This window comes from Ruditapes philippinarum, unplaced genomic scaffold, assembly GCF_026571515.1.
Source record: "Ruditapes philippinarum isolate M1 unplaced genomic scaffold, ASM2657151v2 ctg979_1_1_1_1, whole genome shotgun sequence".
NCBI lineage: Eukaryota > Metazoa > Mollusca > Bivalvia > Venerida > Veneridae > Ruditapes > Ruditapes philippinarum.
In genome coordinates, this window is record NW_026866846.1 from 206,721 (window position 1) to 278,809 (window position 72,089).

Sequence of the window (72,089 nt, forward strand, 5' to 3'; positions counted from 1 at the left end):
GCCCTAGATCACTCACCTGACCCATCGAACTTGTCCCAGCAATTGCTTAGACAAGCATTCGACAATTGAGACAAAAAGATTGTGTTAACATTTGGTTTTTTCAATATTTGGGCAGTGTGACGTAGTTTTTGACCCAGGTGACCCATATTCTAACTTGACACAGAAATCATCAAAACAAACTTGCAGACCAATTTCCAGGATATTTGGATCTAAACAGTAGCCACTAGCGACTTAACAAGATTTTTCTATTTTTAGCTCCTGTGACCCAGTTTTTTATTCAGAGATGACCCATGTTCGGACTCATCCTAGCAATTACCTAGACAAGCATCCTGACCACTAGAGTGTTAACAAGCAAATGTGGATGGACGACAGATGAAATTCAACGATCCTAAAAGCTCACCCTGAGCTAGCTCAGGTTAGCTAAAAAGGGGCACAATTCTGTCAAAATTCTTAATTGAGTTACCTCCTTCTGTCCACAGGTTGGCGACATGATGGTTAAAATGTGTGCAAAGTTTTAAAGCCATATGTCAATAGACTGAAAATATTTTAGGTGGTACGCAAACTTTAACATAAGTGGTTACGCCGATGCACGGGTGACTAGGATAGCTCTTATTCTGAACAAAAAGTCGAGCTAAAAATGCCTTTTCAAGGATTCAAATCTATACTCACAGAGCCAATACTCTACCACTATGACAAAAAGGATGAATCATGAGTAATTGATGTAAACAGATAATGAAAGGTCAATAACGAAATCAAGCTGTATATTAAATGGACTTGCCTATCTTTCAATCTTATTTTAGGAAAAATTTCAAAATATTATACTGACTGCATTGTGAACAGTGATAAAACAATTTTTGTTAACATCACTATAAAATCTATAAACTTCATTTCTTCCCCTCTGCTTTTATCATGGCTTGGGACATGCTAGTTATTAAAACTAGGCAGCATTGGAAGAATTAAACCTATTACCATGCTTATAGCATGTTAAATGGACTTGTATCCATCTTTCAATTTAATAACTTTATTTTAGGGAAAATTTCAAAATTTGTTCTGTCTGAATAGTGAACAGTGCAGACCATGATCAGACAATTTTTGTTGATTACACTATAAAATCTATTAACTTCATTTCTTCCCCTCTGCTTTTATCATGGCTTGGGACATGCTAGTTATTAAAACTAGGCAGCATTGGAAGAAGTGTAGTGATAGTATAACCATAGTTGAACCATTATAAACGCGCGACTGAATGGACGTTTTGTTATTATTTTATATTATTTTTATAACGCGCTACACTTCTTCCACCATTCAGTTTACGAATCTTGTGACGTTGTTGGTATGTAATTTCTTATTATTTTTATTATGACTTTTATAAAAAAAAATTATTATTACTTATATATTATTATTTTTTTTGTATTATTACTTTTATGTTATTATTATTATTATAATTTGTTTATTATTATAATTATTATTTTTATTATTATTATTATTACTTTTAGTTTATTATAATTTTTATTATAATTATAGCTTTTATGTTTTTGATATGTTTTTTTATTGTTTCTTTTATAACATATAACATCTATTATTATTTCATGAACACAACAACATTATAAGTTTTACCACTTTTTATTACATTGATTGAAATTCAATTTAAAAAAAAAATATTTTACATTTCATACCCAGAACATACTTAATCACTTTTACATTACGTACATATAGCTCTTTAAGAGCTGACCAGAAACATTTCTATATTAATTTTTATACCTTTTTTTGATACACATTTTTCAAGCACATTTTTATAACACATTTTTCAAGCACATTTTTATAACACATTTGTTTATCATTATAATTATTATGTTTATTACTATTATTAATTTTAGATTATTATTATTTTTATTATAATTAGTTTGATATGTGTTTTTTTTTATTGTTTCTTTTATTACATATAGCATTTACCGTATTATTATTTTTCATGAACACAACAACATGACAATTTCATACCATTTTTATTACTGTCACATTGATTGAAATTCAATTTAAAAAAATAAAAATAAAAAAAAATTTACATTTCATACCCAGAACATACTTTTACATAACATACATTATAGCTCTTTAAGAGCTGACCAGAAACATTTTTATATTAATTTTTATACCTTTTTTTGATACACATTTTTCAAGCACAATTTTATAACACATTTGTTTATTATTAAAAATATCATTTTTATTCTTATTATTATTTTTAGTTTATTATTATTTTATCATAATAATAGCTTTTATGTTTTTAATATGTTTTCTTGTTATTGTTTCTTTTATTACATATAGCATCTATTATTATTTTTCATAAACTCAACATGACAATTTATACCATTTTTTATGACTGTCACAATGATTGAATTTCAATTTAAAAAAAAAATAAAATATTTTTACATTTCATACCCAGAACTTGCTTTTACATAAAACTGCACTTTTTTTTTTTTTTTTTTAAATTATAATTTTTCAATTTTTTTTTACCACACAATTCATATCATCTTTTGATTTCATGGGGAATATTATGGAGCATATTACACACAGCTGACCAGAAACAACTTTTATACATATTCTTTATTCACACAAGTACTTTAATACTAATATTTTTATACTCAGTTTTCTGTAAACCGATTTTTTTTACTATTTATAAAAAAAAAACCTTTGACATGTTTTAACAGGATTTTTTCTGTTTATGCTTTTTGAAGAACAGATACATTTTAATACTCTTTTTATGAAACCCTTTTCATACAAATTATTTTAATACACACATTTTTTTACAAATCTATAAAGAACACCTTTGACAAGTTTAATTGGATTTCTCCCGTTTGGGATTTTAGAAACAGCCATACAGAAACCAGATAAATTTTAATACCCTTTTATAATACCATTTTTATACAAATTATTCATACAAATTATTTTTATACACATTTTTTTACAAAACTATAAAAAAACGAAAAATCCACGAAAATTCCGCGTTGCCTATAGTCAGGCACGAAACAAAAATATTTGTGTCGGGTGGGTACAAATCAAAAATATTTGTATCGGCGGGCAAAATACATGCAACTTACAAGTAAATGACAAAATTTATGATATAAAGTAAGGATATTAAAGCAAAAATCTAGGAAATTCTGCATGGCCAAGTTACGGACACTAAATGAAAATTTGTGTCTATTTTCTTACCAAAAGTTATTTTCCAATTACAGTCATATCCAGGCCACTTCCATGCTATAATGAAACTCCATATCCCTCAGCACTGGAAAAAATAAAAAACGGAAATAATTTTTATACACATTTTTTTAAACACAATTTCAAACACATTTTAATACACACTTTTTTGAAACACATTATTTTACATATTTCTCCAGCTATTATCACTTTTTGGACTCCTACTGCATATAGAAATATTGGCTGACTAGAAACAATTTTTATACCCATTTTTGATACACATTTTCATACACAGTTTGATACACATTTTTTAAAACTCATTATTTTACATATTTAAAAAACCTTCTTTGACATGTTAAACAGGATTTCTATTGTTTGCGCTTTTTCAACTCTTACCAGAAACAGCTGACCACAAACAACTTTTAAACATATTCTTAATTCACATTTTCATACAAATATTTTTTTACACAGTTTTCTTTAAACACATCATTTTTTTTATATTTATAAAAAACCCATTGATATGTTTAACAGGATTTCTCCTGTTTATGCTTTTTGAAGCAGCCAACCTAAAGCCAGATACATTTTAATACCCTTTTATGATACGGGCATTTCATACAAAGTATTCATACAAAATTTTTATACACATTTTTAAACTCATTTTTACATATCTATAAATAAACATTAATTAACAACTTTAATAGGATTTCACCTATTTTAACTTTTTCAACTCCTACTTTCTAAGGACAGCCGACTATAAACAATTTTTATACCCATTTTTACACATATTTTTAACACAGAGTTTTATACACATTTTATGTTTGTTTGAAACATGTTATTTTTTATATTTTAGAAACATTTTTCGACATGTTAAACAGAGTTTCTATTATTTGCGATTTTTTTCCGCACCTTTTTTTGCATTTAATACCCATTACATAACATAGATATCGCTTCCAACCAGTTACATTTTTATATCCATTTTTTATACCAATTTTCATACAAGCTTTTTTTTATACACATTTTTTTTAAATATATGCATCCTCTTAAATATTTATAAAAAACATATTTGACACATTGAACAGGACATTTCCAACCAGGAACGGCTGATCAGAAACAATTTTTATACCCATTTTTTACACATTTTCATATTAACTTTTTTAAACATGTTTTAAAACACATTATTTTACGTATATATAAATTTATTTTAAAAAAATCCTTAGACAAGTTAAACAGGATTTTTTCCTGTTTGCTCTTGCTTTTAAGTCTTTTTTCGCTTTTGATACCGATTTAAGAGTTAAACATGGATATCGCTTCCCGAGTCAACCAGTTTCAAACATTTCCATACTCATTCTTTTTTACCCATTTTCATACAAATTTTATACACATTTTTGAAATCACATTTCTACCCACTTATTACACATTTATAAAACTCTTAATACATTTAAAACAGGACATCTCCTGTTTTACCCCGTTTTCTTCTTACTTTTAATATTTTTTTACAAATAAAATTAACACCAATATTTTTACATTTTTCTGATTATCATGTTGAAAGTGACATTCATGTGCTAGACAAATAAATGAAATATCAACGGTGCGCACATTTAATTACCCTTCTTAATTTAACCATTTCAGCATATTTTTTAACACACGATTACATAACTTTTACTGTCATGTCGCCCATGAGATTCTTTTTTTTTTTTTTTCATTTTTACCATTTGTTTTTCACATTTGAAACCCAGAACATACTTTCACATATGTGGCTCAGAAACCTAGTTATACCCATTTTTCACAACCTTGTTTTGATTTACATTTTTAAAGCACATATTTTAAACACATCTCTTTACATAATATTTCTTTTCTAAATATTTTTAACACATTTTATACCTTGTATAAATTATAATTTTTCTTTTCCTTTTCATTTTATTGTTACTACATTTGCATGTTATCTTTTCATTTCATGAGAGAATATTATTAGACATACGCCTATATTAACATTATTTTACCCTTTGACCAATTCTACGCGTGTTAAAAATCAGAAAGCGCATATAAACATTACATAAAGACGCATGACTAACTCGGACCCGGAAGTAACATCGACATATACAGGGCTCTAGGAAAAACTTAGTATGTTATAATAAAGAGCGCATTACAATTTGTATCGGGTAGTGAAACTGTGTTTGCTTACCAAAAATTATTTTCCAATTACAGTCATATCCAGGCCACTGCCATTCTATGAAATTCCATATCCCTCAGCTCTGGAAAAAAAACCAAACCAGAAACAATTTTTATACCCATTCTTTGTACACATTTTCTTACAGTTACACAATTTCATACACATTTTTTTGAAACAACTTTTATACATGATTATTCTTTATTAACATTCTTTGACATGTTAAACAGGATTTCTTTCTATTGTTTGCACTTTTTTCAAATCTTACCAGAAACAACTTTTATATATATTCATTATTCACATTTTACACACATTTTTTTTTCAAAACAATTGTTTTTTTAATTTTTTTTTTAATAACACTTAACATGTTAAACAGGATTTCTCCCGTTTACGCTTTTTGAAGCAGTCAACCTGAGGCTGAGAGACCAGATACATTTTAATTCCCTTTTATGATACCTTTTATGATACCCATTTCATACAAATTATTCATACAAATTATTTATACACATTTTTAAACACATTTTTTTCCATATCTATTAAAAAACCTTTGACAACTTTTAATAGGATTTCCACTTTTTCGACTTCTAGAAACAGCCGACTAGAAACAATTTTTATACACATTTTCATACACAGTTTTATACACATTTTTTGAAACTCATTATTTTACATTATTTAAAAAACCTTCTTTGACACATTAAACTAAATATCTATTGTTTGAGACTTTTTCCACACCTTTTTATTTCATTTAATACCCATTATGTCCAACATGGTGAAACATAGCTGACCAGAAACATTTTTATATCCATATTTTATACCAATTTTCATACAATTTTTTTTATACACATTTGTAATTAATATACATCCATGCATTTATATATTTATAAAAAACCTGTTTGACATGCACAAAATACATGTATTAATAATCAGAACGCGAGAGAACTTTTACACGAGTTAGTCAATAAACTAAAAAACAAAGAAAAAGGCCGTGCAGTATGTTATGTCGCGCGACGGGTATACTACATTACACAACACGATAACGAGCGGATATAAAACGGTCAGGTGTCTCAATCATCCACGAAACAATCCTGTTTTACAAATCAAAGAAAAATTAAAAAAAAACAGGAAAATAAACAAAGGGAAAGGTTTTAAATTTAAAAAACAAATTTAAAAAATAAAAATTGTTAAAAAAATCCAAAAAAACCTTTTCCAAGGCCCTTCTTCCAATTTTTTCGCCGTGCGGGCGTTCCCCCCTTAAAATTTGGGCCTGTTCCCGTGCTCAAATAATCCAAAAGTGATCGTAATGTTTTGAGGCCCGGGAAAAAATTTCCCGGAAAGTTTTTGCCCCACTTCGGAAAAAGTTTAAATTCAACTTGACCTTTTTTAAATTTTTGAAAAAAAACAAAAAGATTTAAACCCAAACGTTTTTTTTTGTTAAAATAAATATCTTGGGATGAAACTCAAATCGCAACTTTACGGCCCTTTCCGCCAATCTTCGGATGAGGACTCGGAAATGTATGAATACACAGAACGGATACGGTATTTCGGTCTAACCTACGCTAAGAAACTAAACATGTAAACAAATAGTAATTTACTTTACCTGTGTAATTAATCCCAAAACAATTGCCGTTCTCCAGCATGTAAATCTAAAAACAATCTTTCCGTAACGTTGTAAAATTACATGTATGAAATCCACGATTTTCACGTACATGGACCACCAACTCTCCTTACCAAAAGAGACTAATTATGTTTCCTACTTGAAAACTTTACATAGCCATATCTTTGATAGCTTGCGGATCACATTTGTCTTATGTACTTATGTATTACTGTACATTTAATGGTCATCTTTAAGGAATATTTAGCCTTTTATTTAAATCTCACCATTGTACAATTCATAACATCAATATATTAAAACATATACATTGCACATAGAATTGTAAGAAAGTATTAAGAATTATTTACGGACTATTAAAACATTTTTGCATTAACTCTTTTAAATGAAGGTTCGATATTCCTTGATATTAATCGTGTTACCACTTTATTGCATTACCAGGTTGAAATGATAGTAATTAATGCATTGGTTATAAAAAAGAAAAGACAAATCCTATCACCATCTAGTGGCAATTTGATCCCGGCCGTGAAAAATAGACCTGTCTATGAGCAGACCTGGGATATACGATAACTTATCGTATGTCCCAGAGCAGACAAAGAAAACATTAAAATTAATCAGAAATCATAAATGAAAAAAAAGTGAACGATTTTCATAATACCACTGTCATAAAAATATGGAGACAATTTTTTTTAAACAAGATACATGCACTTTGCAATTATTCCAATATCCCTATAAATAAAAAATAATGGAGAGCATATCAAAGTTAATACACATATAAGATTTGTTTAACCGCGTCATTTCTAAAAACATTAATAATCTGAGGGGTTCTTCTAGAATTAATTAAGTTAACTATATTTCAAAAGGGGTCGTCGCTTCATCTTCATATCTATGAAACTATATATAAATGTAACTATAGCATATTTATAACAACATTTTAAATCTATCTTAAACGCTCTAGAAAATTTTCAGTACATACAAATTGTACCAAAAATACAAATTGTAAAAACATTGCAAAAATATGTCCTTTTAAACCATTTATGATTCAAATGACGTTCGTTTGACATGCGCTGTGCATTTGAAACCGCAGCCACTACCTTAAGAGCTTAAGAGTATATGAATCTTACACCGGCTGCCGGTACAGACCGGAATATCTAGCTCGAGGGTGACTGTTTACGGCGGTAACGAGGCTGTGCCGAGTTACCGCTAAACAGTTACCCGAGAGCTAGATATTCCCGTCTGCACCGACAGCCAATGTTTGAGTCTTTTTCTTGCATATTACATATCACAAAAATTACGAAAACTGATATTTTCATTACGCACTTTTTTCTTATAGTAGCGTATGAACTTACAACTTCATTCATATTAATAATCTAAAACTGTACACAGATCTTTAAAAAAAAACCTCGAGGCATCACGGCTTTAAAAAGGGATTCAGGCTCCAGTTAACAATTTTAACTCTCATATTCATTAAATTTAAGATACGAAAGTTTTTGGATATTATGGAAAAAGTCCATCAAGTCATAATTTCAGGGATAGGTCGAGCGTTTAACTCTTTATTGAGCCATACATCTGCAGAATTGGCCTGGGCTTTTCGGTCTCTGCTATTTCTATACATGTAGATTCTATTGTATCTTTTTTGTACGTTGTTTTTTTTTTTTTTTTTGCTTTTGGAGTAATACGCGTTTGTGCCCTAATATGGACGTCCTTATATTATTAGTTATAAAGATCGTTGATTATTAGTTATAAAGATCGTTGATTATTAGTTATAAAGATCGTTAACCCGAGCCGCCAGGCGAGGGTTATATTGCAAATAGCCGTTTATACGGCCATATAACCTGTCAACAATCTTTACAACGAATTTATAATACAGCACGCATCATTTTTTAGTGAAAAAAAGTAAGATTTCTTCATAAATCGACAGCAGCCGTGTATATAAAATTATATTTAAACGTCACGATTATCCAATGAAAAGCGACGTTACAAACGTGCAGTATTATAAATATTAATTGCTTGATTCACAAGTTAAATATATCTATATGTACTTTTAAAAAGAAGTAAACCCTCATTTATTTTATTTATTTATTTATTTATTTATTTATTTATTTATTTATTTATTTATTTATTTATTTACAGGGCTTCCATTAAGGAAAGTTTGGGAGTCATTTAATCCTTGATTTTGGCTTGTGACTTCAAGAATCTAATACTTTTCCTTCTTTGCCTATATAACGTGACTTCCAATATCAGAGATTTTACAGTGTCTGACTTCCAAATTTTGAAACTTAGTGGAAGCCCTGTATTTATCTATCTATTGAAAAAAAAAACAATAAATGTTGTCATCAAGGTACTTCTGAATTTACTCAAAACAGACGTTTCCATACACGCTAGTACTTAAATTCTGAAAATATCTAATAAAAAATATCTAACTTTTTCTCTCATAATGGAAATAATTTCCCATGTTTCATAGGAGAGGTATATGTAATGTATTATATTGTTGTTGTTTTTTATTATTGTGGAATTAAAGAGAAAAAGGGAGGTGACTTGAATAACCTTCAAATACTGTATCCATAAAACCACGGATTTATATGTAATATAAATCCGTGAAAAAACTAATGAAAGTCTGTCTTACTGCGACTTTTCCGTTTATCACATCTAAAGCTCAGTGCGAAAAAATGTGGTAACGAAACAATATGTGCACGAAACGGATATGATTTTTTTTGGGATGTTGACAAGTCGAATGTTGACATAAATTGCTTCTTGTAAGTATTCTTGACGATCTCTTGTAGGATGCCATCATATAAATATGTGTCTTTATTTTGTGTGCGTATTTTTGTTCTGTCATTTTGCAATAGTTATATTTAGTCATGGATCAATGGATAAGTAGGTGTTACCGTCTAGTAAAGTTTCGGATAAAGAAGAACTGCCTGCAAGTTTAACTTTTAGGCCGTAGGTAGTTTAAAGAAATAATTATTTTTGATAAAATTGAAATGTTTATTATTTTGTTTGCTAATTAGTCATAGTTTAAGTTACTGACAGAAGAGATTACTATTACAACTAATACAAACTGATGACAAATGTAGGTGTGTCATAATTTTTGTTAGTTTCTCATTTAATGGCCACGGCCCAGGCACGATTAATAACATTTGTTTTCTTTTTTGGTCAGTTTGTATCCTGCACTAACATGTTCTTTTCTTTAATTTATTTTATATTAATGTAAAACCACTCATATGTCAAATCTTAGACTCGTACGGAACAAGCAATAATGAGTGGTCCTATATCACAGCAAGATAAGTGCATATATGTATTGTATTGGACAATGTTCAGATATTGAAATTTGTATACTGATTTAACATAACATGAAATGGAGCAGCAATCAGTATTCACTATCCAAACATAAGGTTTACTGTTAAATCTATGTATGAAAAAATGAACTAAATTACATACTGCCGTTAACTTATATCTAAATCGAATACATTATACTAATGTAGACAGTGTAGCTGTCCCTGTAATCTCAATAGTGTTTGACTGTAACTCTCATTTTAATTGATTCTTTATACAGTCATTTGCACTGTACCTCTGCTCTGGCATGTACAGAAGTTATCAGTTCCTCTGCAATTAAGTGAAGGTAACTTGTAGTCAGTATTACTGGTAAACAGTTTGACAGCTTACCCTGTGAGGCTTGATGCAGTGGCTAATCTGTGCTCTGGTTAATTTAATGTGACTCCCTGTCGTGATCTGGAGGGTAAACAACCAACACAACCACCACCTAATGTAGACAGCGTAAAACTTACTATGTTTGAATTACAATGTACATGTACCTTCAGCTGTCTTGAAACAACACTTTCATTGATAGCTTTAACTAATAATGGCACCTGTAAATAATGCTGAGGTCAAAGGGCATTTCAGCTGTAGCTGATTGGAACCCACAACCTCACCTGCAAATAAAGATTTTTTTTTTTTACTTTTACTGCTTCCCTCCTCCACTCAGTGAAGCTTGATAACCACTATTTTTGTTGAAAATTCGGGTCAAGAGTAATTTCTTGGACTCATTTTGATAGCGTCCACTTCAAGGGTCAGTTCTTGCAAGAATTTATTTATGACTAATTCACTAAGTGTATTGGCTAAATGCAGTTATCAATTGTATAATACCGATAGAAATTATGTACTGGATGCTTGTTTTATTTGTGATATCCCAACAAAGGATCAAATCAGTGACCCCTTGGTTATGAGACAAATAACTTTTAACTCTTTGGGTTAAAGATATCAATTTCTTAGGTAAAGTTGATAATTTTATGCATTTATTGATAAAAAGTTTCTTTTTATCTCTTTTAATGCTCCATATGAAGCACAAATTTAAAAATGTTCTCTTTTTGTTTGTTTTAGTGCTCCATATGAAGCGAAAATATAGAGGACACCTATGTTGTACAGAGCCAATAAGATACTAAATTCCTTTTAGTAAAAAGTCAAGAAAGTGTTCCAATGGCTCAACCAAGCAGCACACAGCTACAGTACTATAGACATGACTATGCTAAAGTTTGCATGACAGGACTTCTCGGATGCCGCTGGCACAGGTACAAGCAGTCTACCAATGGTTCCAGGAAGGTGAGTTCCCAGTACTGTCCTTGAACTGAATCAATCAAATCAAACCTGCAACATTTGCAATTTTGCCATTTTGAACTTTCTTTAAATTAGGGATTCTATGTTTCTCTATTTTGTGATTATGTTGCTTTGCAATTTTTTTTAAGAAACTGAAATTGTTATAAATTAGAACTATTCTAATAACAACTTAACTTGAATCTTGGACAAAATATAACAGGACAAGCTAGATAAGTGGTCTTATCTTCGCGTCAAATTTACCGCAGCCCGATTGACCAATTAGTGTTGTGTGTCAATCACATATAAATAGTGTTATAAAAATCATTACAATGATAAATTTTTCATAAAATGTTAAGAATTAAGACACTTTGAATACAAAAGGGCTGTTAAAATTTAAACACCAGTTGTCCTATATATTTCCCTTATTTCACAGTTTAACTAAGGAGAAAAATATACCCTTTGAAAACGATTGACAAGACAAAATGGCGATAAGTGTGCCTGATTTGTTGAAAACATAACATTATGCTAATTTTCAATTGTTTAACCCATTATATTATGTCCCAATTCAGTGTTTTTTTTTCTTTATATAACTACTACCTTAAAACGGCACTGTTCACAATAGTAAATAGACATTAAAATTCCCAATTTCCAATGTTTAAATTCCCAAAATGGCTGTTAAAAATTTTCACAAGGCCAAGTTATTTCTCTGAAATCATTTAAATCCAACATATTCATTCAAATCATCACTCAATAGTTCTACCTGGACAGTGGCAGCTGTTACCTATCTTTATTCATGATGACTTATCTTATTTGTAGCTGAAAAAATGCATTAAAAAAATTCCCAATTTAAGTAAAAATAACGCATTTTTTCCCAATCAGTCTGGTATCGGCACCATTCCCAAAGAAGAAAAAAAACGCTGCAACTTGAATACATTATGTAACATAGGTGTTGTTAAGGACAATTTTATTGTGTTTTAGACAGAAGTGGCAAGATAATAAATAATGATATTTGCAATGATCTTTTAACACTTTCAGAGAGATGTGGCATATTTTGTATTCTGTTTACTGGTGTCCATGTATGTGATATTCTGGTTCTATTATTTGTTGATAGCTGATAATGATAAACAGAGTATGAATGTGTAAGTGTGATCTTTTTTATCAACACGAGTCAGTGTAATCTTTATTTATCAGTATGAATCTGTAAGCAGGATCTTTTTTATCAGTATTAATCAATGTGATCTTTTTTATCGGTATTGAGTTATTACCCTTTATTAATTTTCATACTTTATTTTTGTCCAGGCCATTTCTCATAAATTATAAAAGCTATAGACTTGAAACTTCATAGGATGATAGATCTTATTGATAAGAAGTGCAGTGCACAGAAACTGCTGCTCTGCATTTCTTGTTTTTTGAGTCATTGCCCTTTGTTAATTTTTATATTTCATTTTTGTCCTGGCCATTTCTCCTAAACTATATTGTTCACAAGGCGACACATCCGACTCGCGGAGTTCTAGTTTATCAATATGTGTCATTAAGTGTGATGTTATTTTATAAGTATAAGTTTGAAAATTTATGAAGAAAAAAGAATACTTACAGCAGTGTTTCTCTCCGAAACAAGTTGACAGTGTTACAGCAAGTGAATCATGTATATAAAAAACAACAACATAAGGTATCTAAATCCTGTATATGTTTATACTATATTTCAGATTTATGTATGAAAGAACACAAAGTAGATTTGATTGGTTCCTCCTAGCTCTTGTGATATTTTCTGTGTTGTTTTCATATGTTGTTTTACTGTTGGTAAGTACATGTAGTTTTACTGTTGGTTAAGTAGTCTTACAAAATTATATCAAAGCAGAATGAAGCTGACTTTATTTGTCCTTTTTTAGCTCACCTGTCACAAAGTGACAGGGTGAGCTTTTGTGATCGCTTTTCGTCCGGCGTCCGTCCGTCCGTCGTCCGTCCGTCGTCCGTCCGTCCGTCCGTCCGTCTGTAAACTTTTGCTTTAAATGACATCTCCTCATAAACCACTGAGCCAATTTCATCCAAACTTCACAGGAATGTTCCTTTGGTGGTCACCTTTAAAAATTGTTCAAAGAATTTAATTCCATGCAGAACTCTGGTTGCCATGGCAACCGAAAGAAAAATCTTTAAATATCTTCTTTTAAACAACCCTAAGAGCTAGAGCTTAGATATTTGGCATGAAACATCTTCTAGTGAGGTGTCTACCAAGTTTTGTTCAAATAAAAGCCCTGGGGTCAAAATTGGCCCCGCCCAGGGGGTCATTGATTTTCCCTATATGCATATAGTAAAAAACTTAAAAAAGTCTTCTTTTAAAGAACCCAAAGAGCTAGAGCTAAGATATTTGGCATGAAACATCTTCTAGTGAGTGTCTACCAAGTTTGTTCAAATAAAAGCCCTTGGGTCAAAATTGACCCCGCCCCGGGGGGTCATTGATTTTCCCTATATGCATATAGTAAAAAGTTTAAAAATCTTCTTTTAAAGAACCCAAAGAGCTAGAGCTAAGGTATTTAGCATGAAACATCTTCTAATGAGTGTCTACCAAGTTTGTTCAAATAAAAGCCCTGGGGTCAAAATTGGCCCCGCCCCAGGGGGTCATTGATTTTCCCTATATGCATATAGTAAAAACTTAAAAAATCTTCATTTAAAGAACTCAAAGAGCTAGAGCTAAGATATTTAGCATGAAACATGTTCTAATGGGTGTCTACCAAGTATGTTCACATAAAAGCCCTGGGGTCAAAACTGGCCACGCCCAGGGGGGGGGGTCATTGATTTTCCTTATATGTGTATAGCAAAAACTTAAAAATCTTCTTTGAAAAAACCCAAATAGCTAGAGTTTAGATAATAAGCATGAAACATCTTTTAGTAAATATCTACAGAGTTTGTTCAAATAAAAGCCCGGGGGTCAAAACTGGCCCTGCCCCAGGGGTGTCATTGTTTTTAACTATATGTGTATAGTAAAAACTTTAAAAATCTTCTTTTAAAAAACCCAATGAGCTAGAACTTAGATGGGGGGGGGGGGGGGGGTGCCTATATACAGGTGAGCGACCTCAGGGCCATCATGGCCCTCTTGTTTTAACTACAGTGTCCGAAAACATTTGATTATACAAAATAGTGGCGTTTGTGGCTGAGTGAATAGTCTTTCACTTCAAACCGATTGCCCCTTACAGCTGTGGGTTCAAATCACAGAGGGGCACCCGAGGTCCTCCATCAGTAAAGCTGGTAAAACACCATATGACTTTGATTGTTGGTGCAAAGTAAAAATCTTTCAATAAACACAAAGGAATTTGAACAACCATGTATCTTTTTAGTTGTTGTTTTTTTATGCCCCCGGGCATATAGTAATTGAACCGTCCGTCCGTCCGTCTGTCTGTACGAGGTTAACCTAGAACAGCAAGTTGGAAATATCTTAAGTTCTATCTATACTAATGGCTTTATAATTTCCACACTTACTTATCAATACAAAGTACATGATATTGCCAAGTTATATAACTGTGTTATCCATATTTCCCAGTTATTTCCCTTTTTTCACTTTGAAAATAGGACCTTGTCTGGTTGACCTATTTCGGCAAGTTGGATTTATCTTAAATTTCTCCTAATTGCTTAATTTCTTTAATGATATCTTTCATATTTAGTAGGTGGATACCTTTGATGGTTAAGGTCGTTGACTTCAAACCACTTGCCCCTCACCGCTGTGGGTTCGAATCCCGATAGGGACTTTGGATTCTTTCATGTGAGGAAGCTATCCAGCTAGCTTACGGAACGTCGGTGGTTCTACTCAGGTGCCCGTTCGTGCCTGAAATAATGCACGGAAGGGCACCTAAGGTCTTCCTCCACCAGTAAAGCTGGAATGTCGAGATATGACCTATACTGTGTCGATGTGACGTAAAACCCAAAAACAAACAAACAAAACCTTTGATGGTCCTCTAATTTTTTGTGGAGTAAGCGGTCTCTACGGTCAAGGTCACTGGTTTAAAAAATAAATATAAACCTTTTTGCTCATACAGCCTTTATTTTTTAGTTGATGTCTTAGTTTAATACAAACATGCCAAGGGAGGTCCTTCTTCTTTAGGATTTGTAAGGGGTCATTTGGGTCAAGGTCAATGTTACCAATGTCAAGGTTACCAATGATAAAAATGGATTTTTACATTTTTACAGGTGTATTGACCTTATTTTATAAACAGATGTTATTTATAATTGATAAAAACATAAACTTTGATGGAGTTAGTGGTCAGTTGGGTCAAGGTCACCAGTGCTAAAAATAGATTTTTACACATTTGCTCATACAGCCTTTATTAAGTGACAGATATATTTTATATTTGGTAGGAAGATAACTTGCATGGCATTCATCCTTTTGATTGGGGTAGGGATCAGTGGGTCAAGGTCACTTGTGCTAAAAATAGATTTTTACACTTTTGCCCATACAGCCTTTATATATTGACAGATGCATTTCATATTTGGTAGGAAAATAACTTGCATGGTATTCTTCCTTTGGATGGAGTAAATGGTCAGTTGGGTCAAGGTCACCAGTGCTAAAAATAGATTTTTACACTTTTGCCCATACAGCCTTTATTTATTGACAGATGTATTTCCTATTTGGTAGGAAGATAACTTACATGGTATTCTTCTTTTGAATAGAGTTAGGGGTCAGTTTGGTCAAGGTTTACCAGTGCTCAAAATTGATTTTTACACTTTTGCCCATACAGCCTTTAATTAATGACAGATGTAATATTTTTCAACTTCACAAGTCAGAGCAATGACTTGGCAACTTATATTTTTCACAATTACAAAATGCCATGACTTTGTCAAGCTATATAACTTGTGTTTACAATTTTTTGGCAATTTTTCTGTCCATAACTGAGTGAATGGGTAGACATTTTTTGAAATATTGCTACTGACAAGAATCTGAGGGGGGGGGGGGCATTTGTGTTTACAAACTTACAAACACGTTCTTGTTTTTTTTTTTTGTTGTTTTTTTTTGTACCAGAATAAGTTAAAGCTAACGTCATACATACCATCACCTTAGTGCAATAACTAATTAACTCCAATTCAATTAGAAGAACTTATTCCATTACTGCACTATGGTCACTACATGTATATTAAGTTTCTGTCCAGCTATTTGCTGGTGACATTCTGTATAAATGTTCTTGGATTTGATCAGTCCAAGATAAAAGATACATTACTTTAGATGACTTTACTAATACTATATGTTCATGTTAGAACTTAGAAACACATATTTGATTGTTTGATATTTTAATTACTTGTTGTTTTTTTTCCAGTTGCTCAGTCTGTGCCATATAATACAAGGGCATCAACTTTACACACACCCTGTACACCTGGCTATAATGCTAGTGTTATTATTAGCATGTATAGCAATAACTATTGTCCTGCAGGAAATGTGGGTAGAGGAATGGTCTGTGATAGCTTTATCCTTTCAGGTATTTATCTCCTGCATTTATATTCCAAGTATTCATTATAAAAGTCCAATAAAACAAATTTATCGTTCCTAAAGTGTATATTTAAAGGACAATAGAAATATTAGAATTTTTAGGCTTGGTGGTCCTTTAAACCAATATTCAAGTTAAAAGCTTTAAAAACTCAAATAGATTTATACCAGTAAATATTTTGTCTGGGTCAAGTTACTTATACTATGATATATTAAGTATATCTGGTTGTTTTGACTCGATATAGATTATATCTAGGGATTTTTTCCAGGATTTTGGAAACATGACCCATACCTATGGAATTGGGAATTTCAGCGATATTTTGTGAAAAATTGGGAAAAAATGCATAACTGAAATTTTGCAGTGATTAAATGAATGCAAACAATCACTGTTTTAGGATGGTATCTTCAAACATTTAAGCACTATTACAGAGAAGGAGCCCTTATTTTCAAAGATTTTAGAACTCTTTATTCAATATTTTTATTTTGTAACTTTCAAATTGGAATATTTTCCTGTGGATTGGGAAAATAATATACTATTTTCAATTGGGAATATGACCCAACGACGGATATAAAATAAGCAAAAAAAGAATCCCTGATACCAGACTAGGACAGTGAGATTTTGCAATCTTTATACCTGAATATAAATTATTGAAAATTTTCCTCATCAAAATCAGATAAACATTATATATAATAGAAATGATATTTATTTATTACATTCACAATATTTGTGAAAATTGAATTAAAGTTATCATTGTGTGTAATAACAATGGAATATCATTGTACATTCTACTGGGAACTTGATTATGTAAGTTTGTATTCAGAATTCTATTAAAGTTCCATCATGCAAATATATGATGGGGGTTAATTCAAGCTCTTGATATGTCTTGTGGCTTTGTTTATATAACTGGGTAAAGTGTGTCTGCTGGGACATATTTCAGTGAAGAATGGCTGTAAACTTAGGCATTTTGCTTCACAACAAAAGTATACTCAGTTACCATTCACATTTTAAGGTTGTTGACAAAAATGCTAAAATCTGTTGAAAAACAGTTAATAATTGTTACCAAGCAACTGTATTTATCAATGCTCCCGGTGTGGTAAGTAAACAATTTTTTTTTCAAAATAAGTGTAAGGAACAACACTGTCCGTTGGTATTTCCAAGTCAGCTTCGGAAGAGACTATTTATTTATAAGACTGTTTTTGGTGAAGTGTAAATGACCTCCAGTGTAAATACCATATCTTTATTTGTCTACGACAACTCAGTTTTTATTTTTTCTTTTCCCCCGCTGTGGACTTACACTTGTTGAATGTTACTGAATAAAATAGTAAACAATTGTAAACACATACATCATACATGTAATTCAACTGCCTGGCTATAATGATATTTAACAAGACTCAGTTCATGTATTTAATATATATATAAATCTTTTAAACAATATTTTCTATAATCTTAGGCCTAGGACTTAATTTTTTTAGCCATGTTTTGTGCATTGACTGAATAGCGCGATCAGTGCAGACCATAATCAGACAGCATGGAGGTGTTGGCTAATCTTGGTCCGTACTGGTTGTATGGGTTGCATGAATCTGTTGCAGATTAAGGGTTAATTAAGGACCCTTTATTATTGGCTATAATTTTGTCTAATACTTGAAATTATATTCTTAATAAATTACCCTAAAGGGACTCAGCTGAGGTTAAGAAGCCAAAAAAACATAAAGTTTGAAATTTTTAACCAGGTCAAGTGAAGCATTTAAAATGGAAAAATCTGCAAAGGATTATGAAGGAATATACTCAGAATTTAGAATTGATAACTAGTGTAATACTTGGCTCAGTTTCGATGAAAACCTTTGCATTGCTTTTCATTTTTTGCTCATTTTTCACAACTATATAATAACCTGGAAAAACTTGAGTTGATGGAATGATCTAAAAGTTTGCAAACAAGTTATTTGTTCAGATGTACATCAAATGGTACACAAAATTTGGGAAAATACCTCCAGTCCCGTCATGTCAAAAAACCTCAGTGAAGTCCCTTTAAATTTTTACTGAACGTTTTAGATTTAAAGCTGAACAACTCTTCTATAAAAATTAATCAGCACTAGGTGTTAAAAGAAATCTCAAACATTTGCCTGCATGTGTTTTATTTACATTGCCACTTTATTTTTAGAAATCTCACACATGAATGAAGGACAGTTACTCGTATTGTCAGTCATTCAAATTTAACGTAGTAAGATGTACATGTATGTTTTACAATACAAGAAGCAGGCTATTATTTTGTAACAAAATGGTAAAATAAAAGGAATTAAGTATGAAAAACACCCATATGTTGTAAAGATTTTTATTTTACCTATATACATAATGTACATGTACGCAGTAAATGACTTATCGGGCTGTTAATTTGAAACTGTCAGCATGTATTGTTGTTTGTTATACTGGTGGGATAGGCAGCTTATTATCACTGTTTACATGTACATCCATCCTCAGTTTTGAAAATATCCATTCTTATAAGTTTTCTAAATAAAATGAAAATGAAGCTTCCATTCACTTTTTGAACATTTTTTGATGATGATATTCCCTCTATTAAATGTAAACTGATTTATTCACTGTTTTAGATGTTAAGAATTCAATTTAAACTAATTTTTCACTATGTCAGGTGTTTGGAATTCAATTTAAACTAATTTTTCACTATTTCAGATGTTTGGTATTCAATTTAAACTGATTTCATCACTATTTTAGGTCTTAGGAATTCAATTTAAATTGATTTGTTCACTATTTCAAATATTTTTAATCCGATTTAAACTGAATCGTTTACTAATACAGGTGTTTGGACTTTCATTTAAACTGATTTGTCAGCTATTTCAGATGTTTGGAATTCATGATTAGTTCCCTATTTCTGGTGTGTGAAATTCAGTTGAAACTGATTTGTTCACTATTTCAAGTGTTTGGACTTCAGTTCAAAGTGATTTGTTCACTATTTCAGATGTTTTATTTTCAGTTTAAACTGATTTGTTGACTATTTCAGATGTTTGATATTCATTTTTAACTGATTTGTTCACTATTTCAGATGTTTTTTATTCATTTTTAACTGATTTGTTCACTATTTCAGATGTTTTATATTCATTTTTAGCTCACCTGAGCATATGCTCAGGGTGAGCTATTAGGATCACTCTTCGTCCGTCGTACGTTGTCCGTTCACACTTTTCAAACGACATCTCCTCTGAAACCATAAGGCAGATCATAATGAAACTTCACAGGGATGTTCGATGTGTGAAGCCTTAACAAAGTTGTTCAAAGAATTCCATTCCATGCAGAACTCTGGTTGCCATGGCAACCAAAATAAAAAACTTTAAACATCTTCTTCTAGAAAACCCAAAGAGCTAGAGCTTAGGTATTTGGTATGAAACATCTTCTAGTGAGTGTCTACCAAGATTGTTCAAATAAAAGCCCTGGGGTCAAAATTGGCCCCGCCCCAGCGGGTCATTGATTTTCCTTATATGCATTTAGTAAAAACTTAAAAAAATCTTCTTTTAAAGAACCCAAAGAGCTAGACCTAAGATATTAAGCATGAAACATCTTCTAATGAGTGTCTACCAAGATTATTCAAATAAAAGCCCTGGTGTCAAAATTGGCCCCGCCCCAGGGGGTCATTGATTTTCCTTATATGCATTTAGTAAAAACTTAAAAAAATCTTCTTCTTAAAAACCCAAAGAGCTAGAGCTTAGATATTTGGCATTAAACATGTTCTAATGGATGTCTACCAAGTTTGTTCAAATAAAAGCCCTGGGGTCAAAATTGGCCCCGCCCCAGGGGGTCATTGATTTTCCCTATATGCATATAGTAAAAACTTAAAAAAATCTTCTTTTAAAGAACCCAAAGAGCTAGACCTAAGATATTAAGCATGAAACATCTTCTAATAAGTGTCTACCAAGATTGTACAAATAAAAGCCCTGGGGTCAAAATTGGCCCCGCCCCAGGGGGTCATTGATTTTCCCTATATGCATATAGTAAAAACTTAAAAAAATCTTCTTCTAAAAAACCCAAAGAGCTAGAGCCAAGATATTAAGCATGAAACATCTTCTTATCAGTGTCTACCAAGTTTGTTCAAATAAAAGCCCTGGGGTCAAAATTGGCCCTGCCCCAGGGGGTCATTGATTTTCCCTATATGCATATAGTAAAAAACTTAAAAAAATCTTCTCTTAAAGAACCCAAAGAGCTAGAGCCAAGATATTAAGCATGAAACATCTTCTTATCAGTGTCTACCAAGTTTGTTCAAATAAAAGCCCTGGGGTCAAAATTGGCCCTGCCCCAGGGGGTCATTGATTTTCCCTATATGCATATAGTAAAAACTTAAAAAAATCTTCTCTTAAAGAACCCAAAGAGCTAGAGCCAAGATATTAAGCATGAAACATCTTCTTATCAGTGTCTACCAAGTTTGTTCAAATAAAAGCCCTGGGGTCAAAATTGGCCCTGCCCCAGGGGGTCATTGATTTTCCCTATATGCATATTGTAAAAACTTTAAAAAAATTCTTTTAAAGAACCCAAAGAGCTAGAGCTAAGATATTTAGCATGAAACATGTTCTAATGGGTGTCTACCAAATTTGTTCAAATAAAAGCCCTGGGGTCAAAATTGGCCCTGTCCCAGGGGTCATTGATTTTCCCTATATACATAGAGTAAAAAGTTAAAATTCTTCTATTAAAGAACCAAAAGAGCTAGAGCTAAGATATTTAGCATGAAACATGTTCTAATGGATGTTTACCAAGTTTGTTCAAATAAAAGCCCTTGGGTCAAAATTGGCCCTGCCAGGGAGAGGGGGGGGGGGCAAAAGTCATTGTTATTCATTATTTGTGTATAGTAAAAACTTAACATCATGAAATATCTTCTAATGGGTGTCTTCCAAGTTTGTTCAAATAAAAGCCCTTTGGTTTAAACTGGCCGGGCCCTGGGGGCCTATGTTCAGGTGAGCGACCCCAGGGCCATCATGGCCCTCTTGTTAACTGATTTGTTCACTATTTCAGATGTTTTATATTCATTTTTATCTGATTTGTTCACTATTTCAGATGTTTGATATTCAGTTTAAACTGATTTGTTGACTATTTCAGATGTTTTATTTTCAGTTTAAACTGATTTGTTCACTATTTCAGATGTTTGATATTCAGTTTAAACTGATTTGTTCACTATTTCAAGTGTTTGGAATTCAATTTAAACTTGTTCTGTTCACTATTTCAGGTGTTTGGTCCATTTTTACATCTTGGTGCTGTTGGTTTCATGACTCTTCTTTCTTGGGTGATCACCAGTAAATGGTTTAAACTTATAAAAATTGGTAGGTTGTCTAGAAAAATTTTAAAATGTTATATATGTTTCATAAGCTTAGTGAATCATTTTTTTTCTTTATTCTAAAGCCTCAATACAAAGTCTTTGTAGTATTCATCAAATGATTTTAATCATTTTGTACTTTGGGGGGGAGAAATTTTATTGAATTGAATGACTCGTTTTCTGGTTCGGGGCATTTAAGTGGGGTTTTTACTATTTTGATTATTAACCAGGTTTTCCGAAGGAAAAAACTGGTTATTAGATTGAGGTATGTCGGCGGGCGGACGGGCGGGCGTAAACAATTTCTTCTGTGCACAACTCCTTCTACATTTCTCAACGAATTTTGACCACACTTTCACAGAAGCTTTGTCGGGGTTTTGCGATTGGATAATATTTGACCTAATTATGGCCCTTTGTTTTTTTTCCTTATATAGAATATATAGTGAACAATTTCTTCTGTGCGCAACATCTCCTACATGTCTCAACGGATTTTAAAAAAATATTCACAGAAACTTTGTCATCAAGTGCCCTAGGGCATATTGTCGGGGTTTTGCGATTGCATAATATTTGACCTAATTATGGCCCTTTTTTTTTTCCTTATAAAGAATATATAGTGAACAATTTTTTCTGTGCGCAACTTCTCCTACATTTCTCAACGGATTTGTACCAAACTTTTACAGAAGCTTTGTCATCAAGTACCCTGGGGCATAATGTCGGGGTTTTGCGATTGGATAATATTTGACCTAATTATTGCCCCTTGTTTTTTATACCCCCAAAAACGAAGTTTGGGGGGGTATATAGGAGTCACCCGGTGGTCGGTCGGTTGGTCGGTCAAGCGGTCCGTTGCATTTTCCTTGTCCGGAGCATAACTTGAAGACTAATGGTTGGAATTCAATATAACTTCATACAATGGTCAAGCACATTGAGAGGAAGTGCAGTGCACAAGAACCATAACTCCATCTTGACTAATTACAGAGTTATTGCCCTTTGTTACTTTTCCTTGTCCGGAGCATAACTTGAAAACTATTGTTTGGAATTCAATACAACTTCATACAGTTGTCAAGGACATTAAAAGGAAGTGCATTGCACAAGAACCATAACTTGAAAACTACTGGTTGAAACTCGAAACAACTTCATACAATTGTCAAGCACAATAAGGGGAAGTGCAGTGCACAAGAACCATAACTCTATCTAAAGTAATTACAGAGTTATTACCCTTTGTTATTTTTCCATTGCTTTCTTTTGTCCGGACTATAACTTGAAGACTAATATTTGGAATTCAATATAACTTCATACAATGGTCAAACACATTGAGAGGAAGTGCAGTGCATTAGAACCATAACTCCATTTTGACTAATTACAGAGTTACTGCCCTTTGTTACATTTCCTTGTCCAGAGCATAACTTGATAACTACTGGTTGGAATTCAAAACAACTTCATACAATGGCCAAGCACAATAAGGGGAAGTGCCATGCACAAGAACCATAATTCCATTTTGACTAATTACAGAGTTATTGCCCTTTGTTACTTTTCCTTGTCCGGGCATAACTTGAAAACTACTGGTTGAAACTTGAAAACTACTGGTTGAAACTCGAAAAAACTTCATACAATTGTCAAGCACAATAAGGGGAAGTGCAGTGCACAAGAACCATAACTCTATCTAAAGTAATTACAGAGTTATTGCCCTTTGATATTTTTCAATTGCTTTCTTTTGTCCGGACTATAACTTGAAGACTAAAAGTTGGAATTCAATATAACTTCATACTGTAACGTACTTTTGCCGCAGTGTCAGGATAGCTGTTTCAAAAATACGCCACAAGTTCTACTGTATAAACATATATGCTAACCTAGCATCAGTTATATACAGCACCCGGTTTCAATGTTATATAAGTAGACTCTTTTCTTTAGGATTTCCGGAATAAATAATACAACGCTTTCATCAAGTTTCAATTCTTTGGTTTAATAGTGTATACATAGTTTTGTATACATAAACTGCATATATATTCTAACATTTAATATATCTTATCATCAATATACAGAAATAAGGTTCGGCATCATTTCATAAGGCGCTATGTTAAGTGATTTTATGATTTCCTAAAATATAAGTCAACAACGCTTTTATCAAGTTTGGATTCTTTGGTCTAATATCCGTTTAATTTAGGATTAAAAGTTATAACATGAAGTACGTCAGCTCTCATTCAGGAAAAGTTGCTTAATAAAAGTTTAATACATATTCCAATGTGATTTAGTAGTCTTTCCTAAATAGAAACTTACTAAAATTTAGTTTTGATGTTTTCTGCTCAGTTTTGAATTATCGCGCCTAAGCAACTTTAGTGGGCGTTGTTGTTCCAAAATGAGGACTGTCGCTCTATTTATAACCTTTGAGCCGTTTAGGAATTCAGGATAGGATTCCCGACCAATCAGATTGCACTTAGGATTTATCTAAGCCAATCAGAATCGGTTAGGAATTCCCATCCTAAAATGTAAAGATCTCAACAGATCATAATTACAAAATACAAAGTAAACATTTAAAATTGTAAGTAATCATTATGTTGAGAAATAACACTTGCGCTAATTAAATACATCTCAATTAAATACTTATGGTAATTTAGCAGGATTATTACAATTTAAAGAGAATTAGGGTGATTCCACAACCCAACTTTACTACGCAAATGACCGAACAAATAGTGCGGTCTTGTTTTACAAAAATAAATTTTTACAGTAAATCTCTTGAACAATTGAGAGGCAAACATTATAATCACATAATTCAAAATACATGTTACACAATAAAGTCAAATATGCTTCATTTCTAAACAAACTACAGATATCGGTACTCGTGTACCTAAAACAAAGATGGCAGCCTCCATGAACATTTTGGGAAACTTTTAGGAATTATTATTGTGACAAAAATAAATTGATTGGAGCACGCTTCATGAACAATTACTGATTATAACATCAAAACATAATGGATACTACAAAAATGTGGAATAACAGACATGTTAATCCAGGAATAAAGAAATAATCGTGCTTCCTAAAATGTCAACAATCTAACATGAAATTCGGAGAAAGGTAACATTCAATTTTAGGAACGTTTACACATAGTAAACTATTAGAATGCTGAAAACAATATAATTACTAGTAATTACTTTACTGTCCTTATTTAAATAGGAATATTGCGTATACATTACTTATATGCTAAAAATGACAAAAAGTAATTATTTAATAAATAAAAAATGATTCTAAAAATAGAATAATTCAGTAACAATAACAAGCTTTACATGCCTTACAATACAATGGTCAAGCACATTGAGAGGAAGTGCAGTACACAAGAACCATAACTCCATCTTGACTAATTACAGAGTTAATGCCCTTTGTTACTTTTCCTTGTCCAGAGCATAACTTGAAAACTATTGTTTGGAATTCAATACAACTTCATACAGTTGTCAAGGACATTAAAAGGAAGTGCATTGCACAAGAACCATAACTCCATTTTGACAAAATACAGAGTTACTGCCCTTTGATACTTTTCCTTGTCTGGAGCATAACTTAAAATGTACTGGTTGGAATTCAAAACAACTTCATACAATGGTCAAGCACAATAAGAGGAAGTGCAGTGCACAAGAACTATAACTCCATCTTCAGTATTTATAGAGTTATTGCCCTTTGTTCCTTTTCCTTGTCTTTCTTGACTTATTACAGAGTAATTCAATAAAACTTCATCAATGACCACATTGAAAGGAAATGCAACATACAAGAACCACAACTATCTTTAATTGCCCACAACCATAACTCTATATTTCAATTCTTTTACAAGGTATTCTGTTACTAGTAACATCCTCATTTCCGAAGCAGTCTTTCGGGGGTATTAATCACATTTAGTGATAGTTCTAGTTTTTCTTGTATAGAATATATAGTGAACAATTTCTTCTGTGCGCAACTCCTCCTACATTTCTCAATGGATTTTGACCAAACTTTCTCAGAAGCTTTGTTATCAAGTGCCCTGGCACATATTGTCGGGGTTTTGTGATTTGATAATATTTGACCTATTTATGGCCCTCTTTTTTTTTCCTTCTATAGAATATATAGTGAACAATTTCTACTGTGCGCAACTTCTCCTACATTTCTCAACGGATTTTGACCAAACTTTCACAGAAGCTTTGTTATCAAGTGCCCTGGCACATATTGTCAGGGTTTTGTGATTGGATAATATTTGACCTAATTATGGCCCTTTGTTTTTTTTCCTTATACAGAATTATCAATATATAGTGAACAAATTCTTCTGTGCTAAACTTGTCCTACATTTCTCAATGGATTTTGTTCAAACTTTCACAGAAGCTTTGTCATCAAGTACCCTGGCACATATTGTCGGGGTTTTGTGATTGGATAATTTTTGACCTAATTATGGCCCTTTGCTTTTTTGCCTTATACAGAATATTTAGTGAACACTTTTTCTGTGTCAATTCCTCCTACATTATTCATGTTTTACATTGCACATAGTTACATTGTTTGTTGCTTGTATTTGTATTTCAAATATAACATATTTATCTACAATGGTGATAATTGAAAACCTGGTTTCGTGGCATTGCCATGTTTCTTGTTATGTTTGGACCTATAATGTATCAGTTGTTATGTTTCCTTAAAGTCCCTCATTAACCATTTGTATAGATGGGCAGAGGATACAAGTGAATGTTATTTTAACCAATGAGAATGAAAAAACAACAAAAACAAACTTTATTATTACAAACTATACTATACTTTTTTTGTTTTCAGAACACAAGTTAGCAAGTATGTGTTTCTTCTGTGTATTTATGCTGGCCCTGTATTTATGTCCACTATTTATAAACTCCCCATGTGTGATATTGGAAAAGAATCTCCCCGACAAACCGAAAATATTTGCGCACAGAGGTGCTTCCATGGTAAGAATTATTTAGAGGTCACTTTTCTTTGTTTATCTGTGTACAACCTCATAATGATCTCATTAACATCTGAAAACACTTGCTTATAACTTCACACACATATACCTGCGAATCTCAATACACTGAGGAGTTTATTGAATATGAAAAATGCCAACGTCGATTCCATATTGTCTGTGTTCAGAATGAAATGATCGACGGTGTTCCATTTGAATGCAAATTTTGCTGGAAAAAAAATGATATTGAAATGTAATGAAATATAACCTAATTAAAAAGACTTTTTGCTAAACAGTTTCATCTTAAATGCTTTATTAAAAAGTAAAAAATAATTTGTGAACATTACTACACTTTTAAGTCAATCAAACATAAGATATTTTTAAAAAATAAAGAATGTTTGGAAATACACTACATAAGTGTTTGGTAGACCTGCCCTGTTCTATCAAGCATTTTGACAGAATTATGCCCCTTTTTCAACTTAGAATTCACGTTAAAGTTTTTGTAATAGTTCAAATATTTTCAATGTCCATTGACATATGGCTTTGAAACTTTACACACTTGTTCACCATCATGACCCCAACCTGGAAACAGGAGGAGGTAACTCTATCAAGCATTTTGACAGAATTATGCCCCTTTTTTTACTTAGAATTTACGTTAAAGTTTTTGTAATAGTTCAAATATTTTCAAAGTCCATTGACATATGGCTTTGAAACTTTGCACACTTGTTCACCATCATGACCCCAACCTGTAAACAGGAGGAGGTAACTCTATCAAGCATTTTGACAGAATTATGCCCCTTTTTCGACCTAGAATTTACGTTAAAGTTTTTGTAATAGTTCAAATATTTTCAAAGTCCATTGACATATGGCTTTGAAACTTTGCACACTTGTTCACCATCATGACCCCAACCTGTAAACAGGAGGAGGTAACTCTATCAAGCATTTTTTTTACTATCAAGCACTAAGAATAGTCGAGCGTTGCTGTCCTACCGACAGCTCTTGTTTCCTCAAGTGTTCGGAAATACCCAACCCAATCTACTAAGATTTTAAGAAAAGTAAAAATATTCACATATCAAGAAGTAATTTACATGTTATGCTCAATTAATGTCATATTTTGGAGTTTTTGACACCATATTTCTCTTGCATTACTAACACAGTAAGAGCTATTTTTGCATAATTTTACTTTTGTTTGGTAATTTACGTGGATTGAACGTGCTGTTTGAATATGTAAATAAATAATTTTGTTCACTTTACAATACATTACCTTTTAATACGTTTTGAAAATTTCATATAAATTATCATAAATCTGGAGGCATGCAGCTTTAAACTAAAAGTAATATACTTTTAACAGACGATGTAAATATTTCAGATTGCCCCAGAGAATACATTGATAGCATTTGAACTTGCAGCTGAGAACGGAGCATTTGGTGTGGAAACTGATGTACAAATCAGGTAAATTTCATCAAATATAATAATTTAAATTATGAAAAAGGACAAAATTGAAATGCTTTTCACTAAAATCAGGGACAATAATAGCACAAAAATATGATTTTCAATTTCTTTCTGAGTATAATATTAATACTCAAGAATTTTTTGCAAATCTTTTTGTTAAACTAGCCAAAGCTGATCTATATAAGGTATTCAAATTTTATGTTTTTAGGTTTTCAGGACCTCACTGGAGCTCCTTTAACAGTTTTTTCAACAACAAAAAAAGCTTCTGAAAAATAAAGATAATAGCATAGTTTATGATGAATGTTTCTTTGTTTTATTTCAGTATGGATGGTGAGTTATTTATTATGCATGACAATACATTACATCGAACAACTAATATAGAGGATGTGTACCCAGATCTTGTAAATCAACATTCTTCATATTTCAACATAACAGAATTAGAGGAGCTCAGTGCTGGTGAATGGTTTATAAAGGTAACTGTTGTGTATAACTACTCTGTTATTCACTGATCAAGATGTATTACTAATAAGCCCTACCTACTGACCTTATCTAAACATGCCGCGCTTTAAATCAAATCAGTTAATACAGTACAGCTTTTGAACAATTTTTCCAAAGACTGCCGATCCCTGTGATTTTTTTACAGGTGGATTGCCAATGCAAAGTCCCTGCGATAGTTGTGACTTTCCTTTCATCACCAGATCGGGTGAAATTCGCGCTGTTGGATACTGTCACCGTTGATCACTGTGAAATATTGCGGGGACATTTCGCTCTCTCGAGTGACCATTTATCAATTTATTTCATTATTTGCTTGCATCTGTAAAAGATAACTCGAGCAATATTTGTTGTATCCTTTTAGTGAGACTAATATATAGATGTGTGTGTGGGATGGGTCTTCATGGTTGAGTGGTTAAGGTTACAGATTTTGAACAACTTGTTGCTCACAGTGGTTTCAAATCTCACTAAAAAATTTGGATTCTTTCATTTGAGGAAGGTAGCCTATGGAAGGTTGTTGGTTCTACTGGGATTCTCTGTTGATCCTGAATTAATAAAGGTTTGGCACCTGAGATATTCATTGACCAGTAAACAGGGCTCTACAAATTTTTTTGGAATAGAGTTGTCCAGGACAACTGACATAGCAAAATAGAGTTGTCCCAAAATTGACCACAAGTGTCCAAGTCTCGATAAATGTTCAGTATGCTTAGTATGTATATCTAAAGAAGAAGTAAAAAGAATCAGTTTTAAATTACATTTTATATTTCATTTAGTATAAAAAAGAACATTTTGTGACAACTGAAATACTTTTGATCCCTGAGGTAGGCCTACATTTCAGCACTGTTCAAGTTCAATAGCCAGTGTATGTTTTGTTTCAGTTTTATTTTTTTCCCTTGATCTTGAAAATTTAAGTAAAATTATTCTAACTTAAATCTAGTCAGCCATATACTCTCTCAAGTTCCACATTTCACAAAGGACATGGAAAACAAGAAATAGATAGTCAATATCACCCGGCAGGGAAATATAAAATAGGAGAGTGAATTAGACTATTCAAATACTTACAAATCTCATCATTATTTAACTTAACAATGTCAAAAGTGCTTTTGATTCATTAGTAACAAAATATTATTAATCTTTCTACTAGCTGCAGAGCTTTAAACTTATTAAAACTGCCTTTCGATTTATATACTAAAGCTGGAATGTTACCATGTGACCTCAGTGTTACCAAGGCCCATAACTCTAAACATGGATTTTGACAAAATGTTATAGACATTTGTGAACTTAGAAAATTCTACCATATCCAGGCTCTTGTTTAACAATTAAGCCCTCAGAATAATCGGGCATGTTGTCCTTCCGACAGCTGTTCTTTTGAACACCAATCATTGCTATACCTTGTCAACTGTATGTTTATTATTAGTTTAGTTTAGTTTATTTTAATTTAGATCCATTAAGCTTAAAAGCCTATGAGGCAAACTTTTTGCATATATTATACATTTTTTATTTATTGAAATATTTTCAAACGTATCACCTTTGTTTATACATTTACAGGCAAATCCATCAGGCAGTGTAGGAAGTCTTTCAGAAGCGGATAAATCACTTTACAGAAGTCAAAAAGTTCCATCGTTTCTCAGCGTACTACAGTTGTGTATGAAACATAACCTAGCTGTAATGTTTGATGTTTTTAGACCACCAGAGTCTCATCCATTTTACAATGATACTTTCCCTACCTTGACAGATATAGTTAGTATGTCTGGGATAAACAAATCAATGGTAAACACATTTTGAATTTTTAGCTTGTCTGTTTTGAGGAAACTGTTGAGCTAGTATGATTGCTGCGGCGATGGCAGCGTCCATGTTGTCAATCAAAAACTTAAAATGTAGCTCATTATTCAAACATTTTAAAAGGTATTAACATGAAACTTGAAATACTTGCTTATCATGACAAAGTGCAGTTGTTAGACAAGGGGCAAGAATTTTGGAGTTCTGCCCCTTTTTAATTTAGAATTTTTAACAGACAAACGTAAACACTGCATTTGGTGCTGTTGATTGTTTTAATGCATCAAGTCTTGTCAATTATCTACAAAGGGTGATAATCATTTGTTTAGAGTAGTTGCATAGTTAATTTTTAGGCCATTGAGATAAATAACTATACTAGTTCATTAATCTTTAATTAAAATGAGCAACTTGTGAGGTTTGAACTGTATTTTACATGTTTTTATTTCAAATTAAGTGTCAGGCTTGCTCTTTTTGTTTCAGATATTTTATCCAACATCAAGTTTTGAAAATTTCCTTCCTCCTAGAGGCTGGAAGAGACTGTTCACTGAGAAAGGAGCAAGTCTACAGTACCTTCATCATAACAATTACACTGGTGTACATGTAGGACACAATGATGTTGATACAGAATCCTGGAGGTAACATTATGTACCTGCTTCTTCACTTTTACCCCTTATCATACTGAATTATTGTACAAACTTACCCTGAATTGACTTTATAAACTCCCTATTATATGATAGGTTATAGAAATATGATAATTAGAGTGAGCTCCCAAAAGATAAGCAACTTGCAAGTCTGCATAGTTTCTTGCAAATCTGTAATTAAACTCTAGCCTAGTACTGGTGTGACTCTCCAGGAACGATGGTTTGGAAACTACCCGCCTATATGACTGAAATACTGTTGGGAAAAGGCGTAAAATGAAACAAACGCACTTGCCAATCTGTATATGGAGTCTTGCCTATCTATATATAGAGTTTAGCTATTCTGTATAGATTTGTGTCTGTCTGTATAAAATCTTGCCAGTCTATATATTGTAAAGGGATTTAGCTCAATACAGGATTGGAGCAGTACCTCTAGACGCTTGCAGAAATCATGATCACAAAATAGACAAATATCGTTTTTTTCGCCGATTTTTTACATTTTTCCTTCATTATCGTACTTAATTCGGTGTGAAAAGATGAATTAGACCTGTTTAAGTTCATTCCGTTGGGTAAAAAGGCAAGATTTTAGCATTTTATCATTCAAGCGCCTTGTCCGGTATATACCGGAATACGGTATTTAGTGTGGTGCTCCAATCCTTTTTTTAGTCTCACTCATTGTAAAGAGTCTTCCCATTTTGTGAAGATTCTTGTCCATCTGTATATACTATTGCCTATAGATTCTTGTCAGTCTTTATGGCCAGTCTTTATTTTTAAGTGGTTTTCAATTGGCTTATTCACATACAATGTACAATTAGCTAAATTACATATATGCACATGTAGCCAGATCGCATATGGCTAATTTCTAGATTTAATCACATATGTACATAAGGCTTTTTCATATATTATGTACAAGTTGCTCATTCATGTACATTTTACTTTCTATATCATATCATGTTTGAATTTTATGAAGACAGTGTCTATTCTAGGAGGGGGATAGGGGGATTCTATCCTATTTTTGAGCATTCCCCCCTAGTTTTTTCAGAGGCAGGGGGTAAATTTTACATAGAGAAAGAAGGAAAAAAATCAACAGATGTAAAAAAAAGTCTCACTTTTCGATAAAAATCCCCCTTGTTTTTCAAATCCTACATTGTGAAGATAGTCAAGCAGTTAAGTTATCCAGCTATCTTTTCGACAGTTGGATGCGCAGGCTAGTATGGATCCATGCTGGTCGCAAACGCACTATGTTTGTTTTGTTGTGACTCGGCTCAAATGTATTTACTATCTAACAACTATAGTTTAATTATCGACCAACCACATATTGAATATAACATGAATCAAACAAAAATTCGGACAATTGCGGACGGTATCGTAAACAATTTCTTCTGCGCGCAACTCCTTCTACATTTCTCAACAGATTTTGACCAAACTTTCACAGAAGCTTTGTCATCAAGTGCCCTGGCGCATATTGCCAGGGTTTTGCGATTGGATAATATTTGACCTAATTATGGCCCTTTGTTTTTTCTCCTTATATAGAATATATAGTGAACAATTTCTTCTGTGCGCAACTCCTCCTACATTTCTCAACAGATTTTGACAAAACTTTCACAGAAGCTTTGTCATCAAGTGCCCTGGCACATATTGTCTGGGTTTTGTGATTGGATAATATTTGACCTAATTATGGCCCTTTGTTTTTTTTTCCTTATACAGAATATATAGTGAACATTTTCTACTGTGCACAACTTCTCCTACATTTCTCAACGGATTTTGACCAAACTTTCACAGAAGCTTTGTTATCAAGTGCCCTGGGGCATATTGTCGGGGTTTTGTGATTGGATAATATTTGACCTTATTATGGCCCTTTGTTTTTTTTCCTTATACAGAATTATCAATATATAGTGAACAAATTCTTCTGTGCTGAACTCGTCCTACATTTCTCAACGGATTTTGTTCAAACTTTCACAGAAGCTTTGTCATCAAGTGCCCTGGCGCATATTGTTGGGGTTTTGTGATTGGATAATTTTTTACCTAATTATGGCCCTTTGGTTCTTTTCCTTATACAGAATATATAGTGAACACTTCTTCTGTGCAATTCCTCCTACATTATTCATATTTTACATTGCACATAGTGACATTGTTTGTTGCTTGTATTTGTAATTCAAATACAACATATTTATCTACAATGGTGATAATTGAAAACCTGGTTTCGTGGCATTGCCATGTTTCTTGTTGAATTTTCTACCAGGTTTTTAGCGAAAAACCGACTGTACTCTGTACTCATTTAAACGGATTAACGTGACACCTCTAGAAATAGTTGATTAAAGTGATTAAATTGTCAATTCACTTGAGTATTTTCTTTTGTCTGTAAGTGTGTGAATAATTCTTTTTTTACTTTTTTCACATTTTCAGTTGATATTGATGTAATAACAAAGTGGTGTTAATCTTGTTTAAATTTATGTTTTATTTGCAATGCTATGCAATACATTCTATATTTTATAGATTATATAGAAAAAACAACTTGACAACATCTGTATATATGGTGAATAAAGCCTGGTTATATTCGTTCTACTGGTGTATTGGTACTGGATTTATTTCAACAGATTACTGTGATGTCATATCAAAGGTAGATAAACCAGTCTGGCAGTTGGTAAGTTTAACATGTTTACCTCCCTTTATTGAATCCTTACATCACTAAACTTTTGTTATGGACTGTCTTTGTGTTGAATAAGGCACTTATAACCATTATTGTCATTAGAGGTGTTGATTTAAATTGACAGTCTGACATTTTTTGATTCAAATTTAACATTTAAAAAAATTTACAAAATGTAAATTGTGTTAATTTAAATTAGCAACATTGTTGTTTATCAGCTTATAATGATGCACGTCCTTTACACTATGCAGGTCCTTTCCCAAGATTGTTTATTTTCCATCACACTTTAGCTTCATGTTATAGAATATAAAACAATAAATCTGCTGGAAAAATTATTGTTTGAATTTTAAGAAAAAGAATACTTCCAAAATGCTTGTATGAAATTAATATGGCAGTAATTTGCCTCAAAGGTGGAAGGCTCATCCTCAAGGTCATTGCTTAACAGATTAACTCTACTTAAAATGGCAGAACATTTTATTCTGTTTAAGTATAATATTCATGTATATGAAAAAACAGAGACATTCTATGATATTACTTTCAAGAAATAACGATAAGATTGTAGAAACAATATATAAGATAATTGTTTCTTACGTTTACATGGTATTGTTCTCTTACATGGTACCAACTCTTTTCCCCAATATTTTAAATGTTAAACAGTTGTAAATTTTATGCAAGAGCATTGTTCTCTTATTTACTACCAGCTCCTTTTTATGCTCCCCGAAAAATTTCGGGGGAGCATATAGTCGCCGCCTTGTCCGTCCGTCCGTCTTTCCGCCCGTCCGTCCGCACTCACAGGACAGTAATTATGTGGCTAGAGGGACAATAGGTAACTTTTCTTTCTCTTTGATGTCATTCATTCCGTAATGCTTTTATGTTGCTATTTTCTTTTGTGTGGCTAAAAAGAACAATAGAGAGAACAATGGAGTAGCCACATTATTACTCTCCTGTTAGAACGTCCGTCCGTCCCCTTTTCTTGTCTGGGACATAACTTTGAAACAACAAGAGTTATCAACATGAAACTTTGTAGGTAGATAGATCTCATTGAGTAGGTGTGCAGTGCACAAGAACCGTAACTCTGCCTTGCCTAATTTTTGAATTATTCCCCTTTGTTTATTTTTACACTTTGAACTTTGTCCGGGACATAACTCTAAAACTATAAGAGGTATCAACATGAAACTTTGTAGGTAGATAGATCTCATTGAGTAGGTGTGCAGTGCACAAGAACCGTAACTCTGCCTTGCCTAATTTTTGAATTATCCCCCTTTGTTTATTTTACACTTTGAACTTTGTCTGGGACATAACTCTAAAACTATAAGAGGTATCAACATGAAACTTTGTAGGTAGATAGATCTCATTGAGTAGGTGTGCAGCGCACAAGCACCGTAACTCTGCCTTGCCTAATTTTTGAATTATCCCCCTTTGTTTATTTTACACTTTGAACTTTGTCCAGGACATAACTCTAAATGTATAAAAGATATCAACATGAAACTTTGTAGGTAGATAGATCTCATTGAGTAAGTTTGCAGTGCACAAGAACTGTAACACTGTCTTGCCTACTGTTGGAGTTATTGCCCTTTGTTCATTTTGACACTTTGAACTTTGTCCGGGACATTACTCTAAAATTATAAGAGATATCAACATGAAACTTTGTTGGTAGCTAGATATAATTGGATAGAACTGCAATGCTTAAAGAACCTAAACAAAGCCTGGTCTAATTTTGGAGTTATTGCCCTTTGTTCATTTTTACACTTTGAATTTTACCCGTGACATAACTCTGATATCATCAGGAAACTTTATAGATAGATAGATCTCATTGAATAGAAGTGCAGTGCAAAAAAACATATCTCCACTTTGCCTAATTTTGGAGTTTTTTGCCCTTTGTTCATTTTTTTTATACTTTCCTGTGTCCAGAACCTTCTCGGGGAGCATCACCCGGTTCAACCGGTTCTTGTATTTTATTATTTTGATTTTGAATTTCCCAAAAGTCATGGAGGCGTCCGGATCGAGTGGTTGAGGTCGTTGACTTCAAACCACTTGCCTCTGAATGCTTTGCAGACTTGAAATCACTTGCCCCTGACTGCTATGGGTTTAAATCCCAACAGGGACTTTGGATTCTTTCGTTTGAGGAATCTATCCAGCTAGCTTGCGGAATGTTGGTGGTTTTACTTATGTTCCTCTTCATGCCTGAAATAGTGCACAGAAGAGCACCTGAGGTCTTCATCCACCAGTAAAGATGGAAAGTCACTATATGACCTTGACTGTGTTGGTGCAATGTAAATTTCAATCCAACCAGAAAGTCATAAATAGAGTATTTCTAATCTACCTCATAACCTTGTGAATGATTTATTGTACATATAACAAATATTGTATATATCATGATGAAAACTTTATATTTAGTCAACAGTATAAAGGTGGGTCAGGCTACACAGACTGTCCTGGTTCTATGCTGTATGCAAAGTCTAATCACTTTGGATTTGACTTTAATACAGGACTGGAGCAGTACATGTACCTCTAGACACTTGCAGGAATCATGATCAATAAATAAACAAATATCGTGTTTTTTAGCAGATTCTTACATTTTTAATTCACTATCATACATAAATATGTGAAAAGATGAATAAGACCATTTAAAGTTCATTCCATTGGGTGAAAAGGCAAGATTTTAGCATTTTATCATTCAAGCACCTTGCCTGGTATATACTGGAATATGGTATTTAGTGTGGTGCTCCAATCCTTTTTTTTAGTCTCACTCAATCACTTTCAGTGGCAGCAAGTAAATGTTTCAAGTCATACCAGTTTTAATATGTGATTTGATATAGCAGTTTAATATGTGATTTAATATAGCAGTTTAATATGTGATTTAATATAGCAGTTTAATATGTGATTTAATATAGCAGTTTCATTGTATACACCTTGTACATTGAAAATTATTATTCATACTTATAAAACACCTGAAATGATACCTTAACTGTCCTGGTTCTATGCTACTTGTAAAGGCTAAACACTGCTCTTTCAGTGCTAGCAAGTAAATGTTTAAAGTCACACAGTTTAAATACAATGTATTTGTTTTTACAGCAGTTTCATTCTATACATTTTGTCCTTTTAGAAAAGTTATTCGTACTTACATAACACCTGCAATGATACTTAAACTGCAGGCTTTGCTGTACAAAGTAAAACCAATTCTTCCCTTGTATAAAAATGCAGTAATTTAGCCTTATATAACACCAGTAATACATATTTGTATGATAAAAGTATTGTATGTTTGTATTTGATGGTAAACAGTTACTCATAGATATGTATATGAAACACTGGAACCTAAATTTGAAATTAAACATATACCTAAAAGTATATGATTGTTTTTGCCATATAATATTTACCCAGCAAGATGTTATTATGTCTATCTGGAAGTACATTTTGATATGGTACAAATGTTTCCCATTGGCCATGTTAACCTCTCTTGTATTGCAACAAAAAGTTTGCCAATTCATAAAGGAATAAAAATGCATTCTAAAATAAGGGCATTGCATATAATCTAAACCATCAGACATCTGGGATAATCTTTCTCTATGAATTGATATCTGCATATGTGTATTAAACCAGTGTGTTATGTTCACACAACACGAGAATTGCCCTCTACTATGCTCCTTGTACTGTAATCTGAAGCTGCAGTAAAATTGCCATCTTAAATTAAACCAGTAACTTCTTCTTTCATGAAATTCACACTGTTGTCTAATACTGTAGGCATGATGTTGTTCTATTTGACCTGTATTTTGTCTCATAATTTCTGCATCATTGTGTCCTGGCATACTTTGCCTTAAAACTGCCACATTATTGTGTTCTGGCATATTTTGCCTTATAACTGTCATCTCATTGTGTTCTGGCCCATTTGGCCTTATAATTACCTTTTGTTCTGGCCCATTTTGCCTCATAATTTCCACACGATTGTGTTCTGGCACACTCTGTCTTACAGTAACCACACTATTTTGATCATCTGATATGTATTGCCTCATAACTATCTCATCATTGTGTTCTGACATAGTTTGCCTCATAATTACCACATCATTATTGTGTTCTGACACTATTGCCTCATATGTTGCTGGATCTACACCAAAAGATGTTGCTGCCTCTTCAAAAGTCATAGTTATCCTTTAGGAAAACCTCTGTCCTGTGTTAGAACAATACAAAGAAAAGTGTAATAGTAAAGATAGAAACTAACATTATAATTATACTGTCATGTCAACAATTAGTAATCATTATAGGCATAATGTGATAGAATGAATATTTTTGTATTCAACAGTCACCAAGAAGTTACCTTGTATTGTGGTTGGTGGCAGACAGCACTTCAGCTATACTTATTATCATCATGTTCTTAGTACATAGGTGAGTAATATAGAAATATTTCATTTTGTTATATACCTGTTTTGTAATGTAATTCACCTGTATATTATTCACTTAAACAGTGTCAATATCACTTCAAATAAAACAAAAACAAAAAGAAATGGCTTAGTTACAGAATAAATTGTCGTACCTAATACAGTGAACATTTAAAATGGTCAACATACCTTTTTACATAGTCTGTCACCTGAAGCTTGAAATTGTTGCCTTGTTACTCCTGTTGTATCTTTCTATATCTGAAAAAAAGAGATATTAGATTTTTAACAAATATTTATAAAGCACATCTATTTCTTACCTGAAGAACTGAAAGATAAACTAATGTAAGATAAGATATTTAAAGATACAATATGCTCAAAGAACTGAAAGGTAAAATGTTTTAAGATAAGATATTTAAAGATATTTAAAGATAAAATATGCTTAAAGAAGTGAAAGGTAAACTGTTTTAAGATAAGATATTTAAAGATACAATATGCTCATCTTTATTATCCCCCGCCGATGGAATCGGGAGGGGGATATAGTTTTGGCGTTGTCCGTCCGTCCTTCCGTCCGTCCGTCCGTCCGTCCATCCGTCCGTCCGAATTTTGTTTCCGGAGTAGTTCTCTGCAACTAATGGCTGGAATTCAACGAAACTTTATGGGAATGTTGATCAGCATGTGAAGTTGTGCACCTGGGTATTTTCGTATGGATATTTTTAGTATTTTTAGAGTTATTGCCCTTGACTTAGTAAAACGTCAGAATTTCGTTTCCGGAGTAGTTCTCTGCAACTAATGGCTGGAATTCAACGAAACTTTATGGGAATGTTGATCAGCATGTGAAGTTGTGCACCTGGGTATTTTCGTATGGATATTTTTAGTATTTTTAGAGTTATTGCCCTTGACTTAGTAAAACGTCCGAATTTCGTTTCCGGAGTAGTTCTCTGCAACTAATGGCTGGAATTCAACGAAACTTTATGGGAATGTTGATCAGCATGTGAAGTTGTGCACCTGGGTATTTTCGTCTGGATATTTTTAGTATTTTTAGAGTTATTGCCCTTGACTTAGTAAAATTTTGTAATTTTCAACTTGTGTCGCATGTAACTCAAAAAGTATTTGACCTAGAGTCATAAAACTTTTCAGGAATGTTGATCAGTATGTGTAGTTGTGCACCTGGGTATTTTCGTCCGGATATTTTTACTATTTTTAGAGTTATTGCCCTTGACTTAGTAAAATTTTGCAATTTTCAACTTATTTGAAAATTATGAGATCCCTTCTTGATGCCTTGAAAATGGCAATGAAGTCTGGAGATTAAGATGTTTTTACATCTAGGTGAGCTATTGTGATCCCCCACCGTCCGTCGTTGTGCGTCGTCAGCAATTTCTTTAAACAACATCTCCTCAGAAACAAATGACTGCACAGCAACCAAACTTTACAGGAATGATCCTAGGGTGGTCCCCTGCCAAAGTTGATCAAATGGTTCCGGTCTGTTGCATAAGTAGGTCACAGGGCCAGAAAAGGAGTTTCAAAAATGCAAAATTAAAAAATCTTGTCTGAAAGTACAAGGCCTAGAGCTTTGATATTTGGTATATGATATAACCTATAGGTCCTCTACCAAAATTGTTCAAATTTTAGCCCTGGGGTCAAAATTGGCCCCACTACAGGGGGTCATAGATTTTCCTTATATGTATATAGTGAAAACTTCTTGTTTGAAGGTACAAGGCTTCAAGTTCAAAGAATATTACAGTTTATGCCATGATTAATATATAAATAAAGCCTTATGGCTTCAGTTGTTGTGTTAATAATAACCAGTACTCGGCGGGGGATATAAATTCAACGAATTTGCTTGTTTAATCTGCTTTTATTGTAGAAATTGAAATCTTGGAAATTCTTTTTGAATTTGTCTAATTTAAATAAGAGAATGTGCAAACTATCTATTGGAAACTGCACACTCTATTTCTGGTTGAATTAATTCATAAAAAACTGGCCGCACTGCAACATAGATAATGATACATTATAATGATGTATTCTATCCAACTACATTACAGGACATTGTTGGTTTTACTCAGTTGCCCACTTTTGCCTAAATTAATGATTAGAGGGCACCTGAGGTCTTCCTTCACAAGTAAGGCTGGAAAGTTGCCATACCACCTATACTGTGTTGGTGTGACATAAAACCCAACTAAACAAACCTTTACAATGTTAATGTGATATAAAACACAACCAAGAAAAAAATGTATCATTGAAGTGTACTGCTATGTTTTTTTTGTTACAGAAAAATGAATGTTTTCCTACTTGCCAGCCAAACTGCATGTATTTATAATATATGACTTGTGACACAGTTACAAAACATCTGTCAAACAAATACAATAACATGTATAGGAGATTTCTAAATGCTCACTCATTCTTGCTTATTCTTGAAGATCACTTTGTTATTTTTAACAAGATGGACTATATTGGATGCATTATATTTGTTAGTAAATTTTTTAAACCATTAAAATAGCTGAAGAGAAGAAACTTATACTACTTTATGTGTTATTTTTTCAGGTATAGGTTTTATAGTCATAGATATCATCCTGAAAGGATGTCATTAAGTTCACATTCCAATGGTAGTAGCACATGGGGACCAAAGAGAACACGGCGATCCATGAAGGAGAAACTACTCATGCGTGATGTACAAGCAGATGCCTACGACCTTGAGCCAGACGACGACCTTGGCATTGATAGTAATGGTTATAATGCCACGGTCACAGTACTTGAAGGTCGTGAACTTTCACAAGCATTCCAAAGAAACAGTTACCATAGTAACACAGGCAAAGATGCTGAAGATTATGACAGTCAAAAAGGTTTCCATAGCAACAGATCTAGTTACCATAGTACAGGTAACGGTTACCACGGTGATGGAAAAGAGGTCAATCGATCTAGTTTCCATGGAAACGAAATCAAAAGGTCAAGCTTTATAAGTAGTGTGGAGAATGGGGAATTGTTTGGAGATTCCGGGAAAAGAAATAGTTACCAGGCAACAGGCGCATTAAATGAATCAGATCATACAGATATTTTTCCAAATGGTACAGCGGACCCAAATGTAAACACATATCAAAGTGAAACAGCATTTACTTGAAAAGTTTTATGTGATTTGTTTTGTAATTTTTTTTTATTTTTTTTTTCCTTATTATCAAAGCAATATATTTTATAAGGCTTTTTTTTCCTCTGTTGATGTCTTTCTCAAGTTTTGTTGATAGATATATATGTTGTTGTTGTTGTCAACTGAATGTTGAGTTCTTTTATATTTATGAGAACATTGTACTAGAAAATTTTTATTATTATGTTTTAGATAGACGGAAATTATTGTATACATGTATTCTACGTTATATTCATTAAATTCAGTTAAATAATCAAAAACTTCCATTGTGAGAGATCATTACATTAATATATTTTTGTGAATTAATTTTATGCAAAATTGATTTGATTAACACATTTTCACCAGCATTATATTCTTTGATTTGTTAATTTCAATTGATGCATTCATAGACCATGTTCAAATGAAGACAAAGTTATAAATCACAAGGGGGGGGGGGGGGCACCTTTGGAAAGGTTGTGAGGCTCAACTGAATCACTCTTTTTCTCCCCTTTTAGTGAATGGACAGGAACAAAGAATCTTGCCAGCTTTTGATGGTTCAACTTATTTGCCTAATCAGTAATGCACTTAGCGTCATCACTTTGGTTAATGCCAGAAAGTTATTATATTAGCTTGATGAGAAATTTTTAGTACGAGTTCAATCTTAACCTCATGAATTTGGGTATTAGATTTTTGCCCAGTTTCAAACTTGGAACAGTCCATTCACATTGTAAGGGATTTCAATATCAAGAAACAAAAAAAAAAATGAGTTACAACTACCAACAGTAGAGTAGGGTTACTGTTTATGGCAGTAACGAGGCTCTGCTGAGTTTCCACTAAACAGTTACCCGAGAGCTAGATATTCTGGTCTGTACCGGCAGCCAGTGTTTGATTCTTTTTTCTTGCATATAACATATCAATAATTTTCAAAACAGGAAATTACGAAAACTGATATTCTCATTACGCACTTTTTTCTTATAGTAGTGTATGAACTTACAACTTCATTCAAAAAAGGTTAAGTGACATTGTCCTAAGAAGGCAATTCATTCATAAAACGCCCGCGGCAATGACATCATTTAAAACGGGCAATTTGTCTTATAGGGGGGGTTTAAGACAGGGTTTTCTAGCACCGGTATAAATGGTAGATAATCCTGTGTGACATGCAAGAACTAACTCTATATGCTAATCACTTTCACCCCCAGCAGGCTAAATTCCAACCACATTCATGATTTGAAGAATTGGTAAAAATCAGTTCGGGATTAAATTATTTGTGAATAAGTAAGTATCTTGAAATAAGTTATGTGTTGATATGTTCAACACTGCTCTAGGTAGAACAATATTTAAAAACTAGGGTTAATTGTTATATAAATTTATACAGTTATATCGAAAAAATATCAAACATTACCAAAATAATGAGAAGCCAATATGTGATATGAAAAGAATATTCTATATTTTTGAATGGTATTACATTTTACCAAAAATTACATTATAAATGTGATAATTGTACTAAATGAGTTTATAGATAACACCCTAGGGTAATGGTGGCCTAGTGGATTGAGCCTTACTCCAGTCAAGATTATATTTCTTAAAATGATACCTGTGCGAAATAGAATTCAAGTTGTTAGAACAAGTTTCACAATAGATCTTGAATAAACACATGTATATGTTCACTTATAAAAAAGATATTTGCCATAAGTTGCCAGAACAGTGACGTTTGACTTAAAACTCAACTTTTGGGTTGAAAAACAAGATTATTTTTATCTTTTAATCTTGAATATGAATGTTAAGTTCCTATGCAAGTCTGTTGTAAAGTTCACAGTGATTATTGTGTTCCATGGTATGTAAAATAGTTCTTGATTTTTGCCATAATGTATTCCCCTATCACCTAACCTTGTGTCTATTTTAAGCTCGAATTTTTCAAAGAAAAAAAAAGCTATTTCTTCAGTCATGTTGACCTTGCTGTGGCTCTTGTTAATTTAATTTTTGTGTTGTTTCTTAACTTCAGCTAACACTTTAACAATATTCATATTCATAATTTATAATGTACTGGCAGCTTTTTACAAACAGGCCTAGATATTTACAGAAAATGTCATACAAAGCTAGCTTTTTTTAAAAAAAAGATCAAGATCAAAATATGCTTTAACACCCTTCAAGATCATTTATATGGATGCATTAATATGTGTGCAATTTATTGTGATAATATTTGAGCCACGCCATGATAAAACCAACATAGTGCGTTTACGACCAGCATAGATCCAGACCAGCCTGTGCATCGGCGAATGCTGGTCTGGATCCATGCTGTTTGTTATCAGTTTCTCTACTCGTAAAAGGGTTGATAAGTGAACAGCATGGATCCTGATCAGACTGCGCGGATGTGCAGGCTGGTCTTGATCCATGCTGGATCGCGAACCCACTATGTTGGTTTTGTTGTGACGCGGCTCATTTGTATTGTAGTGGAACCTTTATGTGGTTGATGTGGCTGTGTATTTGTGACTGTGAAACCATTTGTCCCTCACAGCTTGATGCAAGCATGATAGTCATTTATGTAGCTTAAAGATTTTTGATGGCTCTACAAATGTGCACATTCTTAGCTTGACTGTTTGAGTTAGTTTGAACTATGGAGTTGGTTTGGCTATTTGGAGGATAGCTGGTTATGAAACTTTAGATACATAATTATGTAATCATTATTTTTATAGAACATGAAAAATATAGATAACATTTTACATTTATATTATTAACCTATGTTATGAGAAATTGGTAATAACTACATGTTCTTATTTAGCGAACGTTTTAGATTATTAAAAAGCAGGTAATGTTTAAAAAATCATTTGGTATTAAGCAGAATGAAGTTTATAAATGGTATTCAATAACTTGGTATTAGATTCCAGTTAAAAAAACAAAAACAAAAATAAAACCTATTGTTAAAAAGGCTTTGATTTATTGGCCTGTTACCAATGTGGGTTCTAATCATGCAATTTTTATTGAAATGTTTAATGTTAACTAAAGAGAGCTTAATAAGCCAGCTAGGTTGTGGAACCTTAGTGGTTCTACTCATAGACATCAAATATTGTGGTGTCTCGGGGAATTTCTTACTACATTACTAGAGTACAGTTACGAGAATTTGACAATATTTAGTGGAAAACAATATACTTTTTGCAGGTTTCTATAGGATTTTTAAAGGCTAAATGCATGGGCAGATGAAAGCATATAACGTTACAATGAAATACATCTTTACCATGATCATATTGTGACAGAAAATTGGAAATATAGAATCCATTAGTGTATGAATATTTTTGAATTTATATAAAATTGTGGATCAATTGTTTTTGTTATCATGATACTTGTAGAAAGTACCAGATATTGACACCAAAAGGATAAATATTTCTAGTAACATCTCAAATCAAAGCACAGAAGGTGCTGAATTTGTTTGGGTCTAAGAATGTCAGAAAGGTGAAGGTTGTGAGATTTGTTTTTGTATAGTGCCACCAATGCTTTTCCGGCGTTTTAATTCTAGTAAATTGGCTATAAGACTAATTGCAACACTGATATTCAATCCAATGTTTATTTGACGTAAACAATTTGAAAATAAAATGAGTTGCCTTAACTGGGATTTAAACTCCAGACCTCTCACTCCCTAAGCAAGGTCGCAAACGCCTCAGCCACAGTGAATTTATATCTAAACGGCCTGAAGAAAACCATGTTATTCTAAGTTAGGGTTTGTAACGACGCTAACTGTTGTTTAACACAGATGTAAATAATCATGGCGCTTACTACAAGCATGTATATCTATAAAGAATAAAACAATATTAGAAATCTTCGACCATTCAGAAATTATTATGCTTGAAAATTAATGCGCCTGTCATGTGACCATATTTACACAGTGATCTCCCCTGTATTTTTCGGCCTTAGTGTTACATATAAAGGGAAGTAACCGCTTTAAAAGCGGACTAAAAAGCGGACTTCTTTCGGTACTTGCAATTAACAGCATTAGAGTCTGAAATTTCGCTACCATTATTTGTTTGGTCTGACGACCCAAACAAATAAAAACAAACAAAAATTTATGTTGTATTTTATTAGAAGTTTACCATCTTCAAGTTTCTGTAATTTTGTACAAGATGGATTTGCTAAGCTTTTGAGTTTGGATAAGACCTTGTTGTTTATTACCAACATTAATTGGCCAACCTAAATAGCATAGGGTGATGTTGGACTGTATAGAGGTACACCTCGGCTATGCTGTTTACTGATAGTTGAGTTAATTAATACTTCAGACATTCTGAGTTAAAAGTGTGTTTTTATTATTATTATTGAATGGAAACTGTATTGCTTTAACCGTATAGCAGTTTTGAATTGAATAAAAAATTGTTATTTCATAGTGACTTGATTATTTTCCATTGTTTGTCAGCACACTTGTCACAAAGTGACATGGTAAGCTTTTGTGATCACTTTTTGTCCGGCGTCTTTCTGTCCATACGTAAAATGTAACTTTAAACGTCATCCCCTCATAAACCTTTAAGACAATTTCATCCAAACTTCACAGGAATGTTCCTTTGATAGTCAACTTTGATAATTGTTTAAAATATTAAATTCCATGCAGAACTATGACATAACCAAAAGAAAAAAAAGAAAAATCTGCATTTAAAAGACCTAGGTTAAAAAAAAAGCTCGAGGGTCAATATTGGCCCATCCCAAGTTGTCATTGATTTTCCTTATATGTACACATCTTTTGGAACTGTTGTTTTCCCTTAGCAATAGCAACCAATTATGTCGAAACATGCACTTTTTCAGATACAAATATGAACTGCTTTTGTTGAAAATTACAAAATTACTTGTTTCTTATCTTGGAGAGCTATAATATACAGGTGAGCGATTTCAGGGCCATCATGGCCCTCTTGTTTATGTGTTGGTGTGAATTGAATTACGCTTTTATTATAACATATGCTAGTCAGTCAGTATGTCTGTCTGTCTGTCTGTCTGTCTCTGAGTACATGCACGAGTTCAAAAAGTATCATAAAAAATCATATGATATCAACTTCAGCATGTATTAAAGGGTGTATAAAATAAATTGGTTTGAATGACCACCTTATGTCGATGATGTTTTGCATGGAAGACCCAGTCATTTGGGGAGATATAAAGGTCACAAAGGGACAGTAGAGAATGGAGCATAGTGTGCTTGTCATAGTCTTATAGAACATTTTAAAATCATGTTCCGTTTATAACTTTCTTCATGCCTGATATGATTTCATCAGTAGTTAGTACGCATGATATAGGGTTGGATCTAGGATTCCCTGGAGTAAGAGTTGACGAATGCAAGTGGCCAACAATTACACGAAATGGCACCAAAAGAAAGAACAATGCTTCTTTATTTATTTAATCCTCTAAAGTATCTTTTGGCTTTGTGCACAAAAAATAAACGCATAAATAATGAAAATGCGTCCAATTCATCACCCAGGTTATGAACCTTGTGGAAGCATTTTCCTACAAGAATACCCAATCTATAACAACATTCATATTTTAAAGAGGCCATTGAATAGTCTACAATTGCCTCATTTTGAGGTCCATTTTTCCAGTTTAAATATATAAAAAAACATGCAGGTTTTGGATTTTTGTCCGCTCAGAACATTATAAATGAAACACTTAAGTGGAAATTCCTAGAATACTGACACCTATTCTAATGATACTCCTGACATAAGGTTATAGGATGAATCTTAAGTAAATGAATTCTTACATAAAATAGATTTGAATGAAGTATAGTGAATATCAGATAATTTAGATAAGAAGGAAATTAAAGACAATTCTAACCAAGAAACTGTTGATAACATTATGTCGGATGTTGCTTCTTTATTTATTTGATCCTCTAAAATATCTGTTGGCTTTGTGCACAAAAATAAACGCATAAATAATGAAAATTCGTCCGATTCATCAGCGAGGTTATGAACGAAAATGTATACCTCTAAGGCTTGATATCTTTACAAGCTACGAACATCAAAAAAATATAAATAAAACTTTAAAGTATAAAGAAACAATGAAACTTTTTTTATGATAAATCTAAAAATAAAAACATAGAAAAATTAAGAAAAGTAAAACATTTTGCCCCTAAAAATTTTGGAAAATTTTGAACGGTAACAACAGTGAACTAGTGTAGCATGATAAGGATGAATTGTATTCCTTTTTCAAAGATAATTATTTTGCAAACAATATTAACGATTAAATACCAGAGGTTCACAATCAAACGCAAAATTCAAAAATTAATGAACCTATTAACTGTCCAATAACTAAAGAAGAAATATCAAGAGCAGTCAAATATCTAGAACATAACAAAGCATATGGAATTGGTAATATTGAAAATGAAGACAACATATTAAATACTCGTACCATATCTTTAAAAACGTTAAGTATTACCTTAAACTATTCACTTTGGCACAATCTTGGAACCAAGAAATATTTGACTCGTACGAGGAGTGTTCAAATATGAATGCAACTTGGTCAATTTTCAGAAGTGCTTAAAGCTGCACGCCTCCAGATGAGCATAAATATTTCAAGAAAATGAAAATTGAGAAAAGTGTACTAATATTTTAAGAAAGGTAAAACATTCAAGATTCATGTTTTAGTTTACATGTTTTTTTTTTCGATTTAAGACCGATTTTGCAGTATTTTATCACCACGTTTCTACTGCGTTACTAACGCAGTAAGGGCTGACTTTTGCATATTTTGACCTTTCTGGTTAATTGCATGGATTGTAAGTGCCGAGTGAAATATGTGAAGAACTTTATTTGTTCACCTCACAATATTTTACTTCCAAATACATTTTCAAAATTTTCGTGAAAATTAACATGAATCTGGAGGCGTGCTGCTTTAACAAACAGTGCTGAATTAGAATTAATTATATCAATCCTTCAAAATACGTACCACCATGTGATATACAAAGTTGTAATCTTTTAATCCAATTTTTAAATGCGTTTTCATTAACCCCTTCGAGGTATGTTCAGGCACTTGAAAAAAGCTGCATGAACTGATATTTTTTTGCGTTTGATATTAACTTTCAGCAAGGGATTTTTGAGCCTTGGAAATAGGAAAAAGTCAGAACGGACAAGATCTGGCGGAAAAGGAGGGCTAGGAAGCTCGATAACCTTTTCCCGTGTCAGATATTCTCGTACAATAGCCGCTTTGTGTGACAAAGCATAGTCATGCAACAACCTAACACCACAGAGGTCAGTTGCTGGTCGACGGCTTTTTAAATATTTCTTTAATTTATGAAGAACCTTGCCTTCATAAACTTAGCATTTACAGATTTACCCTTTGATACGGCAATTTGAATATTATGACCTTGATTGATAAAGAAAATTACATACATGAATTTTGTGACGCTTACAGTGCGTTTTTCTATGCAAGGTCTTTGACTTTCTTTGCTTGTCCATATTTTGTTATGTATCTTTCACTTGGGCTCATAAAAGTGAACCTTGTGTTGATCTAGGGAACTGTTTCAACAATTGTCTGAAGATTACTACCCGAGAAAGTTTTTGCTCTTTTGTAAGGGGATGGGGTATCCATTCGGCATTTATCATTCTCATTCTTAAAACACGTCTTAGATTTTTATGAGCGCCTCCTCAGAGATACCAATGCATTTAACTATATACCTGGTTATAAATCATGCATAAGTAGCAATCAAATCCTTTATTTTTGATGTTGCAGTTTTCGGACGGCGTGCATAACCTGCATCTTTTACTGTGCATCGACACTTTCGAGAAAGTTTCTTGTTCCCATAAACACGACATATTTCATGAGATATGTTTTCGACTTTATACCAAGAATACAGCTGTTCTTGATATAGGACCGTATTTGGTGGGTGAAAGGAGACGTTTTCCCAACCATTAAAGCGAGATATTGGCCGAGTTGCATTTATATTTGAACACACCACGTATAATTCAATTCATAAGTAGAAATGGGACATATCCAAAGCTAAAAATTTTTTTTTTAAGTGAAATTATTTACTTGCATTATTAATAAAAGATTGACATATAACGGTGGATCAAATGATCGTTTATATGTTCATTCCCCATCATTTAATTCAAAATATTAATGACAATGGAAAGAAATTATATTTCGCTTTTGATACTGTTTGGCGAGATTGTCTTTTGAAAGAAACTATGTAATTCTAATAAATATGGAAAATGTGTTTCAGCTTTATAAACATGGGCAGTGGCATGATATTGGTGTAAGGTAAGGCGAAAATCTTTCGCCGTTGCTATTTTCGCTTTATCTAATGCTTTGCGCCATTTTTTCGGTCACAATATGAATAATCAAAGCACAGAAGGCGCTGAATTTGTTTGGGTCTCAGAATGTAAGAAAGGCGCAGGTTGTGAGATTATATGTATAGTGTCATCAATGCTTTCAAGCGTTTTAATTGTAGTAAATTGGCTATAAGACTAATTGCAACACTGATATTCCATCCAATGTTTATTTGACTTTAACATTTTGAAAAATAATGAGTTACCTTTACTGGGATTTGAACTCCAGACCTCTCGCTTCCTAAGCGAGCCCGAAAACCCTTCAGCCACGGTGAATTTATATGCGAACGGCCTGAAGAAAATCATATTATTCTAAATTAGGGCTTGTAACGACTTTAACTGTTGTTTAACACAGATGTAAATAATCCTGGAGCTTACTACAAGCATGTATATTTATAAACAATCAAAGGGATGCAAGTTCTGTGGTATTTTCTGATCTTTGCAATCTAAATCGCACTGTATATCTGTATGCATTTTCCTGTATAAGTTTATTTTTATGTATTATAATACCAGAGTTTTATACATACGGAATTCTGCATAACTAGAGTTGCATCAAAAAATCATTTATGTTCATTTTTTACGACAGCTACACTTTATCCTTGCATATCATGGCTACTTCCTTAACAAAGACACTTAAAAAAGAATTTTACAAAAAAAAAAAGTTTTCTCTACTGGGATTTGAACTCGAGACCTCTCACTCACCAAGCGAGCGCGTTACCACTGTACCACGGAGAAGTTTTACAAATAATGGCTGAATAACATCAAGTCATTCTAAATTTAGAACTTCCATTGCATTTCGGGTTTGCAATCCTTATTAATTGCGAGGTATTTTGTTCAGGGTAAACCTGTTGTTTAAAATTGAAGTAAATATTTATGCGAAAATCTTTTCGCCCAAACAGTCCGACATGTAGAATCTATATATTCCACAGTATTCGGTAATCGGCATCGCTAAAAATAGTATTTTCATTGATAAAATCATATTCATCCGCGTAAATTGTGATAGGCATTTATTGACAATTCTATAAGCCAATGCTTTTGTTTAACTTTGAATGCGTTGTAATTTGTTGGATACTTGTAACAAAATAAAATATTTCTTTCTTTTAAATCGCTAGTTTTAAGCTGTTTTGAGAACTACTTGTTGTTAGGTTTGTCGTAAACTTCTGTGACAGAGATTGAATGTCCGCTTTCTATTTACTTATTTTCGATCAGAAAATACAATAAAACAATATTAGAAATCTTCGACCATTCGGGAATTACTTTGCTTGAAAATTAATGCACCTGTCTTTGACCATCTTTACGCAGTGATCTCCCCTGAATTTTTCGGCGTTAGTGTACATTCAAAAGGGAAGTAACCGCTTCAAAAAAGTGGACTACTTTCGGCATTTGCAATTAACAACATTAGATAGACTCTGAAATTTCGCTACCATTATTTGTTTGGTCTGACGACCCAAACAAATAAAAATGGAATACTTATTGTACCTGACAGTGATAGTACAGATGATATTCAGACATGTTCAAATTATCTATCTTACTTTATGCAATAAATTTCAAAACTCTTTGAATTTATATTAAAAGTATTGTGATACTTTGAAGCTTATCGTAAAGATTGAGAAATCAAAAATTTAATGATTTGTCTCTGGTAACACTGCAAAATTCCATGTAAATCCGTCAAATATTTTTGCCCCTGCACTTTTTTTTCTTATTTCAACTGTTTAAGAAATGCACCTGGATATTCTTTAAAAATTGGTAAAGGTTTAGAAGAAATAAAACTACAAAACCATTTTTCAAAAGGTTTTTAACATTTTACATTCTTTATGAAAAGCAGGTCAAATAAGGCTCTTTCATACTTTGAAAATGAATCATCTAGCCATAAAATAAGCAAAATCTTCAAATACACGAATTTGAATTTTATTCAGCAGAAAATTTCTGATTAAAAATCTGTTATTGCTTCCAATAATCTTTGAGTTCAATTGTTCAATTAGTCATAAGTATTCAATTACCTGATTTTCATTTACCTCATCGAAATTTATTTGATTATAAGGTCACATTTCACACCCCAAATTCTGGGATGATTTGGATCGCAGCAAATATGAAGCTACAACTCGCAAACTTTATTTGACAACGCCCACGCGTTTTCAAAACGGTGAATGTTTACAAAAACTATTAAAAGGGGAAATTTATTTCCTAAAATATTAATGTAAAACAAAACATAGGAAAAACTTGGGTTGCCAAAGTAAATTGCCCAACATGTTTCATGTATTTCCAAACGAATGATTTATTTTTGAAAATGAATTCTTTGAATGAAATTTTCCTTACTATTTAAATTTGATGGAACCTTCTTTTAATTTTCTCGTTGTACTCTTATGTAGTATCTTTCCCATGTTCCTAGACTGTTTTAACAAATATTATTTAAGAATTCGTTTTTAAAAAGTCTGAAATTTGTTTTATTTGTTTAAGGGGAAGAACAATTCCCGACGTGGAAATTACACCAGCCCAGGTTTTGTGAAATTTTTTGAAATGTAAACGTTTTTTTAAAAAATGATTCTTTTGGGGGTTTCACAAAATTTAAAAAAAAAAAAATTTTTTTTTTTTAAAATTGTAAAAACCTTGGAAAAAGATTTTGCTGTCAAAAAATTTTTTTAAATTTTTATTACCGAAAATTTTTTGTTTTGAAATTTTTCCTAACTTTTTGAAATTCCCTTTTATTTAAATTTTTTCCTAAAGGGGGTTTCCCCTGTTTTCCTATTTTTTACATTTTTTTTATTTTAAAGGATATTTTCCCCTTTAGGATATTTGCCTCCCTTTTTAACCTTTTTCCCTTTTAAACACTGACCCCTTTTTAATTTTTTTTTTAATCTTTTTTTAATTTCCCGCCCTTTCTTTTACTTGAGGCCAAAAATAAAACCCGCATTAACATATTTAAGACACGAACGTGTCCACATTAATCTCTAAAGGAAAGCAAAATTTTCCGTTTTGGGTTTTAATTTTAGGGGATTTTTCTTCACTATTTTCAATTAAACTTTACCAATTAATGCCCCTTTTTCAATGAAGCAACAACCACAACATTTTCTTTTGTTTTCTATAAAGATAAAGTTTAACAGTGACATTAAATGTTCAATTGCTTTTTACTATGTACAAGGGAAATGCGATAAGCTAAATTTGGGAAAAACACAGAACGCATAAACACATCCAGAAACTCAATTTGTGTTTTTCGTTTTAAATTGAAGCTAATACGTTCTTTCCTTGCAGACGTCTTTATTTGAAATATAATGATTAACAATTATGAAATCTTAATCATTTATACAAATCCAAGAGACAAACTAAAGATTTTTTGAAAAGTTTTTAAGATAAACAAATGAAATGAAGGGGGAAACCCCCATTTGTTTTTTAATTTTTTCCAAATTAAGTTGATGTTTTTTGTGAAAAGTTTTTTTTTCCCAAATGTGTATTAGTGTACCCCAAAAAAAGGGGAAATGCCAGCCAAAAATCTTGAAGAGGGAAATGTTTCTTATTTTTTTGGGTTTTTTGAAAATTTGTGGTTGAAAACTTTTGAAAGTAAAAATATAATGTACCTTTTAAAAACCACTTTATGGGTTTATGTTCTTTTCCCCTTTTTTACCGACGCGGGGGGAAAAAGAGGGCAGTCAGATAATACAGGGGCCCCCCTTTAACGCCTCTGTTTAAAAAAACCGCTTTCTATTTTTTTGGGTTAAATTGTTTTTTGGTGTTTTTATTGTTGCACGGGAATCTGGTTTAAACCATATTTTTGTAAAAAGAAATGGCTTAACACAAAGGGCCTTTTTAATTTTTTTTTTGGCAGGGGGAATCGTGAAAACTGCCTTTCAATGTTTTGGTATTTTTGCAATCATAACACCCCAAAAACATCACTTTTTTGGGTAAATCCTTTTTTCTTCATCCAAAATTGCAAATAAGGGGATGGAGGTTGGTGTTGGGTGTGAGGCGAATTTAATCAGTTGCCAGCCCCCGGCCCAAAAGGGGCAGGTAGGGTTTCATTTTTCAGTAATTTTTTTGACTCTTTTTTAAAACCAGAGTTGATTTGAATGAGAATGCAAACTGCAAATTTTCTGTATACATATATTCAAGGCTTCCAAATTAAAATCCGCTGTATAGTGCTTTAAGAGATAGCATAGTAGGTGAATACAATTTGCTATTTAGTGATCATCAATTCACTTTGTTGTCGTTTTTTTACAGTTTTTGTCACCAAATTAAAAAAGTATTAATACAATGGAAATTGTTTGTATTTCTCTGATTTTGCTCAATAGGATGTGTAAGAAATGGCTTGTTGTCATAGATTAACTTAGTATATACACAATTGTTATGGAAATTTTGTCTACATAAGCCCCTTTTATTTTCGTTTTTTTTTTTCGAGGTCTTCAATGGGCGGAATAATTATAAACATATCTACTGTACATGTATGTATGTTTTGTCTGTGTGTTCATTTTTCAATGAATTACTCGAGAATATTCTTTGTTGAATAATACCAAATATAATGATTCTATAAATATATAGAAACATGTAATTTTAAAAGTAGGTAAAAAATTTTCTAAAAACCCCTTTAAAACAGGGTTCAAAAATTAAACCCAAACGGGTAATTTCCCATCAGGAATCCATTTTTTACTCTAAACGCACTTTGCGGGGGAAATAGACAAATCAAAAAAATTTTTATAAAACTTGAAAAAGGGTTTAAATTCTAAAAAAGTTTAAAACAGAAAAGGGCCTTTTAATAAAATTTTTGAAATAAACCTTTGAAAAATTAGAAGGGTTTAAATCCTTACGAAAATTTGACTAAAACCATCAAAGGTAATTTTCAGCATATTATTTTTTTACCAACTTTGAGGAAAATTTTGAAACCTTTTTAAATTAAAAAATACTGTAACTGAAGATCGATTTAATTTACTCACAAACATGTATATACGTGAAGGGGTTTTGGTCCGACAAATACGGGAACTAGAAATAATGAAAAATCAAACTCTGTGTACAAATAACGCGTTTAAAATTTGAGGTGAAAAAATAATGTTAGTATTGCAAATTGCCCTATTAGATAGAAACTATTCAATTACAGAAATATTGAAGATATTATATTGCTGTTTGAGTCCCCCCGAGAGATCACCCCTTTCACATAAATTTGTAACATTATTTCAATAATTTACAAAAACAAACAAAGTTCACTGTTTTCTTGTCTTATCGAATTATCTAAATCAATCTCAAAAAAAAAACTCTGTGGAGCCAATTTAGTTTAAACATATTTATTTCAATATTTTACATATATTACATTTTATATGTGAATAATTGTTACATAAATTGAAAGGGAATAGAACGAAAGAAAACTTATATAGTTCCTCTCCCCTTTGCTCATATCATTAAGATTAAGTCTCTTATTCGAATTTATTCTTAGTAAATGAAACTATAAAATAAGTCCATTTATAGAATCTTTGTAATACTTGTAAAGATAGACTTTTTTTTTCAAAACATTCAGATTTATGGAAACATTGATTTCTTACATATTTAAATATTTATAAGTATACAACATTTTTTTTGTTAGAATAATATACAAATTGTTCATCTGCTTACATTAAAATAGAATCTGGTTTTGTACGCTCTAATCCTACATATACAAGGCAAACACCAAGATGTTTTGGCGAAATAGTACCCAATGATTCAAGCTTTGTTTAATGCATAAATACATCTCAAGCAATGTTCCGCCTACCCGTTGGGAGAGTATTTCCGTGCAGAAAATCCTTGTTTCTAACGGAAATCCTGAAGGCGAATATGTTATTCTCTGTTTTGCAGGGCAAGAAACCTTCGAATAGCGTGACACTTGTTACTTTACGATCAGCCCTCGTAACTATCAAACTGAGGAAAAAAAGAACGCAATAGAACGCTCCTAAAAATGTGTTTGTTCGCTCGGAATCACGTAAAAGAAATATGTGATAATTGAAAGTTGCGTTCAAATAATAGTACATTTGATGTGGTTATTGAAATGAATGTTGCAGATTTATTTAAACTTTAAAGATCGTGTATGTTGTAATTAAGGCTGTAACAACATTTAAGTGAAATTCTATTTATGTACAGATGTATATGAATATTATTCTTCTAAAACAATTTTCAAGCATCCAAGAATATGTTAAATATGTGCTGCAAGTGTTTATACAATCATTAATGTATTCATCTAAAAACATGCCATGAAAAATTTGGCTAAGACTCAATAGAAAATAAATTTCTAATTACCTTTCCTTTTATTTTATGCTTTTCAGTGGATTACTTGATTTATCCGTGAAAACAATCCAAGAGATATGTTAAATATGTGCTGGCAAGTGTTTATACACATTATATGTATTCATCTTTAAAAACATGCAATGAAAAATTTGGCCTAAGACTTAATAGAAAAATAAATTTCTAATTACCCTCCTTTTATTTACATGAAATGTAACGTCTTTATAAAAATAATTGCCTTTTTTGGAATTTACAATATTAGTAATTCTTCATTTTGAGCATCATGGTATAAAAAAAGAATGAGTTATAAGATCTTTAAGCAGATGAAAATCGATCAAGTTAATAGTATTGAACTTTTGTAATTAACTTTTGCGAGTGTGGGAATCGAACCCAAAATTTCCATAAATATTACGTGCCAAGTAAAAATTTCTTCAATCAAAAGCTCATAATAAACGTGCATTTCTTCAAATACTGTAAAATTTTCCCCGGCTAATTTTGAGAACCGGTAACGTACCGGATAATTAAAGCCGAAAATGCGTTTTTAAGGTAGCGCAATCGATTCAAACTCCTTTGAGGATCGGAAAGCTAAATAATACCGAACCCTTTGTCTGAGCTTTAGAAACGCTGTATATTTCAACAAGAAAAATTAAGCTTCAAATAGCCGAGGTTTGAATTTCCAATTTGTTTATGAAACGTCATAAAACTAAAAAAATATTTAAACCTTGGGCATATAATATACCATGGTATATATTTTGGTAATTATTAACAAAGAAGACTAGAATCAATTTCAAACTGGAAGCTTACTTAAGGGTTCCCCCCTTCCAAAAGGAGTTCCCCCCTTCTTTAATTTTCATACTGCCCCACCCCAATGAAAAAGTGGCCCTAATAAAGTAGGAAGACCGAATTTTCAAAACTGTAGATTTTCATTTGAGCTTTCTATTGTTCATAAGGTAGAGATGTAAGTTAAGTTTTCCCAAAAAGTAACTAAATAAATTTTTTCTTTTAAAATATCAAAGTAAAGTTTAAATGTTGTTTTAAAAATGCCATCGTCATACACAATAGCTATTATTATGTGTTTTTTTGGCAAATCGATCATTTACTTTTGAAATAATACGTATTGTCGATTTTTTAGATAAGCTGTGGAAAAACTTTTGATCAAGTTTAGAATTTTGGTTACAGGGGTTGAGTATGGTAAGATGAAATGAAATGTGTGCACAAAATTAATTTAAACTTTTTCTTTGAATATTTTGAATTTTTTTAATTTTAAAAGTTTTTAATTTTTAAATTTTGGCAGATTTAGATAAAAAATTTACCCCTTTTACTTCAAAAGTGGGGACATTAGTAAAGGCTTAACGTGAAATTTGAAACACTTGATCGGCCCTGGAAATAGTATTTTATTGCATTTCTAGCAAGACAAAACTAAATTACATACGGAAATCGTAAAAATTGTCACGTATAAGGTGCATGTATAATGTGCTCATGGTAAAAGAAACTATCCATCTAATGAATTAGTAAAATATATATTATTGCCATCAAAATAACAAACAAATAATCTTTAAATATATTTCATTTTTGCAACGTATGAATGTGCTAATGGTCAAAGAAACTATGATCACTAAATTGTGTAAAATACAACGTACAGTAACACATTCACTTTTGTGTTTGATTACCATCAAATATCAAACAAATACATTTTAGAATACATTGCATTTTAGAATTGAGTGTAAAGAAACTATAGTCATCAAATAAATTTGAAAAATATTAGAGTAACGCATTTACCCTTGTGTTTAGTTACCAATAAAATATCATACAGATAAGCTTTAAAATACTTTTTTATGATAAGCAATCTGACTTCATGTAGAGCTTTTTTGTTTATAATGGAGCGTTATTTGGGAGTTAATTTCAATCCGATTGGTTGGAAAAGGGGAATGAACCGATACAATCTGTCGATTTTTTATTAAAGTGGTTGTCTTTTCTTGGGATTGGTAACATATTTTATCAAATACAGTGTATTGATTTGTATATCTGCAAAATAACTTTAAAAAAGAAATACCTACGCGATCTTCTTTGTAAAATTGAGTTTTAGAATATCTTAATGATAAAAAGAATGATGTGGTCCTAATTGCGTTTATCTTTGTAAAATAAAAAAGACGGATTGTTTTCATTTACCAACCTTCCACATCGCTCTGATATGTAATATGTTATTAAATTGTGAGTATACAAATTTGGTTTCTTAACTTTAAAAAAAAAAATGCTAGGATGGGACATTTTTTTAAATCCATAAAATTTTTAAAAAAACACAAATTTTGATGGGATAATTTAAAAAAAACAAAAAAACAATTTACCCCACCCCAAACCAAATTTGCCAAAGGTGTTGGGAGGGAGGGGATAGGAAAATAAAAAAAAAATTTTTAAAACCCTTTTAAAAACAGAACCCAATTTAAATTAAATTTTTAAAAAAAAAATAATAATTTCTTACGAAAAAAATCAAAAAACCCCCTTTTAAATTTTACGATTTTGAAAAAAGGAGTTGTCCTTTGAATGGGACGCTTCAAATTTAAAAGTTTTTAAAAAATTTTTTTATATATCAAATAAAATTCAAACTACCAAAAACCCTGACCAAACTGCAACCGGGTTTTCCCCGTTAAATGATAAAAAATGTTTTTGAGTAGTAAAACAATAAGGGAAAAAAGCAACCCTAGAACATTTCACAAAAAATGTCCAATCATTCTTATTAAAATCATCTCCTAATTTATGCCACGCTTTAGGCTTGCAAGAAATAACTTTAATATATCTAAATTTTAGTCAGAAAGTGTCACAATAAGATCAAAATTATCTGTAATATGTGAAATTGTTTAAGCATTAAATCGAGAAAAAATGTCCAATTTATAATGAAACTCAAAATTACTAATTGTGGATATCTACAAAAAATACCGACATGAAAGTCTTTCGGGAATTCTTTTTATAAAAAATATATACCAAAACAAAGAGAGACAATGCTAGATGTTTAACAAAGTTGTTTAACGCTGAAGAAAACTGAAGTTGCAAGAAAATTGATATTTCGACCTTGCAAAGTACAACAGTACATGAAACCCCCTGTACATAAATATTGGAACAACAAGGTTCTCTTCGTGTCCGGTTTTAGCTATATTTGCCGATCAACATCTGCAAAACATGACCAACGTAAAGATAGTGATAATTACTTTTAATGATATTTTTATCTTACAGTAGAAAAACATCAGGTTGCATGCCGCGTGACAAATTATCTCTTTCCCTACCAGGTAGAGAAAACAAATTAAATCTAACCCCAGCGTGGAGGTAGTCAATGGCCAACGGAGAGGTTCTGATTGGTATTTTCATTGGTAGAGGCATTGTCCACTCATTTGTTAAGACATTACTTTTATGCCTATCAAAGTTTTTCATTGATTATTACCTAGACCAATGGGCTTCACAATATATTCGGTTTAGAATACGACTTTACAAATGGTCAACTTAACTTAAAATGGTCAACTATTAAATATCATAAGGTCATTTTCATTACACTTCTTTTCTTTCTTTTGAAATATGAACTTTTTTTATATTTCAAGCATTCATTTGTATATTGTCGATATACGTTTCGTAAAATATTAGGGTTTTCTCACTTTTTTGTTTTAAGAATAAAACATGACACTGACTTTGGTAAGGTTTGGGGAAAAATAGAGTGTGGATGTTACATCTATTTTCGTCATAGCGTTATAAAACATTAACTTAAGTTGACGGTCAAATCGCAATTCAATTCCCCGCCTTTTGTAACCAATTGTTAGATTCCAATTTAATCATTTTGTTCCATGGATAAGAAGGACCATACAAGTAGTATAAATATTTTTTGTGAACTGTCAAATCGCCACGACCGTGCAAGCGATACAACAACCTAAGTGCTTCTTGTTTTAGTTCATATTAAAGGCCGCCGCTCAACTTATTTGAAAAAGCATGGGATAAGTAATCCGGAGGTGTCATGTTCGAGCCTCGATCGGGTCGTAATTTTTCCCAGACAACTGAAATCAGACATTGTGTCAAATAACCATTTATATCTAACCTTTGATTCAGAATTCATTAGAGATAAGTTGTCGATCACTTGCGGAGAAATCGATAATTGCTGGTTAGTTATTTATCTAGAAAAGAATAGTTATATATGGCATAGGAAAAAAACCCCAAGAAATTTCATATTTCAAGATAAAGTATCTATGCCTTTCCCATACGATCAGCGTACCGACTAATCTTAATATAGAGATGAGTTTTCATATATGTATAGATAGATATTTATCGTAAATCAATGCCAATAACAGGGAAAGTTTACTTTATTTGTCAAATAATACCATAAATATATACATGTATATGGGAGTGCTTCCAGTAGAACACCCATTATCCTTTGTTTCAAACGCTTGGAAAAAAAACTTTATTAGCATAGACTGAAAGAAGCCTTCCGGATTTTTTTCCCCTCCTAACACTAGTTGGTAAATATATGGCTATATTTGAGTTTAGTGATATTACTTATATGTATTGATTTACTCACAGCACAGAATTGCATGTATATATTTACCATGTTGTAATATGGACGTGATAATAGCGCTAACTGATTTATCTCATCACTTACATGTATATAGACAAATAAAGACGTTTTGTTTTAGAAGAAAGCTAATGTTATTCAAATAATGTATAGAAAAAATGTTGTGACCAATTTGGGGTATACGACCTTTGGCGAATTGCTTTCCAGAAAAGAAAAAAAGAAAGCATTCAAGGAAGAAGTCTCCTTTCAATTAGTTTCATGGTAATTTTACCAACCTATGGACAAAAAGCTCAATTTGGAAATTTTGAATTTAAAAAAAAAATGATTTAGTGTATTACTAATATACACATGGTAATTTTCACCGACCGAAATTTGAAAATTATTAATCAAACGTCTTTTCTCAAACATAATGATTTGTTTATTACAAGATTTACAATACAGTAAATCTGACGATGTCAAAACATGCAGACCCAAGGTTCCCTTTGATTTACAAAGTCTGAAATGGTTGAAAACGCAAAAAACGTATAAAGAAGGTTATATCATGTTGCTTTCTAACTTTCAGTGTTGTTATATTTTTTTATATTTACTTGCAAAAACAATATTTAGAAAACACTGATAATTTTGACTTGACGGGACTGGAAATCTTTTTTTCAAAATTGATGTTCCATTTAATGAAGGTCTGGCGAAAAATGACTCAAAAAATGAAAAAAAAGCAACGTTTTTCACTCAAATCGGGCACAATGACACAATAATACGATTATCAATATATTTCTGAGTATATTAAGTTACTATCTTTTGCAAATACCTCTATTTTATGTGCCCCAGCCGATCATTGTAAGGAATTCAAATTTTATGTTTTTAGGTTTTTGAACATGATTGGAGTTCCTTTAAAATTGTCAACAGATTATTTGAAGACACTCCTAGCTTCCTATAGCTTACCTTATAAACAACCCTATTGTTGAACTTAATCTTAAATCTCTCTCCATGAGAATGTATGGACATAAACCTGAATTTAAGTATTATATAAAATGAAAAGAAAAATATGTTGTTGTTGTTTTTTTTCTTTTCGAATGAACTATTGCTAATTGCTTTGTTGAATGCATTAAGATGACATACGATAATTTTTGTTAGCCTATTAACTCTGAGAACTTTTATTTTAAATTGAAAATTATCAGTACTGTATTGCAAAAAATACTTATTTAAAAGAATTGTATTAAAATATAGTATGGCTTAGCAAAAGTAAAGATAAAGGAAATAGTGAATTGTTTGTAATATAATCGACATAAGCTTTACCGTAATGATGCCATGATAATAATAAAAGAAATACGAGCAATCCGTATTGAAGTCTTTAACATAATTATTATGTCTTTGACATTACTTTCTAGAGACTTGCTTCCTCTCCATTTTAATATAGCTCTGCGCTGTTACCTTTCATGGATTTTTTAAGCGGTTAATGATATTGTTTTATGTATCATTGTATGCTATATTATATCTGCATTGTCATTGGAAACTAACGGAACATCTGCAAAGATGTTGATATTGTGTCCAGCATTAACAGTTACTTACTTTTTTTCGCAAAAAGACGATTCAGTATTTAACGAGAATTATTTCAACGAAAAAAACATAAAAGGCATAGATTTGCACATATAGATATATAATATACTTTCAGGTCTAAAATAAACCTTCTTTAGTTTGTGCACTGCAGACTCTATTTATATAGTTTATTTGGATTAGTTGGATATGAGAGAATAAGTTACCAAATCTTTATACACTCAGTTTAAAAAGAAAAGTGTGCACTTAGTTACTTGGTAAATTCAGTATCCTTACTTGAGAAAATACATGTATTGGCAAATTTAATATCAACATTTTTTAGAAATGTATTTATATGGCATCAAAACGCATTAAAAAATTCAACATGCAACTTTTTTTACCCAATAGTTGTTTACATGTCATCAAAGTTCTGTTTTCAATTAAATGTAAATCATCTTCTATATATATAGTCAATATTTTTCTGAAAATTTTGATATTAAATAACCAATAATTTGCTGACAGAAGTATACTAAATTCCGCGGTAACCAAGAGCACACTTTCTTTTGCAACAATCTAAAATTGGCTTCAGAACAATTACACATTCAATGTGTCTATTGCTCGTATATTGGATGCACTAAATTCATATAACATATTAATGCTCTTACATTGGTATATTTGCGTTATTTTATAAATTCAATCTGTTTATCATGAACCATTCATTTGTTTAACTATAAGTAAATGCATTCATATAGACGGTTTGCTCCTTAATACATAGAAAAAGGCACAATTATCATCTTAAACAATTTAAGCCATATTAAACAATCCCTCAAAGAGATTCTAGAGATGTGATGTTTGATCTATCTTTATATAACATTCATATGACATATCATAAGATTTTACATAATGAATCTTTATACAATACAATTACAAAAACAACAACTTTAAACATGCAATTATTTTGCATGGCTAATTGGACGAAATATCAAAAAAGCGCCATATAAGGCGGTGGTACGATAGTGATTTATTTCTGCAATTAAGCTCTTGAATAAGTTTGGCAGTTACATCTTAGGATCAAACTGATGTTTTAAGAAACCAGTAACAATCCTTAAAGTTACATATGTATTTCTTTTCACAAAGAATTATTTTACAAGTATAAATGAAAAATATGTAACCGAAATTCTTAAACCGTTGAATAATCACAAAAGAAAAAGTCTGGAAGGTCATATATATAAGTTCAAAAATATATAAAAGTTTGATAAAAATAATTAGGACTGTTTTGTGATTAAATATATTATCTTTTTGCCTTGTTCTTTGTGGTGAAATATTCAAAATAAGAAAATAATTTTGTTAAAGATAAAAAGGTTTACCACAACAAGTTTAAAAAATTCTTACGTAAAAGACCTTACATGTTTCTTAACTCTTAACTGACCATTACTCCATTGCTGTAAAATGCAATCTACTCTCAATAATGCGCATTTAGCCAGAAAGTCCCAACCTCGTTAACGAGACAATGATAGCGCCCTCTGGTAGTAAGTGGTTTTACTAATTCAAGACTTATAACTACTTAAAGAAAGAAGTTGATAAAACAATTTTATTTGAAGCCTTTATAAATTTTTAAAAGGCTGGTTTTTTTTTTATAAACCATCATTCTAGTAAGAATCTCGTGAATTCATCTTTAAAAAAAAAAATTCTATCTCCCCTCTTTGTTTGGGCAATTATTGAAAATGGCTTAAGCAGATAACATCGAAACCTACAACATATCAAATACACCAGTTTGATTTTTATAGCCACATTTGTGTCACAATTTTGGCATAATATCATATAATTTTCTCTCCAGAAAACACTATTTCTCTAGTTGAAAAAAAATAAAAGTATGTCAAATGTCACATCTACTATTTTTGATTTTTTTTAAGATTAACAGCAAGAAAATGTTGCATTGTCACTAATTGTCACGTGAAGAGCAACATAAGCATTCAACTTTTATCCCAAGCTTGTACACATTCATTCTCTCGCCAAATACCAGTTCTTCTAGACCCATAGAAAGCCATTACATTTGCACGTGGCATTTTGGATTATAACTGATTATATAAATGCATGTCTGACCTAAAGAATTAGCAAATGTATAAAATTACAAATTAATAATCCTGTTTTTTTTCTTCCAACATATACATTATGAAAAAAAATATTTCATATTATTAATGAAATAAACTAGAGCTGTAAATGAAAAGCACTTTACCTGCAAATAATTGTACTTCTGTAACATTTGATTTATCTATATTTGTCCGGATGAATATTGTTAACTAAAGAGTGGTTTCGTAAAATGAAATGTATCTGACAACCTACAGTGTTCCATAAATTTGTCACAAAGCGCACTCATATTATAGAGAGTTCAAAGTACTTTGCGCATGCGCATATTTGAAGTCAATTAATAATGTATAATATAAAATATTATACATAAACCAATGTTACTTAGACAAGAAATATTGCAAGATATTGAAATCAGACCTGTTGAACTAAATGTCATCATTTTTTGGGTTGTTTTTTTAATTTGTTTCAAATTTCTAAAATTGATTTGTATAAATTAAAACTTACCTCCTTAAAAAGTCCTTACATTACTACACAGCGTTATGCAAAACACCATCCATGAATAATATTAAATGTAAGTAAAAGCAAGTTGGACACACGTGTTGTAAGATAAGCCTATGAATCAATAGTGCCTATATACTTGTATACCAGGCTCAATAAAGATACAACCTCCAATTTGCCGTATATTTTGAATACATATATAACAACATAAAGTAAGATTTTTGTTGAACATTCAGCCTTACCATCGTCTTACTGTCTCTCTTTTTTTAATTTTATTCAACGTAACGTAACGTAACGTTATGTCGAAGACAACCGTTTTTGTCATTTTTTAACGCTGCTTTTATGATTGACAATCCTCACACACCTTTGGTATTAAAGGAACCTTATTGAGGCCAAAAAGTCTATGAACATAAAGTTTGAATTTCTTACATAAATCAACATGGGCTCTTATGCAACAGATAATTAAGAGACATATTCAGAAATAATTGAAAATCGTATTTTTTGTGCTTTTCTTAGGCCAATTTCAGTCATTTTTCACAATTTTAGTAAAGATTTTCATAATTAGAGTATCTATGTATATTCTGGAAAAACAGAATGAGCAAATGATCCGCAATTTTTCACACATATTTTTGTTGGCCTAGACTTACATCAAATTGGACATTAATCTTAAAATATATTTCCTGTCATGTCAAAAAACCTCAGTGGATTCCCTTTAATGTGTAGAAATTAAAACAATTAAATATGTACAATGATGAATAAATGAATATTAAACCCAAAGGCTAGTACTCTCAATACAGCTTCTTTATAATTATATAAATACTGTTTTGAAATATAAGTCCCCGCTTGCTCAAATTAGAAGATAATATATGCAATTGTTTTAGGAAAGTACGAGTAAATTTAATAATACACAATAGATTATATCCTTAAATATTTCAAACAATTTCAATGAATTACCTTTTATGTGCGCTTGTCTTGTCAATGATATTGTAGTGTCTGATGCACCCTTTACTCTGAATCCCTCTTCATTCAAACTGTTACTTCAAAGACAATTTGTTGTCGCTAGCCTCCGTGCCAAAAGTCCCTTTACCCTATATGGTAGCGTGTCTAGTGCTGCCCTCTTGCGGCGGCGGTACTAACTGCTATGTTGTATATTAAGCCGAAACACTATGCAAAAACGTTTTGTACTTCATATTTGTTGTAGCCATTGATATGATCATATAAGTTTATCTCTAAAATAGATTCTGAATATTATATTTGTCTTTTCACTTTGAAATCTGCTTCAAACAGTAAACCTTTTATGTTATATTATCAGTCTGAATTTACAAATGTTTGTAAAAATGCTTGTTGAATACATACAATTACTGCCGTCTTCTAACAAGTCAGCATTGGTTTATATAAAACTATATACCAAGTAATTTACTTTATATCTCTTCGGTAGGTGAAATATTCCTACATCAAACACAGCTATAAATCCGAAATAAGCACAAGAAATAGTGGAAACTACAATTTGTAATATTATGGCCCCCTTTACTTGATATATTGATACAAAGTGATATAAAGTCATATGTTGTACTTGTAGAATCTACTTTTTAAATGAAATGAGCTATAATATTTTTTCTTTTTTTTTTACATAAGAGGAGACCTACTTTCTTTAAGGAATGAAGATTTTTCCGCGCACTATCATGATGCGTGCGCAGACTAAAGTATACGGTTATGGCAAATATGTATCTCCATACGTCACAAAATTATGTAAGATGGTCATTTATGATCATAACTAAAATTGTTTTCAACCTGATTTCCATTTTATCCATTAAAACAATTTGTAAGCGACTCCATTTTTCAAGTCTTTTGACTGCAAAGTGTCTTTTTTGACGTCCACAATTTAAATTTTCAGTCAGAATAGCTGCGTATGTCAACCATGAAAAAGTGAGTGCGCGCGCACTCAAACCCTCTTTCATAAACTGGTCTAAGTCATAATTTTACATTCCCATAAAATTGATTTTCTTTTTTTCTCTCAAAAATTCAGTGTCAATTTCAATTTTCTTTTCATATTTTTTTATTGATTACGTTTCAAACATAAATTGCAACTTATATAGATAGAAATATTTTTTTTCCTATTTATTAAATATATTATTGTGGGATTAAGAAACATTTCCAACTGCCTTACAATTCGCTACAACTATATATATATATCTCCCCGCATATTTTCTCCATTATTATTCACCCTAGCTTTCGCTGTTAAATTCACAGGTGAAATTCAGATACATAAAAGATTCAGATACATAAAAGATTCTGTTGCCTTTTGCAAAACAATCATTTCAAAAATGCAACGTTTTTTTAGACAGTGCATGTAATGCATCATATTTCCTTGCACAATAGCGTCAAATCACAAAAAAATAATTTTTATACCATTGAGTTTTATTTTTGATCTTTTTTTAAATCTATTTTTTCTTATAAAAAGGAGAATTATAAACAAATGATAGTATATATTCTAAAAGAACAAGTATTTTCAAATTTATGCACCCATCTTATTTAATAGCTTTTCATAATTTTCCCTGAAACGAAATTAAGCTGTTTTTTTTTAAGAAACGACTACCTTAAAATAGTAATAAATAATAAAATATGTTTATAGTGTAATTGAAAAGTTAAACATAAGTTTATATAAATCTTTTGAAATACCTTGGTATAACAATCCTTCTGTTTAAAAAAAATCCCTTTTTCTTCCATTCAATGACTTGATTATAATAACATATAAAGACTGTTATTGAGAAAAAAATGCTTCCGCTTCCGTTAATGGTTGTCTATAACCGACATTGTAATGTTATGGAATTTTTATTTTACTGCTGCTTTCCTGGCTGAAAAATGTTATTCTCAATTAAATCGCATTGCCTGAAGGAATAAAAGAGTTTAACGTATATAGCTCCCACTGAATCTCCATTTTCTGTTCATTTATAGTAATTGTATTTGCACGAACATTGTCCAATTTTAATAACTTTAAAGCTAAAGAAGCATGTAGCACGCATTTCCCGCCACTTATTTTTTATGTCGTGCGCTTTCGCCAAGAGCATAATGCATTTTATATATTTGTCAATATTTCTACTAGAGATATATTTGACGCGTCCGGGATAGCTGACAGATATCTTAATAAACTGATCTCTTCCCATGATAACTAAATGTGCATTAAAAATAAAAAATAATTTTAAAGAGTTTTACAAATACCATTTTAACAGTCGTTCATTTTGAAATTATAGTTTGTCCCTCTAAAATCTAGCTTTGGATATTAACGTATTAAAGGCAAGTTTCAAATGTCTATATTGGATTGCATGAACATCCAAGAATAATCAATTTCCTTCCTCTTGTTCTACTCACATGGCCGGAAAAATTCACACATAACATACTTTAACTGTTTATATAATTTGAATACAGCAATAAAAAGGCACTAAACTCAAACCGTCAGCGAAACTTAAAGACAATACCTTTTGAGAAATACAAACCGATAGACAATGTATCGTCTAATAGTTATTCATTTTAACCTTCTTAAAATATGTATGATCACATGTTATGTACATAATAATTAACATTGCTGTTATAGTTGTAGAAGCGACCATAATAAATTGGCGCAATCATAATGAAATTTCACAATGAACTTTTGTCCATCGTTTTTATCATGCCAATTATGCCTCAGAAATGCTTATATTTTTTATTTCTCAACAGCTTTCTCATTTTGATGAAATTTAGTAATATCCAAAAAGTTACTCATTGGCAAATTTCACGAACCACCTTTTTCATCTGTCCTTTTTAAATAATAACGGTCATAGTGAATAAATATTTTAGAAGTCAACTTTGTTAAAATTTTACTAGCTTTAAGACAAATTCTATCACATTTATCCAACATTCTATAAAACCATTATTTAAACATTATAAAATGCATGATTTCCCTTTCTAAAGGAATACAAATTTATTTATTTCTGCGGCATAATCTGACTTTAAGTTGCCATAGAAATTGTTTAGAGACCGAACATCGTAAATAACTTTGACATGTGAAAATTGGCCATTTTTGAATTCAAATGAATTTTTATTACACCCCAAGTTAGACATTCTTTTTATTTGTTTCTTTCCTTTGCTTTCTTGAAAGGCGGTAGAAAGTATCGTCGGTACGATGTGAGGATGGTTGACAGCAGCATGTCAAACATATACGCTTATTGCTGAATCAGTTATCATTCAATAAAATACCATTACAATCAATAGCCAAAACTTATGATATTAACATTAGCTTTATTTTGCCATAAAAATTTCGTGTATGATTTTACTCTAATCGTTTTGATATATACATCTATCCTACCAAAAACGGACTCTATTCCTTTTATATTGCGTGATTTGCGCATTTGAAACGTCTTTTTTCTTTTCCTTTATGTTCTGTTCTGCTCTGTTCTGAAGAATAGTAGTTTCGTTAGATAATAACATATGATATTTTCCCCCTCATTTTCTACTAATCAATACTTCTACACTTTTTAGTATTTGCTAATACTATTCATGAAATGAAATGTTTACCTTACATAAGCTTTACAACATTGATTGACGTAATGAATGTATATACTGACATCCTTATTCCTTATACTGTTTAACAGTTAATGATTTCATAGTTGTATCAAATGATAGATATACATTTAAAATAAGAATAACATGTTACATATGCAGATTCATAATACACATTTCAGTAAAATATTCATTAGAGTCTATCAAATGCCTTCTACAAGTCACGTAAAACTTTCTAAAAGCAGTTTATACTAATTTATTTTAGGTTGATCGTGTTGGAAGCAATAAGCTTATTTAAACATTCTCAAATCGGTCCCTGAAACAACCTGTACTAATTCATGAGTGTAAAATTTCTGCTCACGGACACAACAGCTTGTCCTTGGCGAGGTTTGAACCCAACAATCCTTAGATAACTAGTATGACGTGTTAACCACTCGGCCATGCCGCCACTCAAAATGGATACATTCTGCTTAAATGAATTCTATAACTTCCAATTTTATTCTAAGTATTTATTTCTTTATATCGAAACCTTGTTTTGAACGGAAGTCATGTGCATAGTCTACCGTCTGGTGATATCAAATTTCAAGTTCTTACTTTTACAATGTATTAGTAGACAATTAAAAAAAAATATTATAGCCTACTGTAGTATTCTTTTTAAAAGATAAAATATGTGTTCTTTTACCTAACATTTAAACATGACCATAAGGTGTCAGCCTCTCAACCCAGAGATCATGGGTTCGAGCCCTACTCGGATCACGTATGACACCAGTCCTGGTTGGTTCCAGGAAGCGGACTCGAGAGCTGCTATAATTGGTCAATTAACACCCAAAGACGACTTTGTCAATTAAGGGCGAATAACTCATTACAATTTAGATTTTTTTTGTATACACCATTTAAGTTAACCAGTATTTTGTTATTATGTTTGTGCAAAAGAAATAGTCTTGAGAAAGGTGAACGTGAGGAGTTGAGTCGATTGCGGACATACGGATGAACAGTGTCTGGTCATAAACGGGCTGGTGCGTATACATTTGTAACCTTTAGGTTTTACTCATACAGTCCAACAAAACATGATAATTTTAAAAAAAGCCGTGTTTCCATATAATATTACAATTTTTGTTTTAGACTTGTGTACCATATAAAGCAGGTATTGAGTAATAAATCGTACGTAATTTTTTCAGATCATTCGGCTACCCCATTTTTTTCCAGAAAAATCATTCTTAATTACAATATGATCAGGGTGTTGCAACGCTTGCGCTAAGAATAGCACAAAAATGATATTCATTATAATTCTTAACAATATTCCTTAATTTTAAGTGCATTCCTTGTTTCAAATTTTATATTTTTAGGCTTTTTGTGACCTCAGTGGAGCTTCTCTATGTGAATCGTTTTTGGGCATTATACAATTTATGCTATAAGTATTAACAGATACAAATATCTACAAAGTATAATTAAATACTATTGAAGAAAGAGTTGGGTTTTTTTCATTTATTTCATCTTTCACAAGCTTATTAATACAATCATTCACTTTACATACAACATTTTGTGATTAACTATAAAACATATCTGCTTCAATTAAATCCACATTCAATAATCACATATTCAATAATTCAAAAATAAAACAACAAAAAAAAAAAACACGAAAACATCACATACATAAAAAAAAACAGAAAAAAAAACAAACAAAAAAAACACCAAAAAAACCCAACAGATTTTTATTATTTTTATGAAACTTGAAGAATAGAAGTGCATAATTAAGTAATTTTAGCTTAGACTAATGCCCATATGATTTAAAGAAATTTCATTTAACTCGACAAATATGCAGACATTTCTCTGATTTTGTATTTAAGGAGGGGGAAACGTGTTACAAAGTAGAAAAAATATGTCAAAGTTTGCATTTCATACAAAAAAGTTTTTCCTAGATTTTGTATATTCTTTAATTTCTTGTACTTCTTAATTTTGAATTTTTGAATCATTTACTCAACTGGAGACGTGCGATTTTTTGTACTTACCATTATGGGCAAACAGAGAAGAAAAAGAAAGAGGATTGACATGGTCTTCTTTGACGATTAACTTTTGAACCTGAAACTTCGAATAATTTGCAAAACTTAGCGAAAAAAAATATCCCGCCGCATATCTAAGCTAACACAAAATACACATTTGAATGGGACTTAAAACTCTATTTCTTATGTCTATGTATCTGAAATATTTTTTTTCCGGCAAGCACATGCCCTGTTCTATTCGAAAATGTCTCAAACTACAAAACGCTTTGGTGCTTCAATATTTTTCATTTTTCGCGCCTTCCCGATATTCCCCTTTATCACGATGTAAAACACGTGCCGTTGACAGCTCCATCTCTTCGTACGATGCTGAACTGTCCAAAACCGAACTGGGCGCCCAGACTCTCTGTGCGCATCGGTTATCTGCGATAGAGAGCTGGATAACATTTTCAAGCTGTATTTCATTATTTTTTTATCTGGTGCAAAATTGGATTAAATTACTATTTTATTTTCATTTATTTTTTTTACTAGATTCTATTTGCAAGCGGAATCTCTTTTATTTTTAATTCAAAGAGTCTTTTTAGATTAAAAATGCATTTCTTAAGCGTCAGGTTTAATAATTTCTAAATTCTTATTATCCATTAATAAGTG

At 31.7% G+C, this 72,089-nt stretch overlaps 1 protein-coding gene across 2 annotated transcripts; it reads left to right on the forward strand.

The window, feature by feature from the left end:
- The first annotated feature begins 9,583 nt into the window (after positions 1 to 9,583).
- Positions 9,584 to 45,191, forward strand: LOC132733990 (glycerophosphodiester phosphodiesterase domain-containing protein 5-like). 2 transcript variants are annotated; one of them, XM_060720692.1, is made up of 14 exons: positions 9,584 to 9,718; positions 11,343 to 11,561; positions 12,591 to 12,694; positions 13,262 to 13,355; positions 16,856 to 17,014; positions 22,242 to 22,335; positions 27,096 to 27,241; positions 28,604 to 28,686; positions 29,009 to 29,159; positions 30,727 to 30,948; positions 31,435 to 31,589; positions 34,089 to 34,236; positions 38,537 to 38,619; positions 41,154 to 45,191. In XM_060720692.1, exons 2-14 carry the CDS (start codon positions 11,439 to 11,441, stop codon positions 41,725 to 41,727), a joined length of 2,136 nt encoding a protein of 711 aa, XP_060576675.1. In that variant the 5' UTR covers positions 9,584 to 9,718; positions 11,343 to 11,438; the 3' UTR covers positions 41,728 to 45,191. The 2 variants fall into 2 exon arrangements, with proteins under 2 accessions (XP_060576675.1, XP_060576674.1); XM_060720691.1 differs by lacking the exon at positions 9,584 to 9,718 and adding an exon at positions 9,779 to 9,905.
- Positions 45,192 to 72,089: the final 26,898 nt, after the last annotated feature.

Excerpts from the sequence above, each read along its gene's own strand:
- LOC132733990 (XM_060720692.1), top strand. The coding sequence starts at position 11,439 with ATGGCTCAACCAAGCAGCACACAGCTACAGTACTATAGACATGACTAT. Across the intron at positions 11,562-12,590 it reads CTACCAATGGTTCCAGGAAG|AGAGATGTGGCATATTTTGT; the intron begins GTGAGTTCCCAG and ends TAACACTTTCAG. Across the intron at positions 13,356-16,855 it reads CATATGTTGTTTTACTGTTG|TTGCTCAGTCTGTGCCATAT; the intron begins GTAAGTACATGT and ends TTTTTTTTCCAG.